At 43.5% G+C, this 72,089-nt stretch overlaps 1 protein-coding gene and 1 pseudogene across 5 annotated transcripts in view; both read right to left on the bottom strand.

Annotated features, from left to right (window-relative positions):
* LOC311237912 (alpha-amylase-like) overlaps nucleotides 1–24,872 on the bottom strand; it is a 30,953-nt pseudogene extending 6,081 nt beyond the window's left edge. The window contains exons 1-8 of the transcript in view: nucleotides 24,867–24,872; nucleotides 23,918–24,016; nucleotides 20,127–20,278; nucleotides 2,947–3,144; nucleotides 2,664–2,690; nucleotides 1,427–1,560; nucleotides 1,213–1,333; nucleotides 231–330 (exon numbers count right to left, since the gene is read on the bottom strand). The product of the transcript in view is annotated as an alpha-amylase-like (transcript). The remainder of the gene's footprint in view (nucleotides 1–230; nucleotides 331–1,212; nucleotides 1,334–1,426; nucleotides 1,561–2,663; nucleotides 2,691–2,946; nucleotides 3,145–20,126; nucleotides 20,279–23,917; nucleotides 24,017–24,866) is intronic.
* A 1,886-nt stretch (nucleotides 24,873–26,758) lies between these two features.
* Nucleotides 26,759–66,885, bottom strand: rnpc3 (RNA-binding region (RNP1, RRM) containing 3). 4 transcript variants are annotated; one of them, XM_084326746.1, is made up of 16 exons: nucleotides 66,845–66,885; nucleotides 65,908–66,078; nucleotides 63,871–63,918; nucleotides 63,644–63,753; nucleotides 59,978–60,067; nucleotides 57,292–57,403; nucleotides 55,721–55,789; nucleotides 49,627–49,766; nucleotides 42,525–42,647; nucleotides 42,019–42,176; nucleotides 35,251–35,439; nucleotides 34,028–34,122; nucleotides 31,107–31,165; nucleotides 30,448–30,580; nucleotides 28,744–28,821; nucleotides 26,759–26,839 (listed from the first exon to the last, which is right to left on the bottom strand). In XM_084326746.1, the coding sequence occupies exons 2-15, from the start codon at nucleotides 66,058–66,060 to the stop codon at nucleotides 28,753–28,755; spliced, it is 1,548 nt and encodes a 515-aa protein (XP_084182872.1). In that variant the 5' UTR covers nucleotides 66,061–66,078; nucleotides 66,845–66,885; the 3' UTR covers nucleotides 26,759–26,839; nucleotides 28,744–28,752. The 4 variants fall into 4 exon arrangements, with proteins under 4 accessions (XP_084182872.1, XP_084182875.1, XP_084182874.1 ...); XM_084326749.1 differs by having other exon boundaries at nucleotides 42,025–42,176; XM_084326748.1 differs by having other exon boundaries at nucleotides 26,760–26,839; nucleotides 28,726–28,821.
* Between the last annotated feature and the right edge of the window lie 5,204 nt (nucleotides 66,886–72,089).

Here is a 72,089-nt window from a genome sequence, read left to right as displayed (position 1 = left end):
GTAGTCTCCAGTTTCTAAAGCACACATTGATGTCACTACTGTACAGACTTTTCAATTGAACATAACTCACCCCAGTCCATAACCAGTTATACGTACAGTATGCTAATTATGAAGAGACAGCTGTTTCAATTGCAAATCACTGATGGCACCATTCATGTTTCTACACTAAAAGATGCATTAGGAATGGGAGACTCAGACTATTGTACATGATTCAAGAAATGATTACCAACCTTGCCTTTCACAGGACGTCAATCCCACCGGTAGCTGGACATGACTCTGATCAGTCCATACGGATGGGCTGGCATGAATGTCACAGCCATTTTGTACATCCTGGTTGAACAAAAAGTACAGTGAGGCAAGTTAAATAATATGTCAAAATAGACTCAAGCTTAAGCATCACCAACTAAATTACTGTAATAGCAGGTACCCAAAAAACTACACATATTAACAAGTGATAATCTTGTAATATTCTTGGACTTAATGCAAAATTGTATAAAGACATCTGACAATGGGGTGCGATTATGTTACTTTGTTAAATGTAATTGACCTATCTTAAACCCTGCCTTCTTTCCTTGATCCTCCAATCACAACTGTGATTGGAGGATCACAGTTGTGACAGTTGCAATTGGAGGATCAATTAAACAAAGTTTGTTTGTCCGAGGGAAGCAACAGTTGTGAATGGAGGATCAAGAAAAGAGGGCAGGTTTTGAGCTAGGTCAATTTTATTTGCCTCCATATGTGAAACAAGCGTTGACACAAGCCATATCAGTCCTTTATTTCAATGTCATTTATTTCAATAAATTAGTTGGAATAAGTTTAATTGTATTGAAAAAGATTAAATGATCTCATCCCATTACAGATTTTTTTCCCCACTTAAGAAAAATAAAATGTTAAGACTAGATTCAAGATGAACATGTTTAATATTTTAGTTGTTTAGTTGTTTTGTTGTAAATAGTTTGCTTAAATTGTTAAATTGTTATATACAGTCACAAATGAGCATAACACGTTACACTTACCTTTATAACAAGAAGGACAATACGACTTTAAAAAGATAAACATCACGTCACTATCATCAAACAATATCACTGTTCCAGAACTCAGTTCCTGTAACATCCATCAATTCCGAGTAATCTAGGCCTGTTATCGGGGTCAATACCTGACGTTGGTATTGCTGCACCTCTAATAAGGAGGACACTGATAATGATCGCTGACCTTGGGTCCAGAAAGTGAGTATAGAGTCTCCTCCTGCTCCATGGCCCCTCTGGTTGTTGTGATTATCCACAAAGACTGTGCTTTTTCAGCCGGCATCAGTCCACACTTCTCACCCCACGACCTGAAAACACAAGACACAAGCACGTGATTCCCTCACTCCTCAGCGCAAATAACACCAGCTAGAAATGAGTTGTAGCCTATATCTCTGCCTTACTTGAGGTCAGACAGCTTCTCCCCGTTCCGTTTGCGGATGACGGACCCCAGCTTGGCCCCATACTGGAACTCCGTGACGAGTCCGAGCCCAAAGTACTCTTTGGCTTTTATTGGCTCCCCGCCAAGGTCAATGACCTAGAAGAGAAACATTGTTGATTGGATACAGATGATCAAACAGGTGGTCAGGTCAGCTAGCTGTGTGTGAATGCAAGTAATGAAACGCATCTTCGCCGCTGGATGTGTAAATGTTTGCTTTTTGTTCCAGCAAGCGCATCGATATCTCACTTCAAACATGGGAGACAAACTATACCATGTTTGTCCTCTTGTACGTGTCTTACTTGGAAGCATGACCAAATCAAGACTAGTCCTGCTCCAGATCAAGACAAGACTTGTCCTCCTCCAGATCAAGACTAGACTTTGTCCTCCTCCAGATCAAGACTAGACTTGTCCTCCTCCAGATCAAGACTAGACTAGTCCTCCTCCAGATCAAGACTAGACTTGTCCTCCTCCAGATCAAGACTAGACTAGTCCTCCTCCAGATCAAGACTAGACTAGTCCTCCTCCAGATCAACACTAGACTTGTCCTCCTCCAGATCAAGACTAGACTTGTCCTCCTCCAGATCAAGATGAGACTAGACACTTCCTGCTCCAGATCAAGACTAGACTTGTCCTCCTCCAGATCAAGACTAGACTTGTCCTGCTCCAGATCAAGACTAGACTTGTCCTGCTCCAGATCAAGACTAGACTTGTCCTCCTCCAGATCAAGACTAGACTTGTCCTCCTCCAGATCAAGACTAGACTCTTTCTGCTCCAGATCAAAATAAATGCAGTCTAGGCAGAATCAAACCAAGAATGGAAAAATGTTACTCATTTTGGAGGCAGAAAATGTAATAGTGTGCAAATCATTTACACACGTTATATAATTACATAAGTGTAATTAAGAGTCAAATAAGGTCTGAGATGAAAAACCAAGACCATTGAGTTTTTTGGTCTTATACGTCCGGTCTCAAGAAGCACAACTCCAACCAGAGGAGCTATGGATCTCATGGGGTGAAGCGCTCACCTCTTGGTAAATGAGAGGATGGGAGCCCTCTGGGGGGGTGAAGCGCTCACCTCTTGGTAAATGAGAGGATGGGAGCCCTCTGAGGGGGTTAAGCGCTCACCTCTTGGTAAATGAGAGCGCTCACCTCTTGGTAAATGAGAGGATGGGAGCCCTCTGGGGGGGGTGAAGCGCTCACCTCTTGGTAAATGAGAGGATGGGAGCCCTCTGGGGGGGTGAAGCGCTCACCTCTTGGTAAATGAGAGGATGGGAGCCCTCTGAGGGGGGGGGGGAAGCGCTCACCAGATGGCAGTTGCGTACCTGCCCCCCCCCCCAAAGATAAACACTCATTATAATGTATCATTTCTGTGATATCATTTCTGTGGTATTGTTTCTGGCCAAGGAAAAGGGAGGGGGGGGGCATATATCTTTATCTGTGTCTACTTACAAAAGGTTATCTTTCATATTATTTCAAATGATACGTGATAAATGTCCTGGTAGCTCTCAATATTTCCACTGCCGGTGGCACATTTGTCATCGTTGAAGTGGCGAGCGGAGTAGGGCACAGATGGGAACTCCTCGGCACCGGCGTTGAAGCATGAGCCGCCGGTGGAGCGGCTGCCCTCCCCCGCGGCAGACGAGCATGTGTGATTGATGACCACGTCTGCGTATATCTTCACCTGCGCGAGAGGGTGAGGCTCATGAGCCGTATACACAGAACACTATACCCCCCCCCCCCTGCTGCGCCTTTACACTATTCAAACAAACCCGTGGAGAGACGGAACGATCGCTGCGTTGAATTTTTTTTTTTATCTTATTCAATCTCATTAAACTTGTTTTGAGATGCTACAAGTTAACCTTTCTTACAGCACTGGCAGATAATTTTGAAACAATAAAAGAAAATTCTAAATGATGCAGTAAATACATTTCAAACCTATTTAAACTCGAAAGGCACGGTAAGTCACGTCAAGTGCACATCCAGAAATAAGTTAAAAAAAAATATATAAAAAAAAGGAAAATCACATAATATATTATTCAAAGTGAGGACCATGTAGACTCCACACATATTCCGTTGAATAAGCACGTATAGTGGTGGAGTCTATGAGCAGCAAGGGGCCAAATATTCTGGAACCTGTGCATGTGACGCGTCTCTGGGCCTCATTATACAGACGCATCCACAGTGGAAATAAGGCAATTACTGTTATTATCACACCTTAAGAAATGTACATAATGTTTAAAATCTGTCATAAAAGGACGATACGCTTGATGAGTCTCAGTACACAATTATTTTGTGCAGTGATCTAAATGTTAAAAAGTATCTCTTTTGGTTCTTAATAAAAACATGAATAAACGTTGGCATGCAATATAAAGCTAGTGTTCAGCCGGAATTGAATTGACTGCCTGAACTAGCTTTGCAGACTTCACATCATGTATGGAATTCTGCATGGAATTAAACCCAATGACAAATGTCTTCTCAGAAGGGGGGTCCCTGGGATAGAATCTTAAGAAATGGGGGTGCTTGGCCTGTCGTCCATTCTATTCCCCCCGTGAGTTCAACTCTTACATCCTCGTCTGTGTTTACATTCCTCCTGACGCTGACGTCACCGCAGCGGTAGACACACTAGCCGAACAGCTGACGAATGTTGAACGTAACCACCCGGACAGTTTTGTTGTTGTATTGGGGGATTTTAACCAGGCTCATCTGAGCCGGTCTCTCCCCAAATACAGGCAGCAAGTCACTTGCCCAACTCGGGGAGTGAACACTCTGGATCACTGCTACTGTACTATTCGGCAGGCCTACCATTGTGTCCCCCGTGCTGCACTGGGCAACAGTGATCATCATCTTATCCACCTGATCCCTCGCTACAGGCAGAGATTAAAACAATCAAAACCTGTAGTGCGGAGCTTCAGAGTGTGGTCCAGTGAGGCATGCGAGTGTCTCCGTGCCTGGCTGAAGAGGGCAGGCTGTGACCAGGACTTTGAGTGGGCGGGGCCTGAGGCTGGAAACAACCTGGATGACTACACAGACACTGTGACATCATTCATCAGCCTCGGTGAGGAGGTGTGTGTCCCCCTCCGCACTAGGAAGATCTTCAACAACAACAAGCCCTGGTTTCCAGCCCAACTCAGGCGGATTACGGACTTCCTGTCCAACAGGTCTCAGCGGGTGAGGCTGGGGAAGTGCATTTCCAGCTCTAGGTCCACCAGCACCGGTTCCCCGCAGGGCTGCGTCCTGTCCCCACTACTGTTCTCCCTGTACACCAACAGCTGTGCCTCTCTCCACCCCTCGGTCAAACTCCTGAAATTCGCTGACGACACCACCCTGGTGGGTCTCATCTCCAGGGGGGACGAGTCGGCCTATAGGAGGGAGATCGAGAGGCTGCAGAGCTGGTGCAGCTGCAACAACCTGGAGCTCAATGCTCAAAAGACAGTGGAGATGGTAGTGGACTTCAGGAAGAAAGCAGCCCTGCCCCCTCCCATCATACTGGGAGGCACTCAGGTGGCCTCCGTAGAGTCATGCCGATTCCTCAGCATGACCATCTCCCGAGATTTGAAGTGGGAGCTCAACATCACGGGCCTGCTCAAGAAGGCCCAGGGGAGGATGTTCTTCCTCCGGCAGTTAAACAAATATAAACTGCCGAGGACCATGATGGCCCAATTCTACACGGCCATCATTGAGTCCATCCTCACCCACTCCATCATCTCCTGGTTCCCTGCTGCAGCGGCAAAAGATCTCGCCAAGCTGCAGCGGGTGATCGGCTGTCCCCTGCCCTCCCTCAGGTCCCTGCACGACTCCAGGGCGCTGAAGAGGGCGAGGAAGATCATGGCCGACCCATCCCACCCCGGTCACAGCCTCTTCACCCTGCTCCCCTCTGGGAGAAGGCTGAGGATCCCAAAGGCTGTGAAAGCTTGTCACAGACTGAGCTTCTTCCCCTCAGCCGCCAGGCTGATCAATGCCTCAGGTCCCCCCCCCCCCCTCTGCCCCCAAGTGACACTGGCACAATGACACTGACTGCACTGCACTAGTCCTTACTGGAACTCTGCACTCTTCACTTTATATATGTATTTTATTGATTAATCCTCCACTGCACTGTTTCTTGTCCTGTGTCTGTGTTGGTGTTGTCGTTTACTGTGAAAAAAGAAAAGAAAATGCATACACTGTATTGCTGCAACAATTACCAATGTGTTTTTACACAAATGGCTCAATAAAGGAATCTGAATCTGAATTACATATTCAACATGGGGTCCTTGACGTGAAAACCTCTGAGAACCACCGCTCTAGGTTATTCTTGTGCTCCAGGGGAATGATGGATTAGGCTATAACAGGATTTGATTACAAAATTATTACAAAGGTACCTATAATAAATTAACAAACACAATAATCACATTAGTTTACTTGTCCCAGTACAAAAGCACAAGTATTCTGTAGAGAGATTCATTATTCAGAAATAAACATGTGCATATATTGTGCACAGATAGGGTCCAAAGGGGCTCAAGCCCCCTGCCATACTACCCTCTTTATAGGTGTATTTCTGTATATACAGTACATTCTATTTTTGTTTTAACATCACCTCTATCTAAAATGGGGCAGGATAATAAAACAAATTATTTAAAAAGGGGAGTCCAGCCATTTTTTTTTTATAATTTTTTTAAACATACACATAAACATAACAACATAAAATTAGATATACAAGCATTAATTAACAGTACACCTCCAATTTAAATCACCATTTGAATAAATGTATTATACAAGAAATATACCTAATACTTGTTATCTAATACCCTACATGTGAGGTTTTGTTCCGTTGCTCACCTTCTCGCTCTGTTCCTTTAAGCCTACTCGCTCTGTTCCTTTAGTTTTCTGTTAATCAATTGCATTCTCCTCACCTCACTAGCCCCCACCCTCGCGTTCGTTTGCTCTTCAGCAGCCACACCCTTGGACTACCTGTCATTATGTGTTTGATTGGTCTGGTGCCGAACACACACTTCTAGTTCGATTATCAATTAACCTCCCGCACCTGATGTGTATTCTAATTAGCACCCCTGTGGGCTTTAAGTACCTCGCTCTTCCCCTCTAGCCTTGTCGGGTCGTCCCGTATCATTCCGTATCATATCTCTATCACCAAGACTCCTTCGGGAGGTTCTCTGTCTGTTATGCTGTTTTCATCTCCGGCGTGAGATGCGCTCTAGCCTTCGCCTCCTGTCGCCGTTTGCCTGGAAGGAGACACTGGACTGCGCTCTCTAAACTTCCACGGGAGGTATTCCAGTGTTCCACTTCAGACCTCCGCGCAGCAGACGTCCAGACGCGCATCCAGACCTCCGCGCAGCAGATGCGCTCTAGCCTTCGCCTCCTGTCGCCGTTTGCCTGGAAGGAGACACTGGACTGCGCTCTCTAAACTTCCACGGGAGGTATTCCAGTGTTCCACTTCAGACCTCCGCGCAGCAGACGTCCAGACGCGCATCCAGACCTCCGCGCAGCAGACGCCCAGACGCGCATCCAGACCTCCGCGCAGCAGACGCGCTCTTCACTTCAGACGCGCATCCAGACGCGCATTCAGACCTCCGCGCCAGATGCGCCCTCCGTACCGGCGCGTACTCAAAGCAGTCGCGCACCACTCAGACCTCCGCGCCAGATGCGCCCTCCGTACCGGCGCGTACTCCAAGCAGTCGTGCACCACTCAGACCTCCGTGCCAGATGCGCCCTCCGTACCGGCGCGCTCAAAGCAGTCGCGCACCACTCAGACCTCCGCGCCAGATGCGCCCTCCGTACCGGCGCGTACTCCAAGCAGTCGCGCACCACTCAGACCTCCGCTTGGACAACCCGTTCCCCGTGGCGACGCGCTCGCCCTGTTTGATCCTGCTCTCTTTACGCACAGCGCCTGGGTGAGTTTGGCAAGACTGTCTTTGACCCTATTCGTTTTTCGTGTGTTTTAGACACTGAAGATATCCTGCTTTTTGTCAGACTGTCACTCACCCAGTGTCAGCTTTTTGGATAGTTCATTTGGGATAATATTTGCTTGAACATCGCTCACTGTGTGTATTCACACGAAGATATTATCACCTTGGATTATTATTGGAACATCGCTCACTGTGTGTATTTGCACCGAAGATATTATCACCTTGGATTATTATTGGAACTTCGCTCACTGTGTCTATTTGCACCGAAGATTCTATCACGTGGATTGTTGTTGGACTTTACTCACAGTGTGTATTACACCGAAGATTCAGTCACTGGAGTATCTGTTTTGGGACAAGTCACTTCTCCTGTCACCTGCTCTGTTCCCAACTGTACTCTGAGCTAACCCGCTCTCTCTCTCCCTCTCTGTCCCGTTTACCACCTCGGAGAGCTGCCGAGAGGATTCTGCAGAGCGGCTCTGACGTCACTGTCTGATTCCTCAGACGAGCCTTCCCGGGAGAAGCTGCAGAGCAGCAACATTCTTCTAATGCTTTTATCCCAGGCCTTGTCTGTTTTCTCTGTCCCTGTAAGCAGCTCCAGCCTTCGCCCTGTTCCTAGTCCTCCCTGTCTGGTCCTTCCAGTCCTCCTAGTCATCCTAGTCCCCCTGTCTAGTCCTTCCAGTCCTCCCTCTCCCCAGCCCGCCTCCGCGAGCCTCTGTCCCTGTTTCCCCTCTCTAGTCCTCCTAGCCCTCCCTGTCCAGTCCCCCTAGTCCTCCTAGTCATTCCGTCCGGTCCTCCTAGTCCTCCCTGTTCCTGCCCTTTCCCCTTGCCCTGGTCCTGTCTCCCTTAGCCTTCCCCTTAGCCAGCTCGCCTCCTAAAGGCACTGTGCCCTTTTCCCATTTCTTGTTTTCCAGTCATTTGTGTTCTCCCTTAAAGGGACAGTGCCGTTTTCTGTGTGTTTCAATAAATGCCCAGTTCTTGGCTTACTCTCATACCTGTCTTGTGTTGTGCGATTGGGGTCGGTTACAAACCATAACAGTACGACCCGACCAATCGACGACCCCAGCCAGCACAGACGGTGTATGTTGAGTTTGCCTTTTTTTTTTTTTTTCTCTAGTGCCCCTGTTAGCTCCCCTGTTAGCCCTGTTAGCTTCCCTGTTAGCCCTGTTAGCTCCCCTGTTAGCCCTGTTAGCTCCCCTGTTAGCTTGTTAGTCTCCCCTGTTAGCTCCCCTGTTAGCCTGTTGACTCCCCTGTTTGCTTCCCTGTTTAGCCTCGTTAGCTCCCCTGCAGCTTGTTAGGCCTCTACTACCAGCATGGCCCCAGTCTGCTAGCCTTGCCCCGGCTGCTAGCACAGCCTCTATGTTAATGCAGCCCTTGCTGCTGGCATAGGCCCTGTAGCTAGCCATGCCCAGGCAGCTAACCCAGTCCCTCTGCATGGCCCCAGTCTGCTAGCTTAGCCCCGGCTGTTAGCACAGCCTCTATGTTAATGCAGCCCTTGCAGCTAGCATAGGCCCTGTAGCTAGCCATGCCCAGGCAGCTAACCCGGTCCCTCTGCATGGCCTCCACTTTTTGTGTAGCCTTCCCACTGCTAGGACTGCTCCTTCAGCTAGCAAGGTCAGTTTTCCCACTGCTAGGACTGCCCTTTCAGCTAGCAAGGTCAGTTTTTTCCCACTGCTAGGACTGCCCTTTCAGCTAGCAAGGTCAGTTTTCTCCCACTGCTAGGACTGCCCTTTCAGCTAGCAAGGTCAGTTTTCCCACTGCTAGGACTGCCCTTTCAGCTAGCAAGGTCAGTTTTCCCACTGCTAGGACTGCCCTTTCAGCTAGCAAGGCCAGTTTTTCCCACTGCTAGGACTGCCCTTTCAGCTAGCAAGGTCAGTTTTCTCCCACTGCTAGGACTGCCCTTTCAGCTAGCAAGGTCAGTTTTCCCACTGCTAGGACTGCCGTTTCAGCTAGCAAGGTCAGTTTGCCCCACTGCTAGGACTGCCCCTTCAGCTAGCAAGGTCAGTTTTCTCCCACTGCTAGGACTGCCCCTTCAGCTAGCAAGGTCAGTTTGCTCCCACTGCTAGGACTGCCCCTTCAGCTAGCAAGGTCAGTTTTCCCCACTGCTAGGACTGCCCCTTCAGCTGGCAAGGTCAGTTTTCCCCCACTGCTAGGACTGCCCCTTCAGCTAGCAAGGTCAGTTCCCCACAGCTAGGACTGTCCTTCCAGCTAGCTTGTTCTCTCATGCTGGTCCCGCCCTGTCTGCCAGCCTAGCTCCGGCAGCTAGCGCAGCCTCTATGTTAATGTTGCATTACAGCTAGCATAGGCCCTGTAGCTATCAGTGCCCTGGCAGTTACCCCTCAGCTCCTCTGGTTACCCCTCAGCTCCTCTGGTTACCCCTCTGCTCCTCTGGTTACCCCTCAGCTACCCTACTTACCCCTCAGCTACCCTGGTTACCCCTCGGCTACCTTGTTCCTTGCTAGCCCCACTTTTGTTGTAGCTTCCCCTGCTGGCATGGCCCGGTACTTTTTGTTTGTTGCCTTGTTTTGTCCCCTGCCGCTCTGTCTGTATTTTTGGGTCGCCGGGTGGCTCCCGTGGAGGGGGGGGTACTGTGAGGTTTTGTTCCGTTGCTCACCTTCTCGCTCTGTTCCTTTAAGCCTACTCGCTCTGTTCCTTTAGTTTTCTGTTAATCAATTGCATTCTCCTCACCTCACTAGCCCCCACCCTCGTGTTCGTTTGCTCTTCAGCAGCCACACCCTTGGACTACCTGTCATTATGTGTTTGATTGGTCTGGTGCCGAACACACACTTCTAGTTCGATTATCAATTAACCTCCCGCACCTGATGTGTATTCTAATTAGCACCCCTGTGGGCTTTAAGTACCTCGCTCTTCCCCTCTAGCCTTGTCGGGTCGTCCCGTATCATTCCGTATCATATCTCTATCACCAAGACTCCTTCGGGAGGTTCTCTGTCTGTTATGCTGTTTTCATCTCCGGCGTGAGATGCGCTCTAGCCTTCGCCTCCTGTCGCCGTTTGCCTGGAAGGAGACACTGGACTGCGCTCTCTAAACTTCCACGGGAGGTATTCCAGTGTTCCACTTCAGACCTCCGCGCAGCAGACGTCCAGACGCGCATCCAGACCTCCGCGCAGCAGATGCGCTCTAGCCTTCGCCTCCTGTCGCCGTTTGCCTGGAAGGAGACACTGGACTGCGCTCTCTAAACTTCCACGGGAGGTATTCCAGTGTTCCACTTCAGACCTCCGCGCAGCAGACGTCCAGACGCGCATCCAGACCTCCGCGCAGCAGACGCCCAGACGCGCATCCAGACCTCCGCGCAGCAGACGCGCTCTTCACTTCAGACGCGCATCCAGACGCGCATTCAGACCTCCGCGCCAGATGCGCCCTCCGCGCCAGATGCGCCCTCCGTACCGGCGCGTACTCAAAGCAGTCGCGCACCACTCAGACCTCCGCGCCAGATGCGCCCTCCGTACCGGCGCGTACTCCAAGCAGTCGCGCACCACTCAGACCTCCGCGCCAGATGCGCCCTCCGTACCGGCGCGTACTCCAAGCAGTCGCGCGCCACTCAGACCTCCGCTTGGACAACCCGTTCCCTGTGGCGACGCGCTCGCCCTGTTTGATCCTGCTCTCTTTACGCACAGCGCCTGGGTGAGTTTGGCAAGACTGTCTTTGACCCTATTCGTTTTTCGTGTGTTTTAGACACTGAAGATATCCTGCTTTTTGTCAGACTGTCACTCACCCAGTGTCAGCTTTTTGGATAGTTCATTTGGGATAATATTTGCTTGAACATCGCTCACTGTGTGTATTCACACGAAGATATTATCACCTTGGATTATTATTGGAACATCGCTCACTGTGTGTATTTGCACCGAAGATATTATCACCTTGGATTATTATTGGAACTTCGCTCACTGTGTCTATTTGCACCGAAGATTCTATCACGTGGATTGTTGTTGGACTTTACTCACAGTGTGTATTACACCGAAGATTCAGTCACTGGAGTATCTGTTTTGGGACAAGTCACTTCTCCTGTCACCTGCTCTGTTCCCAACTGTACTCTGAGCTAACCCGCTCTCTCTCTCCCTCTCTGTCCCGTTTACCACCTCGGAGAGCTGCCGAGAGGATTCTGCAGAGCGGCTCTGACGTCACTGTCTGATTCCTCAGACGAGCCTTCCCGGGAGAAGCTGCAGAGCAGCAACATTCTTCTAATGCTTTTATCCCAGGCCTTGTCTGTTTTCTCTGTCCCTGTAAGCAGCTCCAGCCTTCGCCCTGTTCCTAGTCCTCCCTGTCTGGTCCTTCCAGTCCTCCTAGTCATCCTAGTCCCCCTGTCTAGTCCTTCCAGTCCTCCCTCTCCCCAGCCCGCCTCCGCGAGCCTCTGTCCCTGTTTCCCCTCTCTAGTCCTCCTAGCCCTCCCTGTCCAGTCCCCCTAGTCCTCCTAGTCATTCCGTCCGGTCCTCCTAGTCCTCCCTGTTCCTGCCCTTTCCCCTTGCCCTGGTCCTGTCTCCCTTAGCCTTCCCCTTAGCCAGCTCGCCTCCTAAAGGCACTGTGCCCTTTTCCCATTTCTTGTTTTCCAGTCATTTGTGTTCTCCCTTAAAGGGACAGTGCCGTTTTCTGTGTGTTTCAATAAATGCCCAGTTCTTGGCTTACTCTCATACCTGTCTTGTGTTGTGCGATTGGGGTCGGTTACAAACCATAACACTACATACATATGCTCTCGCTCGCTCCCCCCGCCCAGACCCCCACTTGGATAATCCATCCATTATCATTCGCTCCTTTCCAGGCACTACAATTCATATGCTAGCTTTTATTCTCTCCACCACTTCTAACCACATTGCAATTTTGGATTCACTGACACCTAGAATCCTTGCTGTAGAATGATATTTCTAGATAAATCACATTGAGATATGTAAGAATCCAAACCTTCCTACACATTTTTTCCGGTTGAAACCATCGTGATGCTATCAGCTTTTTAGCCGCTGTGATACCTGATAAAACTAATCTCTTTAGCTGTATTGATTGATTGATTGATTGAAAACTTTATTAACAGATTGCAGAATGGGTACAATACAGTACAGCTCAATACACACAATTGTTAAGGGGATGCAGACCAGAGAAAGACTTTCGTCTTGTTTACATCAGGGTCCCCCATTTTCAATTCATCAGGACATACATGACATACATGACATACAGATAGTCAGTACTGCTACATCTATACATTTATGACATACCAGATTTGCAAATACAGTACTGTTTGTGATACAGTAGGAGTCAGGAAAAGGGAGTATATACATTTGACGTAGAAACTGTACATTGGAGGAGGTTGGGTGGGGGGGGTTGGGTACACTGGGATATTGACAGCCATACTGGGTAATCTACATTGGAGGTGGTTGGGGGGGGGGGGGGCACACTGTATAAACAAGCAAAACTGTACATTGAGGGGGGGGGGGGGGGGGAGACACTGTACAAACAAACAAAATTGTACATTGGACTATTGACAAAACCATACTAGGTAAATGACTGTACATTGGAGGGGGTTGGGTTAGGATATTTACAGGGGCCAGTGTTGAATTGCAGTCTCCCGTAGGTGTCCCTTGAGAGAGGTTTTGAAAGTGGGTAGTGATCCACATTCCTTTACAGCTTTGTATAGGGACTGCAAACTCAAAGACATCATTCAACAGCAATACAGAGGGGTGTACAGGTATATCCAGAATTAAAGATTTTGATAATTGCTGGGACACTTCTTTCCAGAATATCTTAACTGGTGGGCAGTCCCAGTACATGTGCATAAATGTACCCTCATCCCCATTTGTACACAAGGTGCATCTGGAGTCTTGTTTAAGTCCCATTCTGTTCAATCTTATAGGCGTCAGGTATGTCCTATGAATAAAGTTAAGATTTATTTGTTGATGGTCCGGGTTACGTGACACAAGTCGAACGTTTGCCCAGGCATCTTGCCAATCAAAATTTATTTCCAGGTCTGGTATATCCCTCCTCCAGACTGAGTCTAGGGGGAGGGTTTCATACGAGGACGTTAGTAATTGATGATAAAAATCTGATACAAAACCTCTCGATGTCTCTCTTTCATAGAAGAATTTGTGGTATCTGTGGTGTTCAATTGGTATCCTTAATGGGACTCCATGAGCCTTCAAACATACCAATAACAATAAAACGTAAAAATAATATGTGGATCTGGTGAGATTACATTTTTTATGTATTTCTTCATATCTACAGAAACCCCATTTGTTGAAAACATCTCCTAATGTGTGTATGCCCTGCTTTTCCCATTTAGGGTATCTTATAGGTCGTTTTCCAATCAGAAGTGCATTGTTATTGAATATGGGAGTACTATGCCATTTATGTGGGTTAGAATATTTTTTTTGTGTTTCACGCCATATCCGGATCGCATGAGTAATAATGGGGCCAAATTTCAATTCGCATTGCTTAGTTGATAATTTGGTGTATACTATGTCCTGCAGTCTATGTGGAGCTACTATATTTACTTCTAAATTTCTCCAGGATACTGATGCTTGGGAATCAAACCAGGTTGTCAGTGGTCTTAAAGTGTACGCCTTAAAATAGTGGTAAAAATCTGGAAATGCCATACCTCCATCGGCTTTGTTTCTCTGTGCGGTGGATCTTTTTATACGTGGTGGTTTGTTATTCCAAATAAATTTGTATGCGGTAGAGTGTAGTTTTTCCAGTAACCATCTGGAGGGGGTAACGGTAGCATTGAGCTAATGAAGTTGATTCTAGGTAGGACATCCATCTTAACTATTGATACCCGTGCCTGAACTGAGTTTTTAAGTTTTGACCACCTTTCAAAGTCGTATTTGATCTTATTTTGGATTTTTATGTAATTGTACTTCACCGTTTGGCTTATAGTAGGGAATACTTCAACTCCCCAACATCTAAAGTGTTTAACCATTGGTATTTCTTCTGGAAGGAGTATATTTTTTGCAGGTGCATTAAGTGGAAGGAAAGCCGACTTTGGCCAATTTATCCTAAATCCCGATAGACTGCCAAATTCATCAATCAACTTGAGAAGATGAGGCATTGCGGTGTTAGGGTTTTGCATGAACAGTATTACGTCGTCCGCATATAAACACATTTTATGTTGTGTGCCCATTGATTGCGATTGGTTCTATGAATTTTTTAGAGTCTTTTTAGAGTCAGTCTTTTAGAGATGGCGCCGCAACGACCGGCTGCCTGTCTGTACGCTCCGTCGAGACTGTGCCTACTTTTGTTAATATTTATAGTTTTTAGAGTTTTGTTTGTACCAACTGTTGGTGCATCTAACGTGTATGACCGTCAGTCACTCATAGACATTGGATTACGGGAAACTTACCAACTGGATTACTCACTGGACCAGCTTTCCGAACCGCAACAATGGCCTGAAGAAATTCTCCGGAGAGTAGGACCAGATCCTTTGTTCCTTGATCCCAGGAACAGGGGAACCAGACGGCGTGGGAAGAGGGCTGGGATCCGTAACAGGCTGAGATCCAGACGCCACCGTACACCACTGCCCAGTATATTGCTAGCCAATGTACAATCAATTGACAATAAACTGGATGACATCCGAGCAAGGATTCAATATCAAAGAGACGTTAGGGACTGCAACGTCCTCTGCTTCACCGAAACATGGCTCACACCGGAGGTTCCAGACCACGCAATTCAACCGGCAGATCACTTCTTTATCCATCGCAAGGATCGGACATCAGCAGAGTCCGGTAAACAACGTGGAGGAGGTATTGCCTTCATGTTTAACAAAAATTGGAGCGATCCAACTAACGTGAAGGAATTATCCAACCACTGCTCCCCAGAACTGGAATATATAACCATCAAGTGTCGTCCTTTCTTCCTCCCGAGGGAGTTAACGGCGATCGTCCTGATCGGAGTGTATATTCCACCGCAAGCCAGCAACAAGGTTGCGCTCTCCAGACTCCACGACGAGGTAAATAGAATACAAGTGGCGAATGTCAACGCCGCCATTTTAGTGCTGGGAGATTTCAATAGCGCCAATCTGAGAAAGGTATTGCCTGACTTCTATCAGCATGTGACTTGCAACACCAGAGGCGGTAACATCCTAGATCACTGTTACACGCAATTTAAAGGTGGCTACAAGGCTCATTCTGATAGTGGCTTTGGTAAATCAGATCACGCGTCCATCTTTCTTTCACCAAAGTACAAACAGAGAATTAAAAGTACTCCTGTAGTCTCGCGAGAGGTGCAGAAATGGGATTTGACGTCAGAGGAGACGCTCCGGTCCGTGTTTCACTACACAGACTGGAATGTGTTCCGCGACACAGATAACATTAATGTCTACACGGAAACAGTGCTGGACTATGTTTGTACTAGGGTGGAAGAAACAATCCCCACTACCAAAATGAAAGTTTACCCAAATCAAAAACCCTGGGTAGACAAATCCGTCCGTGAAGCTCTGAGAGAGCGCACCAAAGCATACAACGACGGCCTAGTGGCAGGCAACATGAATGACCACAAGGTGGCGCGATACAACGTAAGGAGGACAGTGTCAGAGGCCAAACGGCGCTACAGGGATAAAATTGAACTCCAGTTTGAACAAGCTGACTCTAGAGCTATGTGGCAGGGGCTCAAAACGATGACAGACTACAAAGGCGCCTCCCTCAAACTGAACAGTGACATCTCCTTAGCAAATGACCTCAATACCTTCTATGCGAGGTTTGATGCTGGTAATAACAACACCAGCTCACAAGCCACGGCAATGGGGGGGGGGGGGTCGGCTGCTGATGGAGGCGCAGTGTTCAGGGTAACAGAGCATGAGGTGAGGCGGACCTTTAAAAAAGTGAATATCAGGAAGGCAGCAGGTCCGGACGGCATCCCCGGCCGCGTCCTAAAAGTCTGTGCCGACCAACTGGCCCCAGTATTCACTGACATATTTAACCTGTCCTTAGAACAGGCTGTCATCCCCACCTGCCTGAAGAAGTCCACTATTATCCCTGTACCCAAAAAATCCAAGCCTGCTTGCCTCAACGACTACCGCCCTGTAGCTCTCACCTCCATAGCCATGAAGTGCTTTGAGAAGCTAGTAAAGGGCTACATCTGCTCCTCCCTCCCCATCAACATGGACCCCCTGCAATTTGCATACCGCCCCAACAGGTCCACGGAGGACGCCATAGCCCATGTGCTGCACACAGCAGCATCACACCTGGACAAGAGGCAGGGGAACTATGTGAGAATGCTATTCATCGACTACAGCTCGGCATTCAATACCATAGTCCCCTCCATACTCATAGCCAAGCTCAGGGACCTGGGCTTGGGCTATGACCTCTGCCAGTGGGTCTTGGACTTCCTGACTGGCAGACCCCAGGTGGTGAGAGCAGGCAACTGCACCTCCTCATCCATCACCCTCAACATAGGGGCCCCCCAGGGCTGTGTTCTGAGTCCCCTCCTCTACTCCCTGTACACACACGACTGTGTGGCTCAGCGGAGTAGCAATACAATCATCAAATTTGCTGACGACACAGTGGTGGTGGGCCTGATCTCTGCCAACGACGAGAGGGCCTACCTGGAAGAGGTCAAGGTCCTGGCGGGATGGTGCCAGGAAAACAGCCTCTCCCTGAACGTCAGCAAAACAAAGGAGATGATTGTGGACTTCAGGAGGTCGGGGGTCAAGGACTACAGCCCCCTCAGCATCGACGGGGCACCGGTTGAGAGAGTCAACAGCTTTAAGTACCTCGGAGCCTACATATCCGAGGACTTGACATGGACCACACACATTGAGAGTGTTGTGAAGAAGGCACGACAACGCCTCTACTTCCTCAGGCGCCTAAGGAAGTTCCAAGTCAGCCAGAAGATCCTTAAGAACTTCTACTCATGTACAATAGAGAGCATCTTGACCGGCAACATCACCTCCTGGTTTGGGAATAGCACTGCACAAGACCGAAGCAGACTACAAAGAGTGACACGTTCAGCCGAACGCACAATTGGAGGGGGGCTCCCCACCCTCCAGAACATTTACAACAAGCGTTGCAAGGGCAAGGCTAAGAGAATCATTAAAGACTCCAGTCACCCGAACAACTGCCTCTTTGAACTGCTGCGGTCAGGCAAGCGATACCGGAGTCTCAAGGCGAGCACAGAAAGACTCAGGAGAAGCTTCTATCCCCAGGCCATCAGGCTGCTAAACGAACAATGAATGAACACTACACAACAACAACCACCAAACGCACATAGCACACACATCCACACGCACACACTCACTTTAAACAAACACACTGTAGCACCCACTCCACACACTTTATAGCACACACCCACTTTAAACAAACACACTGTAGCACCCACTCCCCACACTTTATATTTATGGATGAAGGATTGCACTACAACTCGTACACCTTACTGTAAATTGTACCTAAAATTGTACCTCATCCCATTTCTGCTTTGCACTAGATAGTACTGTACATTAGTACACTGCATAGTATTGTGTATTGTATATTATTATATGGTAACTCAGAACATTGTACATATGTCTATACCGAACACTGTGACCTCATTTTTCTTCTTCTAAATTCATGCTATATTATGTTATTATGTTATTTGATACTATCTTGTCTAGCACAGTCTCTGGAGCGTAACAGTAAGAAGCATTTTGTATGAAAGTATTCTGTACTTCTGTATGACAACTATTAAAGAACTTGAACTTGAATTGGGATTGTCTTATGTATTGTGCTAAAGGCTCTAATGATAAATCGAATAGTCCGGGACTAAGAGGGCAACCCTGTCTAGAAGAGCGTGATACCGGAAAGATTCCGGAGGTGATTATACCTGTTGTAATCATGGCCGATGGGTCTTTGTATAATACTTTAATCATATCAATGAATCCTTTTCCTAACCCCATCCTTTGTAATACTGCCCATAGATAAGACCATTCCAACCTATCAAAAGCTTTCATCGCATCCAGGGACAGCATCGCCTTAGGTTTGGTGTCATCCTTGCTGGCATCTAGTACGTGTAGTAATCGTCTTATATTATCCGTGATCAAGCGGCCTCTTATGAAGCCAGTCTGGTCCGGATGAACTAAAGACGTCATATGCTTTTGGAGTCTGATGGCTAATACCTTAGAATACAGCTTGATATCGGTTCCGAGGTGGCTTAAGGGTCTGTAACTACCGCAATCGGTGGGGTCCTTGTCTTTTTTAAGGAGGACCGTTATGAGTGCAATATTGTCGTTCTTATGGAAGTTCCCCTCCTTGATTGAGTATAAAATCATATTAAGTAATAGGGGTCCAATTATGTCCCAACATGAGAGGTACATTTCTGGTGGGATACCTACCACTTTGCATTTCAGATATGGCTTCCCTAAGTTCATCTAGTGTGATGGGTGTCTAGCGTCATCCTCTGATAGTTTGGGGAGGTTAATTTAATTAAGATATGTGTCCATTTTGTTTTGATCGAAGGTCGTTTCTGATTTATACAAGTTGGAATAGAACTCTTTGAATGTCTTGTTGATTTTTTTAGGGTCTGTAACAAGTCCTTGTTGTGCTTTAATGGAATTTATATCTGCAAATTTTGCGTTGACTCTTAATCGCATAGCTAGTAGGTGACTTGGTTTAGAACCCTGAGAGTAGTGCTGTTGTCTTGTGCTACGTATTTGTACTTCAGATTGTTGTTTATAAATGGCGTTAATCTCTTTTTTTAGCACATTAATTTGAATTTCCAGTCGATCCGAGTAGTTGTATTGTAAGGAGGAAAATAACGTAGAGTAAAGCGTTTACAGATCTGCCAGTTTTGAGCAACGATTCTTGCGTATTTTGGAGGAAAAGCACCCGGTAAACTCCTTGATCAATCCCTTTACCGACATCCATAATATTCTGGGGTCCTGCACTAATTCCGCATTCTCCAGTAGGAATACAGAAAGAGCTTCTTTGAGTTGTGTAATGAATTCCTTGTTATTCAGCAGTCTCGAGTTAAATCGCCACCTTGGGGCTCGGGATGACAGTATACCAAATTATCCTTTTAGGATCTGATAGTGCATTGGGTACCATTTCCACGTCATAGTTATCAAATAGTCTCGGGGATGCAAAAACATAATCTATTCTGGAAAGTGTGTTATGTCTTGCAGATCGACAGGAGTACTTCCGAGTCGTGGGGTTGAGTGATCGCCATAGATCATTTACACCTGTATTCTTCGACCAATCCTTTAGCGCGTTAGATGAATTTTTCTGTTCGTTGGAAAAGGTGGGATAAGATTTATCCATCCCAGGATCCCAAATGGCATTAAAATCTGCACCAATTATAAATGAGTATTCAGGTTAGGTCTAACATTGTTCTGGTAAGTGTAGTGTAGAAAATTTGAGCAAAATTTGAACAAAAGAAAGAGCAAAAAAAAAATAAAAATAAAAAATTATATAGCTTGAGCCCCTGTCACACCTGAGCACGGCCCTGTTCAGAAACACGTCTTTGAAGAGAAGGGCATTTAGACTGTAAAGTCATCGACAGAAACAACTTCACAGCTCTCGAAACACAGTAACGGTTATATAACTGTTGTAGATGATGATGATGATGATGACGACGTCACTATTCAAATGACGCTCTGTACATTGGAACAAACAATTTGGTTACCTGCACATACAGTATATATATATATTCTACGGAATCTACAAGCCCAAGTATCCCAGCATCGGTAGAAATACCATCTCAATCAATTGATGCGGCCAGGCAGGCTTCGGTTAATTGTTCCAATTATGCAGAATGTTCCCCCGTGGTGGAGGTGATCTGAGATGGATCATGGAGCCGTTATCTCGACCCGGCTGCACCTGCAGATCATGTCCCCGAGCTCCTGTTCCGCTCCGGAGCGGGAACACGGGTCGTAGCTGACCGGCTGGTACCTCTCCCACCACGGCCTCCGCGGCTCCGTCACCTCACCACCACGTTCTCGGTCGGACGAGAAATCTGGAGGGAATTTGTATTGTTCAATTTGTTTTTGTATCTGTAATGTCATTAAAAAACGGCAACCTCTAGACCAGCGGTTCTCAAAACTCAAATTGGTTATAACTCATTATGTATTGTTTTTACTTATGTTTAACTGTGTTAATAAATAAATACAGTGGGGTCACGCATTGAGTATAAAATATGTATATATATATATATATATATATATATATTAGGGATGTCCGATATTATCGGCCGACCGATATTATCGGCCGATATTGGCAGTAAAATGTGATATCGGAAAATATCGGTATCGGTAAAAAAAAAAAAAAAAACAATAACAATTTTTTTTTTTTTTTTTAACATTTATTTTACCTTTATTTACCCAGGCAAGCAAGTAAGAACCAATTCTTATTTTATTTATTGTCAAAAGTATGCATGTTGGTTTAAAATGTTCATTTTTACTTTTTTAATGATCATATTTTGCACAGATAATGCTTACATTTAGAAAGCCTTTTGAATGCATCCAGTGAAATTATTAGTTACCTGAAATTATTCCGTTTTTTGGCGGGGAAACCCTGCATATATCGGTATCGGTTGATATCGGTATCGGTATCGGTATCGGAAATTGGAGTTGGACAATATCGGAATATCGGTATCGGTAAAAAAGCCAATATCGAGCATCCCTAATATATATATATATATATTGTTTTGTTTGGCAAGATATTTTGGCTAAATATGCCTTGTTTTATAAATCGTGTATTGATAACATAGTGCTGTAATAAAATGTTCTAATAAATATGCATGATCAAGTTGAACAACGTGTGCTTTTATTTTGATATTCCTTAATTCCATGTTGAAATTACATGATACATTAACACATTGGGTGCCACGCACCCTTCCGGGAAGCATGTAGTATTTTACCAACAGAGTTTCAGTTCCGCGTTCGGGTTCCGCGATCTGATTGGCCACTGACGTTTCTCTCTGCGCCAATCACGTTACGCCTATTTCTGCCTCTAACAGCCTGCTAGCTAGCTAACGCCTAGTTCTATCACTGGTTAAGCTTGGCGACTCTTTCGAAGTTGGTTAAGGTTAGAGTTTGGAATCAGGGCTGGTGGTCTATCGCCCTGCTCTAAGACAAACTCTAACCTTAACCAACATCGAAAGAGTCGCCAAGCTTAACCAGTGATAGAACTAGGCGGCACGCGATTGGCGCTGAGAGAAACGTCAGTGGCCAATCAGATCGCGGAAAACTGCAACTCCGTTGGTAAAAGACTACACGCTTCTGGGAAGTGCATAGGCCTTGCCGCCCATTAACCCCATGTAAGCGCTCACCTTGTTTGTAGAGCTAAACCTATATTTTATATTATGGATCTAATAACGCCGTCGATTGTCAGTGGGTTTCTTCCGGTCAACGTGCAAAAAACAGATATACATCTATACATTTCTGTTTTATACCGTGGTGAATATGAGTATAGTTTGAGTGATTCTGAGTAATCCCAGAAAAAGACACGAAAACAGCGTTTTTGTGTACCGGTAATTCAATAAACACGTTGCCATTCCTCGCTTGGATCAACAATCTGAAATCAACGCTAGATTATCGGTATTATCTTTCATCATGTACACATGAAAGGGGGGTTGGAGTGGGACGCACCTCCGTGCCATGATGTGACCAACGGGACACAGCACACACACAGACACAGAGCGATCGCGGGGGGGAAATATCAGATCAACGCAAGATTGGTAATATAGAGTCCTTACCTGGTCTCTGGTGTACTGCAAAAAGAATAATCCAATTCTCTGATCGCCATTCCAGATATCCACAGCGATCCTGGCTGTCTCCGACGTTATCCGGCATTGCACATGAACGGGCTGGCGGGGTCAGTTGTCCAAGCCATCCCTACAAGCCCTTGTTTTGCCGGTTTAGAACCCGCCCCCACGCCACAGCTCGGTAGAGAAAAGAAACCACATCGTTTCAAATGGAGTGCAATAGCGGCCACAAGGCGTTAGGCGGCGGTATTGACCGTCTGCGATCTCAGACACATTCAGTACAGCATGCACAAAGTGCCTCGATGGATTATGAATGGCAATAGCGAATAAAAGGAAACCCGAGACAAAAAACGTAGATCTACGTTTCCGGCACTCAACCGCTGGGCCACAGAAACGTAAATCTACGTGAACGGCAACCAATGTGTTAAGTGTGGGGTCACCAAAAAAATATCCTAAATAAAATGGGGTCATGGTATAAAAGAGTTTGAGAACCCATGCTCCTGACAAAAGAGCCCCTCTATGGCCTGTAGCCTAATTTAAGTACAAAAGTACCATGGCGATACATTCAACATAAACATAATTTTTGGTATATATATTTATTTGGGTATATCAAGATAAATATTACATGTCAGCAAAAGGTCCCAATGTTCCATCTTTTATATTTCAGATGAAGCACAAAAAATTTATATATCAGCGACCACAACGGCGGCTGATGTTACTGATCAGAATCAACAATACAAATACATTTTAACATGGTACTAGCATTGTATAAATAATTAATCATGGTAAATTATGCTGATATATTAAAGGTAGAATCTGTAATGTCGTCAAACAGAAACCTCTAACTTTGATATTGTGCATTGCTTACATTTTTTGTTTTGGTCTGATGTGTGGGTTGGAGCAGGGATAGGGGCAGTGGTGCGTTGGTCATGGGACGGGGTTGCACGCCGTTCAACCAGGTCTGTGACTGTGAGCAGGAGCATGCACGGATGTGCACGTGCGTGCACACAAGAATGCGCTGCACTCGACTGATGCGCCAACCCACCTGGCTACTTTGCATAACAATAGCTCAGGTCGTCAGGTGTGTTCAAATACGTCCTCAGATACATTCACACAACACTTGTGAATGAAATGTGTTACATTCCATTCCTAGAGGCAATTAGGCATCGTCTTTATTCTGTGCGCACGCGAGGGAACATTTATGTGCATGCGCGGGAGTAAAACACAGTGCAACCAGGTATGAAATCACCAACGCACGACTGGATGGGGGGGGGGGGGGGGAGTGGTTGCTACTGCTGAACACATCTCAGGCTCTGCCAAGAGAGGTCTGGGAGATATTCACAGTATAATAAGTTAACTAGAACCCAGGTGTAGGACAAACAAGTAAACAAAGCGCAATACCAAGTGGGGCTCTTTTGTCTAGAGGTCACCGTTTGGCAGTATTACAGATTCTACCTTTAATATATCATTATAGGGGTGTGGAAAACGGATTGCGTCTTTACCTGAATTGTGAATTCATGGTCATAAAGTAGCAAACTAATACCTTAGTGTAAGGTGTTAACTAATGACTGCTGACTGGATAAGTCCCGTCACATACTGTACTCGTAACACATTTAAATAGTATAAAGGCATCTAATCTAATAAAGATTTATAGAATCTAACCATGTTTCAAAATGTAAAGATATTGTAATGTATTCACTTAAATCAATTAAATCAAATTGAATAAATGATTTGAATTAAGTTGGCACCCCTACTGTGTACTATTTAATGCCTTTATATAGTCACACATCACGGTTAGAAAGGAGCACACATCATTGTTTATACTTGTAAAGAAAGCGTTTGTAGAAATGTTATGTGCACTCCGCTGAAAGGCATTCCATCCCACAGTACCTGCACTCCGTCGAATCCATTAGGTGCCAAGTATCGTTCACATTCTTCTGCAATGTCATTCCAGCGCCACTCAAACAGATGGACTATGGTTGACCTGGCCTGTGCTGTTTGGGAGTGGAACTGGGAGATACTGAGTCAAACCCAGACCGAAAGCCAGCAGACAAATCTTTATTTTCACCTGATGGCACAAGCATACAATGTAGAGGTTTCTGCATTTATGATGAGTTTCTAGACGCAACTGGGCCATTTAAATAGCACAAAGCCTATGGAACTCATTATGTTTGATATGATACACTTTGCAACCATTTCCTCAGTATAACATATGATAAGATTGTGAGCTTCCTGATTTGGAGAATGTATCATGATGTTTGAAGGCTAAAACACTTGCTCCATTAGATTGGATTGCAGTCTGGTGAGTGAATGCAGCACAGTTTCTCAATAATAAAGTGATCAGTGGAATTATGGCCTGTAGCCTAATTTAAGTACAAAGGCTATACATACCAATATGTGTGCACCCCTCATCAATCAAATGTTCAATGAAAGTAAAGTGATTGTAATTTAGTATCCAACCAGGAACAGGCTAGCACAGCAACCTATTGCTCCCAGGGCTACACATATGAATAGCTTTACATGAATGAATGAATGAAAACTTTATTTAACAGATTGCAGAATGGGTACAATACAGTACGGCTCAATACATACAATTGTTAAGGGGATGCAGACCTGAGAAAGACGTTTGTCTTGTTTCCATCAGGGTCCCCCATTTTCAATTCATATAGACATTTATGACATACACAACATACATGACATTTATGGCATAGGGACATATAGGTATTTAGTACTGATACATTTGTGACATAGGCGGTATTCAACATTATGGCCTATATTGTATCTGAATATGTTTCTGATTCTAAAAGTAAAATGTGTAAATCAAGGCTATTTGACTCACCTTCATGTTTGCATTTCAGTTTGACTGCAATTGAGCTGCCAGCTCTCTTGAAAAACCAAAGCAGCTTTGCAAGCTGTGACTATTATCACTCACACTTTCTCTTCTTTGAGGACAGGCCCCAAAGCAGGGGAGTGCTCGTCACCTGAAGCCTGCCACTTCAGTCTCCCTCAGTGGGCAGAGTAGTAACAAAGAGGCCCAGGATCCCAGCTGCAAGTGTAGCCGGTTCAACGCTGAACCTGCCACTACTTCGACCATGCCTTGAGTGGGAGTCGAACCCCGGGCGTTCGCACCGGGGCCAGCATCGCAAACCGCTGCGCCAAGAAAGGAATTCCCTTCTAAGCGCTCAGTTTGGATGCCTATGGGGAGTGAGTTTTACTTCTATGTGCCGTAGTCACACTATCGCTGCACATATACGTTACATTCACCCCCCCTAAACTCACACCACCCAAGGCATCCGGGTCTACGGCACCACTGTAGCCGGTTCAACGCTGAACCTGCCACTACTTCGACCGTGCCTTGAGTGGGAGTCGAACCCTGGGCGTCCGCACCGGGGCCAGCATCGCCAAGAAAGGAATTCTCTCCTAAGCGCTCAGTTCGGATGCCTCTTTTACATTTAGGGTGACAATGGGGCAGTCCACTTCCAATGGGCTGCCTAACAACCTCCACTGGTACGTCAAATAAATAGGCTCGTCAATGAATGGATAGAACATTTCTGGAAGGTATTAGAATCTGCCAGAAAGAGACTCGAGTGCATGCCCAAAGCGTCATAGCAACAGCCTGACAACGACAGTGATTGACACATAGACAAATCAGCATCGACTTCAGAAGCGTGGTGCATTAATGTTTTACTATTGGTTAAAAGAGCAACAGCCTGACAATGACATTGATTGACACATAGACAAATCAGTGTCGACTTCATACGCGTGGTTCATTGTTGATGTTTTTCTACTAGTTAAAACTGGGACAATTTGGTAGTGAATGTTGAAAACCAGGATACCGTAATTCCTCTAATAGTAGCCGGGTCTCAAATACAAGCCGGGTCTCTATTAATGGCCGGGTGCGCTCTTGAGCTAAGCAATTATAAGCCGGCCTCCTAATACAAGCCGGGTTACTAATATACTGAGCTGCATACTGAGCTAGTTACTTGATTTCACTTTGAAAACGTTGAAATGACCAGTGACCACCTGTAATTGCACTGTTTACTATTTCATACAGTACTTGGTTTCAATAAATGAACCCAGTACATTTTACTGGGTTCAAACTGACACGAAATGTTGATTTATTCATTATGATCCGTTTGAAAATTTGAAATATAGGCCTCCCTCTTATACAGGCCTCCTCCTAATACAAGCCTGGTACCCGCTACAGTTGAAACAAATACAAGCCGGGGTTACTATTAGAGGAATTACGGTATATTAAGAGTTTTACATAATGTGTCAGGACACAAAGCTTGAAACCATTATATTGTCAGTCCAAAACTTCAGATATGGGGGGAAGCAGTTTGCCCTCCCAAGTTTGCTTTCCTAATCTCCAATAATAGTACAAATGCAGGGTCCCAGACTGTGTGGAGTACAGCTAAGCTAATGCAGCACAGCAATTTCCCAGGCTGTGGTTTTGACTGGTTTTGTTTGCTCGCTCCTGTGTGTCGATGCTGCACCATCTACCGCTGAGCCACAGGAAAGACAATCTAGACCTCATGGAACCCTTTTCTCTCCCCAGTGTTTACTCCGCTGGCTGTACTTCCTCAAAGTTGGAAACTCTGCTGATCAGTCACAATGCCCGTTTGACTGGGAGACTCTGTTAAAATCAGGAGGTGAAGCTGAAATGTTCCCAACAAGGCATTGACAAAGTACATTTGAGGTTGGGATAGCTCAGAGAAACATGCTTGACAATTTTGTTTTGGATAAAAGACTTTTATTAGAAAAAATTAAATGAAATAATTTGATGGTCTTCACCTTTGCCAGTTTAATCACCTGTAATTCAGAGTCAGATATGGTGGAACACATTAAGCGAGCTTCACAGATTCCAAAATATCTCTCATGCAACACAGGTTACAAATATCTCTAGTTAAGGTAGTCTGTTCTTGTCAAACGGCGACCTATAGGCAAAAGATGACAACATGGTACTGCAATTTGTTTAGTTTCTGTCTGATGGGTGGGTTGGATTTCAGCGGGTATAGGGAAGGGGTTATTACTGCTGGCCATACCTCAGGCTCTACCGAGAGAGATCTGGAGAAATTCACAGTATAATAAATTACTTAACTCCAACCCAGACGTCAGACCAAAACAAAAAAAAGTAAACAAAGCACAATACCAATTGGGGCTCTTTTGAGGTCGCCGTTGGATGGCATTAAAGATAATACCTTTAAGAATTGTAAGGCTACACAATTCACTCACACCCACAACCAAAAATAAAACACCAAGGTAAATGAAATCAATATGATTTCAGTGGTTTAAGGTTAAAGGAACACACCAACTTTTTGGGAAATTAGCTTATTTGCCATCTACCCTGGAGTTAGACAATCAGATACGGGCCGGTACATACCCTTTTCTTCTCTGTGCATGCATTAGGCTTAGGGAACAGCCGCACAATAGCCTAGCTTAGCGTCATTCACTGGAAGTAGTGATTTCATCACCTCAAAAGCCCTGTTGTTTTTTTGAAAAACTGGGCGTTTGAGGTGATTAAATCACTGCGCCCAGGCAGCAGTGGTTCGGGGAAAAATAGTTCAGAGTATATATCTGCTTAGAAAACTAAAATGTCTAATTATTATTATAGTTTGTTTTGTATTTATCCATGTGGTAAATACACAGGTCACAACATGTTTTACAGGAACGTTTTGGCGTTGTATTTGGAGTGTATTTCATGACTGTTGGGAACTAGGCTACACTGGCAAACCTGCTTCCAGTGAATGACGCTAAGCTAGGCTAACGGCGCGACTGTTCCCTAAGCCTAATCCATGCACAGAGAAGAAAAGGGTATGTATCTGCTTGTATAACTCCAAGGTAGATGACAAATAAGCTAATTTCCCAAAAAGTTGGCGTGTTCCTTTAAGGTTAAGAATGAGGTAAGGCAATTACAAATAATATAATGTTTTTCAAAAGGATATGCTGCCACTGTAAGGATACAAAATGGTTCAGCTGGCCCACAATATCAAGGCTTGACATCTTGAATGAATAAAGTGTAAAACAATTCCATTACAATAAAGAAGATAGAGTTTGTTTCACATGATGTAGCTACAGTAAAATGTAGTTTAAAGGTCCCATATTGTAGTCCTTTTCAACAAGTTAAATACATCGCTGAGGTCCCCATAACACGTCTTAGCTGGGGGAAAAACACTCAGATTATGCATTCTTGCAGGTCTCTATAACCCTCTCGGTTCAGTCCTGTTCTCAATAGCGAGCCGCCTTGATAAATACCATAATTATCGTACATCTAGCAATGCTGCACAAGCCTGTACTGTCGAATGAAATCAAACTTTCAAACTAGGCGTAAGACGTTGCAGATCCAATAAAATTCAAGATCCAGCAATATCATATTTAAATGTACAACTAAAAATGTTGTCAGAAACATATGGCGAGCCGCCATTTTGTACAGCCGCATTTTTCACAAGGACACACATGAGTCAAGGTGTAACAGTAAAAACTTGTAGGCTTTTTTACTGGGTGTAAAAATCGTATTGTGTCGAGTTGTTTTATTTCAGTTCGAGTGTTAGTAGGCCCATCAGACCCAAATATATGTGCACAAGCACTGAAAAAGTTATATATTTTTTAAATATTTTTTTCACAATATGAGACCTTTAAAAAAAAAAACTATATTCTGTTATATTTTCCAACAGGAAACACAATTGTTTAGAAAATACCATGGAATTCTCTCACACCTGTTGATCTCACCGTCGTCGGGGGGGTTTCTTGGGGTCCACGGCATCCGGTTTGGGTCTGGCTGACCGTGCAAATTGCTATGGACTCAGAGTTAAGGAGCAGTTCAAACTCACAAATGCCTGACGAAACCTCTTCCTGAGGCTGGTAAATCATTCATATAATCATCTCCTCTTCAGGCTGAAAAGTGTCAGTTTTTTTTTTTGCACTTTGTGATCTTGCCTACAATCTAACCTGCACTACCAATCTCTCTACATGAAGATGCAGAGTCAGAAAATATAGCCAGAGAGAACAGTTTCACTCAAATACTACAATGGGCACATGCCACCGCCACGAGATATAAAGTTTTAAAAAAAGATTCACGGCGTGAGCTGGTTAGTGTAGTTTTATGACATTCCGATGTCCATCGAAAGCCCTGAGTCTCCACTCTCTTAGGACTACAAACATGAATGACAGCGTAATTTCCTCATGTCTAATTCAGCAGGTTTCTGCCGGGATGCGCAGAGATATTTATACACTCATGATTTGCTAATAACACTTAAAATCATTGGTAAACAAACGTAGTGCTGAAAATATACACTTTGACTGCCGTTTTGATAGGGTTATAGGGGTGTAAAGGTACACGTATCCGTACCGAACCGTTTCAGTGTGCGCCGTACCGAACGGCTGTGTAGTGTACCGAACTACCGTAATTCCTCTAATAGTAACCCCGGCTTGTATTTGTTTCAACTGTAGCGGGTACCAGGCTTGTATTAGGAGGAGGCCTGTATAAGAGGGAGGCCTATATTTCAAATTTTCAAACTGATCATAATGAATAAATCAACATTTTGTGTCAGTTTGAACCCAGTAAAATGTACTGGGTTCATTTATTGAAACCAAGTACTGTATGAAATAGTAAACAGTGCAATTACAGGTGGTCACTGGTCATTTCAACGTTTTCAAAGTGAAATCAAGTAACTAGCTCAGTATGCAGCTCAGTATATTAGTAACCCGGCTTGTATTAGGAGGCCGGCTTATAATTGCTTAGCTCAAGAGCGCACCCGGCCATTAATAGAGACCCGGCTTGTATTTGAGACCCGGTTACTATTAGAGGAATTACGGTAATACAACGGTATGTTAACCACTAACGACCGCCCACCGGGGGCTGTTTTTTTCACAATCTAATATAATAATTATTATTATTTTAATTTTTTAAGTCTATTATTAATTTCAATATAGAATATTCGTTGACAGCCCTACAAGTACAATTAGTTACTGCACACTACATCACCCCTGAGTGGAACATGGAAAGCCAAACTTTCCCCCACTGTACCGAAAACCCGTACCGAACCATGACTTCAAAACCGAGGTACATACCGTACCGTGGTTTTTGTGTACCGTTACACCCCTATAGGGTTAGCGTCTTTACTCTTGGCTACATTTGAAAAAGAAATGCAACTTTAATTAATACGACTGTGTATAGGCCAATCATCCTACAACAGTAATAATATGTAGCACACATGAAAATCTCCAAATAGATAATAGATCAATTATTCCCCCAAAGTCTTTGAATAGATTTTGTAGGCAATGGCATCGTTACTGAATTCTCTTCAAAAGTTACATCTGCATCAGTGCATTTCTCCATACATTCCTAATGATATTTTACCATCACAACAATCCTCATCCTTGTTGTTTCCATTTGGTGGAGAGGGAGGTAAAAAGGATACCACGACGAGGGGCTTATCGTAGAGAACATAGCCATTGGTGTCCTCCAGGGCTTTAACCGCGACGTGCTCACTGGGAAGCCCCACGAACGCTTGTCCTTTCATTCGTCCATCCTTCATTAACATAATGTCAAACCTGAAGGGGGGGGGGGGGGGGGGGGGTAGAAGGTAGACCACACATTATCACCAGCTGCTCTGGGCTCGGCTGAGTCAACATTAGGATGGACTCGTGCAATGCAAACAGAAGGAACACGTCCTCGACACAACTTGAAATATTATAACAATTCGCCGGCAGAAGTATAAAATATCTGATAAGGGGCGCCCAAGTGGCGAACCAGAGTCGCGGCACGGCCGACCCGGGTTCGATTCCCGAACCCGTCGTTATTTGTCAAATGTCTTCCCTCCACTCTGTCTCCCGTTTCACCTCTCTCTCTCTCTCTCTCTCTCTACTGGACTGCCCAGTAGAATAAAGCGATAAATGCAAAAAAAATTCTGATCAGACAATGTTTCATGGCACATCGCTTGTGGAAAAAATAAAAAAAAATCTTCAGCACTAAAAATTATAAAATAGCATTAGCTAGATAAAATAACATTAGATTAAATATCATTAGCTAGATAACATTAGCTAAATAAGATAACATTAGTTTAGATAAGAAACCTACATATTTTTCTCAGCTTCAGACGTGGGGTCGATGTATCTTCCATAGATGTATTTCAGGTCCTAAGAAAATGAATTAATCAATAACTGAGAAAGTCAACAGATCAATAATAAATCAGAAAATAAACCTGTTACTTATTTCTGTAATTAGTCAGGAACAAAATACTACATTATTAGTTGCTGTATAAGAAATAATACAGGAAAACTGGGGGAGAAAGTAGTCACTGTTGTTTTCCCTCTCAGTGATCGTTTACTGGCGTAGACCAATCCAACGCTCACTTTCTTTTGTTACCGTTTTGTTACTGTCTGATTACAACAAACAGAGCTTTACATGTGCACCATGTAGTTTGGGAAGAGAAATGTGAAATCTAAAGAAAGTGTATTCTATGATGTATTTCCATAACTGAATAACCAGGCCAGAAGTGGGTCCTTGGAACACTTGCTGTTTTTGCCGTTATTGTGTACGATGGCAGGACCCAAGGTTTTACGGAACGTCTAGGCCAGGGAGGGGCAACTGGCGGCCCGCGGGCCGCATGCGGCCCTCACCGACGTTCCATGCGGCCCCAGGCCAATATTAAAAAAAAAAAAATTATAATATTTTTTTATTTTTTTATTTTTTTATTTTTTTATTTTTTTATTTTTTTATTTTTGTATTTTTTTTTATTGTATTCGACTAAGAAGAGTTGGCAGTCAACTATGACTCCTTTCGATCGATTAGTCGACTATTTGACTAATAGGGGTCAGCCTATAGTGTGCACATATTCAACGCTGTTGAAAGTGCCGTGCAGCAATATGGGGGTTTTGATAAACTGTCGGCTGTTGTTACCGATGGATTCGCAGGGCTTCTAAGGCAGAGTGGCGTTGAGTGTCCAATGCTGCACTGCATTATACATCAGGTAAGTTCGCTAACATAATTTCCATCTATTGTGCGTCACTATAATGACCAATGCGAGTCGAGTGTAGTCAAATTATATGCGAGAGTCGTTAAATCGTTTTTATTTTTTTTTATCTGATATAGGAGGCTCTCTGTGCCAAGAAGCTTGAATACAGCCATGTTATGGATTTGGTTACCAAGGTTACCAATCTAATTCGTGGAGGCAACAGGTCACTAAACCATAGAAAGTTTGTCTCCTTTTTGGAAGAGATGGACACTGATTATGGCGACTTGCAGCTACACACAGAAATCCGATGGCTGAGCCGTCGGAAAGTACAGGAGCGACATTGAAACACTGCAAATGCAATTCAATGATCGGTTTGAAGATTTCAACGGCATGCAGTCACGGATAGCGCTGTTTGCCGGCCCCCTCACCGCTACGGTGTCAGAGCAGCCCCCACCGTTGCAACTTGAACTGTGCGAGCTACAGTCAGATCCTTTTTTTCAAGCAAAGAGAAATGAGAGGGGAATTTCGTTTTGGAAACTGCTACCTGAGCCCCGCTTCCCACTCCTCAGGGACTTTGCCCTCTCTATGGCCAGTATGTTTGGGAGCACATACATACGTGAGAGCAATTTCTCAAACATGAAGCACATCAAGTCAAAGGAGAGAAACAGGCTGTCGGATGAAACATTATTTCATCTGATACAGATTGCATGCACAAACATTGAAGTTGACATTCCTGCTATTGTGCGCCAAATGGAGAGACCACAAGTGTCTCATTAAAGACAGGGGGGGGAGGAGATGATGAAGAGGTGTAGAGGGGGGAAGGAGATGATGAAGAGGTGTAGAGAGGGGGGGGAGAGATGATGAAGAGGTGTAGAGAGGGGGGGGGATGATGGAGAGGTGTAGAGAGGGGACCATTATTATTATTATTATTATTATTATTATTATAACCATTATTGACCCACTGTGGGGCGAGGGTGAATGTCATGCCAGTTTGATTAAGGGTCAATGGGAGGCATGTAGTATTGCACTTTACTTTACTTGCACTTTACTTGTTTACTTTTGTAGTGTTCAGATAACACTAATAACACAAACACAAAGCAGCATTCCTGCTGCATTTCACTACAACAGTAAATCAAAAGTGCAATAATAAATGATTTTGTTAAATGTATAAACTTGTATCCTGCTACTAAACAAAACATTCCTGAGTGCTTCATATCCATAACATGCATTTCAGTGTTATAATGTTTTGTTTAGTAGCAGGATAAAAGTTTATACATTTAACAAAATCATTTATTATTGCACTTTTGATTTACTGTTGTAGTGAAATGCAGCAGGAATGCTGCTTTGTGTTTGTTGAGCAGTGGGCTTTAAGTTCATACATTTATTTTATTAGAAGATATACAAAGATAATTGATCATTTTTGTATATATTTGGGGTTACAGCAATACTTTTAAATTCAGCTGTTTATAAATTCATAAAGTTGAAATTGCATTACTAAATGCATTTGAAATGGAATAAAAACAAAGTTACAACAAATTATAATTGTTTATATACCTTATTTATCACATCTGTGACTATTATGGGCTATTTGAGTGATGGGGTACTACTGGCGGGACTGCCGATAAACAATGCGGCCCCCCAGATTGATTGTGGACATTTTGTGGCCCTCACCATATACAAAGTTGCCCACCCCTGGTCTAGGCTTACATTTAGTTCATAGTGCCTAAAAAAAAATGTATTTGATTTATGATGACATAGGATAGATTCATTGTAAGAATTACATGTATAATAAACTAATTAGAGGCCCTGCAATGTAACGAAATCTCTCTCCCCAAAATGCATAGAGAACCTTTAAGTCTTACTGAATAGTACAATATTAATGCATTTTTTAAGATACATTTATTTTCACAAATGATTCATGTAGAATCCATGTAGAATGACGTATAGAAATATAAAACGAGTGCCCCGAACAAACTGTGCCAGTGTTGTTAACTACATGCAAAAGTGAGATTTCAAGTGTGTAAAATGCTGTGTGAATACATACTTTTTCCTCCACTTGCTTTGCAATATTTTTCACATACAGTCTGCAGGTTGGCTCTCCAGGTTCATATTTTTTAAACACAGACATCCTTTTTATCTCTGTTTAAAGAAAGAGAGAAGAAAAGCACTGGCTAGACCCAACATGCACTTCAAAGAAACATGAAGAAACACCAAACATCATTTCAACTCAACCATTGAATATGTATTTCAGACATCATTCAAAAACTAAGGGATGTACCAATATTCATTTTTGCATTTAGCATTTTGTCTTTGCATTTTGTACATTTTAGTTTTGTATATTTTGTATAGTGTTTGGTCTTTATTCTTTTACTGTATGAAGCACAATTTCAGGAGGGTCATACAGAACCAAGCATTTCACTATAATGTACATGTACCTTATATGTGACAAATAAAACAAAACTTGAATACATGAATGCCATGTTTTAAATGTGTGCTCTCAAAAACGTACTGAATAGTACCATTTTGACTGTGAATTCATCATACAACCTGTAACTGTGTGGAAACCTTGCAATGCATATTTTACTTAAATTTCACATGTATATGCCCGGTTGTTGACTAATGATTTTTACGACAATTACCATTGAAGATGAGCACTTTTTAAGTGGAAGACTGGGATTCATATATGATACGTGGTGATATATTATGATACATGGTCATAGCTGCACCACAGACAAACACCAGTGTTAAAGTTCAATAAACACATTTGATGTTCTCAAATCAATGAGTAATCGTGTTTAATAATCGTGAGTTCAATATAAAATCTAAATAATCGTAATTATTTTCCATAATAGAGTAGCCCTATAAAAAGGAAAATACTTTATAAAATAATTTTGTATAACAAATATTTTGATGCTGTTACTTAACTTAAATTATAAATTATAAAATGATTGTTACAGCTGCTGAGCTATATAGCTAATCTACGGTATGTTAGTGCTTGTGCCAGCACAGAATATTATATATTAAAAAAATCAAAAGTAAATAAGAAAAGGTTATATATATACATATGTAAATCAATATCTTCAGTTTGAATAAAATACGCTCAGGGATCAGGATTGTTAAAGCTAACGAATTATCCTAATTGGACAGAGTATTGGACCGCTTTTAACGGCTGGGTATCACAATACGTTTATAGTGTCGGTCTAGTGCACTGCAGGAAGTGACAATGATTTGGTTCGTCTTCCTTTTAAAAAAGGTCTCTGGATGTACCGTCTCTCGACAGCCGTCCTCTGTCCAACTCCTTCCGGGAGATGACGTCGGAGGGTAGGTGGTGCTCCTCCTCGCTGTCCTCCTCCTGCTCCTGCTGGGAGGCCTGGGTGCTGCTGGGGTAGAGCCTCCCGAAGCCCTCTCCTCCGGGCTGCGCCTGGGTGCCGCTGGCAGAGGGCTCCCTCTCGTCTTCTGAATGGACGACACAGGACGTTAACACTTTGAATGCCCATCACGAGATATCTCGGGTTATCAGCCAGCGGTTGAATGCCCATCACGAGAATTCTTGTTTTATTTGTTTTATTAGCTATCTGAATTCATATTTCATCAACCGAGTCTACCGTTGGTAACCCTGCCCCGCCAGGCGCTCAGATGTGAAAAAAGCGCCCCCTATCGTCTCCCAGATGGTAATGCACCATTTTGGATTGGACTCAATGAAAATGGATGAGAAAAAAAAAAATCGGAATCCACATTTTACATCTCACGCATGTAACCGGAGCCGATCAGATTCATTCTGGACCCTCAGCACAGCGTGTAATATGTGTTTTACAGTATACGCATGGGATCAATAAAAGGATAGATTTTTGGAATGGCGATCAGGAATTGGAATAATCCATTTGGATACCATCTGATCTCAGGTAGGAATCTATTTTACCAGTCTTAGGATAATCAGACCCGTTTTCACGGAGATATAAGCTTTTCCCCTATAATGTGATATGGCTGTTTGACTGTAAGAGCGATCTGGAACTGAGAGAATCGATTTTCAGCTCGCGGCACCAGCGCGCACACGTACACATATACTATCGATAATCTAGCGTTTATTTGAAAACGATTCATAAATAGGCTGAAAAATGACAACGTTCTAGAATATTACAGTACAGGGCGATTATCATGGAATCCTTTTTTTTCTCTTGAAAACGAGGGCTTTTCAAAATGCTATAAAACGGAAATGAACCGATAAAAAAAACAATCTGCTTCGACAATGTTGACTGGAAATGAGTCATTGATAAGCGACGGGCAGATTAGACACATAGCCATAATTTAAAACATAGATTAGGCGATATTAATGCTAACATTGAAGTGGATGGTGGGCATTCAAGCACTAAATGTGCGCCCCCTTCTGGGCACTGAAAGTGTTAATGACGACCAGGGTTGTTACAGTTACCTCCTCACACTTGCCATGTTGACACATTTGACAAAGACTAAAACTAAAGACATTTCCTGTATATTTTAATTTAGTTTGTTTTAGTTAACTATAACAACCTTGGTCAAAATGTATACTGGGACCCATTGACTGTAGAATTTCGTTATGTTGATGCTGGTGTGTGTGTGTGTATCCGTGCTATTATACTCATAGTAGTATGTTAATATTTCATAGTACTGTATGTATGGGTGACATATGACCTTTAGAGGAACATAAGGAACATTTGAATGATTTGTTCATTTATGTGTAGATCGATAAATTAAAATATTTCTTGAGTGGAGTGACTGTTTTTTTGTCTTTCCTTCCATATCTCTATTTGTGTGTGTGTGTGGATCAGTGTTTCAGTTACGGTAGCCGTTTCATTGGCAGAGTAGTTTTTTTTATTAGATTGAATTTAATTTGAATAGTAAGTGAATGGCAGACATGGCTTACTGAACACAGAATACTACTGCAAGACACACTTACAATAATCATACAAAGCCACAGTAGGTTACAGTAATGGCCAAAACAGATGCCACTTGTGAAAATCATAAATAAAATTAAAAGTTAAACACTACCAACATTAACAATGAAGAGGAGACCCGTGAAGAGGAACATGTGGAAAACGGTGAGGCAGTACCAGCGAGAAAAAACAGAAAAGAAACCAATCTTTCAGGCCCTAGTGGCTGGAAACGTACACATGACCGAGACCCGACACCGCCTTGAAGAACATTACGGTGACATGGACAGATGAGAAGTTCCTTCACGCACTCAAAGCTGTCGGAAAACAGTACATTCAGCATCTAATTCCACTGCAGATAGTACCCCCGTCAATGGGGCAGGGTTGGTAGGGATGATCAATTGCTGATTGACAGTGTAGCTGCTTGTGGTGTCTGTGTACCGCTTAATTCAGGAAACAAGGAGGTACGCTAGTATCGTTTTAGGAGCAGTTTAGGACGAGGGGAGGACATTTCTCTTTGTTTGATAACGTTAAAAGTAAAGTTGGGCTTTATTGTCGGATTCCCAGCTCATTTAAAAAGAGACGAGAGAAAAAGAGAGAGCGCGACCGAGCTGAGAGAGCAGCGAGGAGAGAGCAGCAAGTAGAAAGAACAAAGCAGGAATGAGAGAAATTAAATGTTATTTTCTGATTGTTTCATGGTGGTTATGTTCTAAAGCATAAATAACCATCAAACACTCAACAGATGATTTACCGTGGAAACAGATGCTCTTATAGTCAAATGTTTCAACAATTTTTTTTGTCCTTTTCATTCATTCATTTTACACTGCAGGGAGCTATTGTAGTGAACCGCATATTGTGTTTGATATAACATTACATCATTGAAAATAGGCCATGTGCACAACTTCACTTTTCCATGGAATAGCCGAATAGTCAGTATGTGTGTACTGTCCACATTCACAAAGGCTAAATCAAATAAAAAATAAACTTTCGTACTGTCTTTTACCATTTTACACTGCCTGCTACTAAGGAATCTACCTTGCTTATACTACAACCTAACCTACTATGCTAATTATGTCTATACTACTATGCACTCAAGACTGTAGCACTCGACACAATCTTACTTACCGGTACCCTTCCTGCTGACTTGTTACTTGACAGAACTTGTAAGTCGCTTTGTATAAAAGTGTCAGCTAAATGACTAAATGTAAATGTAGCTACGTCTGTCATCCTCCCTTGTTGCAGAGTCAGCCTTGTGAACATGGTGCCACGGTAGATCAACTCTGGTCAATATATATCACACTAGGCGGCACGGTGGTGTAGTTGTTAAAACTGTCGCCTCACAGCTAGAAGGTCCTGGGTTCGATCCCCACCTGGGGACCAGATTGCCGCTTTGCCAGGTACTCAGGCGGTGTATCTCTCTGGTATTTTTTGCATGTTGCATGAAGTTTGCATGTTCTGCCCGTGCTCGCAAGGGTTTCCCCTCCCGATAGGATAAACCCAATGGAAAAACATGCAGAAAAGATCGCTAACCCTGACAAAGACGGACAGGAGCACTTGAGGTCCCCCTGCTCCCGGCTGCACTTGGGGGGGGGGGGGGGGGGGGGGGACGACGGCATGGAAAAAGCACAGAGAGACATTTCATTGGCGACTCAGTGCATGCGTGTGTTCCTGTGGGTCGCCCATCTTGCATGCGTGTGTGTTAATCTGCATGACAATTAAAGACTTCTACTACTAGATGTGAGTTTCAGGGGTTTGCTGGCCAGAGGCCAGACAAGAAGTTGGAGCAGTGCCCCAAGCTCAAGTGGAGGTGTTGTTTAACACAACAATCCCTCCTAGTGGCTGAAATTGAATAATGGCTTTTCAATCAACACGGTTCAGAACTTTAGTGGAGGCAATAAAATGCATATAAAAATTATTAACAACCGCATTACAAAAGTAGACTTTGACCTACACAAATGATTATCCGTTTTTTATTTTATGACCCATCCCTAATGGTCCCCAGTGAATCTGTTAGTTAGATCAATATTGTGTTGTCAGAACAGTCTTATATAGGTTGAATATTTAATTATTATACCCATTAGGCCACCATTGTGTAGAATAGTGTAGTGAGTCTGACCACTTCTTGTTTCACTAAATAGCAAACGTTGGAAATACTATAAGTACAACCCTGCTTAGCAACACAATGTCATTGTGACCAAGAGACTGAATAATCGTGTTTGTGCATAGATCATTTGATTTATCAACTTCTTGTATGATTTCCATGTGCGAAGATGATGGTGCCGTCCTTGGTGCTGTTGTGTTACAAGAGATGATTCTCTCGGATCAATCAGTGGTCTGCAAGTGTTTTCACATCACCTTTTCGCTTAGAACCACAACGGAGGTGATAACAAAAGACGTACCAGGTACTATCCAAAACTTTTTCCCAATGGAAAGAACTGAAAAGGCGAGTAGAGTCAAGTCGAGTTGAGCCTCGGTACCATGTAATGGAAAAGGGCCATAAATGGTAGACTCTGGAGGAGCAAACACACACATCCACACACCTGTAGATGGAATTACTGGGAGCAGCCAGCCTGTCCAAATCCCGGGGATAAAAACTTGTCACACACACGTGTGCACTGGAGCAGGGATCGCTGGGCCCGATATGCCCTCAGCAGAGAACTACATCAAATTATCCTCCTCCTTATCGCACCTCGTCATCCCTCCCTCGCCTCAGCCCCACAACCTCCCCTTTTCATTTAAATAGCTTGTTTATCAGACCACCCGTACAACCTCCCCAGCCCCACCCTGCATACGCACTCCCTGAAAAAACAAGACTAATCCAAAAAGGCCACCGTCACCGTTTATCTTCCCCGTGCCTTCAGGAAAAAATCTTTTGTGTTTGACTTTGAGATCTATTTTACTTCTCTGGAGCGAGGGTGGTGGTGGTGCTGGCGGTTTGCATAGGGGAGTGAAGTTGTACAGAGCAGAGAGAGAGAGAGAGAGAGAGAGAGAGAGAGAGAGAGAGAGAGAGAGAGAGAGAGAGAGCAGGAAGATAAGCGAGCGGGGGAACTGCATGCTTGACAGGCGACGTGTGTGTGTGTGTGTGTGTGTGTGCGTGCGTGCGCCCCCCCCCCCGGACAGATAATAACAGAGCGTTTTACGATGTGTATGCTTCTTCTTTGACGTCGGAGGTGTGATACGCTACAGGAGAGAAACAGCAGTGGCTTCACCCGTAGTAAAGGCTCGACCTAATGTTAAACAAGAGTGTTAAATGTCGGTAATAACCTGTGTTGCTATCGCCACGTGTTTTATCGCGGTAATTAGCGTGATGTACCACACCTCCTATTTGACAAATAAAATAAGCCAGCAGCAACAATGTATCCGTTCCATTTTAAAAGGGTGCTACACACTGGATTCCCAATAGTCCCATATGAGCTACCTTCCATCAATAATGGAGTATTTCTCCTTTCTGCTAGTCAGGTGTATTTTCAACGCCCACTTTCACAATACACGTGTCAAAGGGCTTCTCAAGCCCACATCACGATGGAACAACACCCTTAACCCTCCAGAACTCCCACAAAACCTTGATAGGAAAGGTTTGATTAGAAACTTCATCTAATGAGACCCCCCCCCCTTGAGTTTCAAGATCTAGCAGAAAAGGAGAACCCCATATCTTAATATAATATGGTTAGAATGATAAAATAATGCAATCAGCTTGTGTCGGTTTTGAAAAGGTTTAGTCTGTGTCTAAGATAATGGACCCTTTTCAAGAGCGTTACATAGCGGGTCAAAACACAGCTACAATAACAATGGGTCCACTTGATTTACCGTAATTCCTCTAATAGTAGCCGGGTCTCAAATACAAGCCGGGTCTCTATTAATGGCCGGGTGCGCTCTTGAGCTAAGCAATTATAAGCCGGCCTCCTAATACAAGCCGGGTTACTAATATACTGAGCTGCATACTGAGCTAGTTACTTGATTTCACTTTGAAAACGTTGAAATGACCAGTGACCACCTGTAATTGCACTGTTTACTATTTCATACAGTACTTGGTTTCAATAAATGAACCCAGTACATTTTACTGGGTTCAAACTGACAAAAAATGTTGATTTATTCATTATGATCCGTTTGAAAATTTGAAATATAGGCCTCCCTCTTATACAGGCCTCCTCCTAATACAAGCCTGGTACCCGCTACAGTTGAAACAAATACAAGCCGGGGTTACTATTAGAGGAATTACGGTAGGTGTGCCAGGGTGCCAGCATTAACAATAGTTCATATTATTATTAGTGCCGTCAATCGATTAAAATATTTAACTCGATTAATCGCATGATTGTCCATAGTTAATTGCAAATTAATCGCATTTTTATTAAAAATAATTCTACCTTAAACGGATATTTTTCAAGTTCCAAGTTTTAATACTCTTATCAACATGCGAGTCAACAAATGCTTGCTTTATGCAGCCATTTAACACAAAAGGATGACCCTCATGCATTGCAAATTAGCATCAAATTCAAAACAGAGTGATGCACAAAATAACTTAAAAGAAAATAATAATTTAAAACAATGAATAAAGTGTGCATGAAATAATAGGGGAAAGAAAACATTAGGAACTTGTTACATTCACCCACACAAGGGCTGAGTAATCACACACCCCCCCTCTCTCTCTCTCACACACACTCTCCCAGCTCTCTTTCTCTCTTGCCCCTTCCTCGTCTCACACACACACTTCAGAAACAAACATAGTATCAATGAGAGCATCAACAATACACCTGAGTGACGTCTAGTTAAAAAAATATATATATATATTCTTAAGTTAATCGTGAGTTCAAAAAAATTGTGGCGTTAATAGAATCGGGCGATAACGTGTTAATACCGCGGTAACTTTGACAGCCTTAATTATTATCAGTGCCGACATACCTAAATCAAGCGGACCCATTGTTTTGCTTTTTTGCTGTAACCGTGCTGTCTGTGAAAAGGATCCATGGAACCCAGTGAGTTAGTCTTAAAAAGGGACAGAGCAACATTTTGAGCTCAGTGAACTCATGGACCTTTTGGCCATGGTTGCACATCTCGAGTCCCATTGAAAACCTATTAGTGCTCCGAGCGTAATCCTCCTACGGGTGAAATGAAGGTCAGGGGGTCTTACCTTCACCTTCATCTGCAGACTCCGCCCGTCGACTCTGACTGCCTCCCTCCAATATGGCAGCCACATCTGGAACCGAAATGTGGAATTCAATTTTCTTCGGTCCGCTGGGCTGGGGCTGCTCAAAGACATCGGCGGGCTGCCACGCCGGCCCTGGAGTGCTGCAGAAAAAATAAAAGACAAAACCACCTCCCTTACCGTCCACCTCTAAAACCACACACAATAAAAAAAAAAAACTATCTCCTGAATGGGTTAAGGGACAGAATATTTTGTTTTCTGGTCAGCTGGAGATATTTCCCAAACTACAGTAGACAGCCACAAAACACTGGGGTGTGTGGGTATTTATACATGTGGAAAGAGAGCCTGTGGCCTTTTAGCATTATGGGAAGGAGGCTGTGTGGTGCAGAGACAATAGTCTCCAGGACACACAGGATTCAGTCTATGAATATACTCCATATTGGGTGAGTTTTTTTCCCTTCTTTTCTTTAAAAACAGGGAGTGGTGTTTACCTCAGGGGGTCTGGTTTGGGGACATAGAGTAAGTCCTTGATCCTGGGCTTCTTCCTCTTGGACACCTTGGTTCTCAGGGGTCTCTTGCACGGCTGGTTGACCAGGCCCATCAGACGAACGATCCTGGAGAGAAGAGGGACAAAGGAAACAAGGGGCAGAAATGATTTCCTCCGATATGCTCACGGAACGAACTCCAACGGTGCTCAAAGCTCAAGATTGTCCCCTCTGTACGGTCCCCTCTGTACTGGCAGAGTTTAAGACCTTGATCTCCAACCTCTGTTGTACTGATTTTAATTGATTTGTTATGCTTGCTTTTGTCTACCCTTGTCTTGTTGTCTTATGATTTTATATGCTGTGTGATGTTATATGCTTTATTTATGCTTATTTCTGTATGAAGGTTTGAAATTAAATTAAATATTCCAGCTTGGGCATTAATACTGAACATACTGTACAGGGTTCCTGCTGCACATTTTAAATCTTGCTTTCTCAAGACCTTAAAAAGGACCACTTCAGGGCGAGTGCTTAGAGTACCACCGCAGAGACCCGGGGTTCAAGTTACCCCCCTCCCCCCAGTGAAACTCCTAGCTGTCGGGTGAAAAGAAGCTGCCGACAACCCGACATGTATCAGAGGAGGCATGTGGTCGTCTACACACCCTCCCCAGACGGACAGTAGGGCAGCATGTGGTCGTCTACACCCTCCCCAGACCGACAGTAGGGCAGCATGTGGTCGTCTACACCCTCCCCAGTCCGACAGTAGGGCAGCATGTTGTCGTCTACACACCCTCCCCAGACCGACAGTAGGGCAGCATGTGGTAGTCTACACCCTCCCCAGACAGACAGTAGGGCAGCATGTGGTAATCTACACCCTCCCCAGACCGACAGTAAGGCAGCATGTGGTAGTCAACATCCTCCCCAGACAGACAGTAAGGCAGCATGTGGTCGTCTACACCCTCCCCAGACCGACAGTAGGGCAGCATGTGGTAGTCTACACCCTCCCCAGACCGACAGTAGGGCAGCATGTGGTCGTCTACACACCCTCCCCAGACAGACAGTAAGGCAGCATGTGGTCGTCTACACACCCTCCCCAGACAGACAGTAAGGCAGCATGTGGTCGTCTACACCCTCCCCAGACGGACAGTAAGGCAGCATGTGGTCGTCTACACACCCTCCCCAGACAGACAATAAGGCAGCCTGTGGTCATCTACACACCCTCCCCAGATGGACAGTAAGGCAGCATGTGGTCGTCTACACACCCTCCTCAGACGGACAGTAAGGCAGCATGTGGTCGTCTACACACCCTCCCCAGACCGACAGTAGGGCAGCATGTGGTCGTCTACACCCTCCCCAGACCGACAGTAGGGCAGCATGTGGTAGTCTACACCCTCCCCAGACAGACAGTAGGGCAGCATGTGGTAATCTACACCCTCCCCAGACCGACAGTAGGGCAGCATGTGGTCGTCTACACACCCTCCCCAGACAGACAGTAGGGCAGCATATGGTAGTCTACACCCTCCCCAGACCGACAGTAAGGCAGCATGTGGTCGTCTACACCCTCCCCAGACAGACAGTAGGGCAGCATGTGGTAGTCTACACCCTCCCCAGACCGACAGTAAGGCAGCATGTGGTCGTCTACACACCCTCCCCAGACAGACAGTAGGGCAGCATGTGGTCGTCTACACCCTCCCCAGACAGACAGTAGGGCAGCATGTGGTCGTCTACCACACCCTCCCCAGACAGACAGTAGGGCAGCATGTGGTCGTCTACACCCTCCCCAGACAGACAGTAGGGCAGCATGTGGTCGTCTACACCATCCCCAGACAGAGGGCGCAGGGGGTCCGCCAGACCACAGGGGGCGCAGGGGGTCCGCCAGACCACAGATGATTTGAGGTCATTTTTTTTTTTTTTCTTTCAGAGAAATATTTTATTAGCATATTTTTATCATTCAGAAGCATGAATAGTCTCTCCACTACAATAAAAAATAAAGATAAATAAATAAACATCTAGACATGATTTTTGAACGTTAACAGTAGGCTACCGGGTAGCCGCTAAAAAGGGAATCAGTTGACTGTATCACTTTCCGTAGCTAGCCTAGCACGCTAGTTAACTTTCTCGGCTCGTCTGCAGTCAGCCGCCAGAGGCGAAAATGTGTGACAAACGAAAAGGAGATGACGGCAGCTCATCTGCAAAAAGAGTTAGGACCTACAGCAATCGCGAAAATTACATCACCATGGGCTTCACTGAGGGACCAGACAAACGACCTGAGTGTGTGATTTGTGGAGAAAAGTTGGCAAACTCGAGCCTGAAGCCCAGCAAGCTGAAGAGACATCAGGCGTCTAAGCACCCAGAAACCTTTGGGAAGGATCCGGACTTTTTTCGGAGGAAAGAACAGTCTCTCAAGGCGAACAAGCCCGTTGATGTTAGAGTAGCGTGGAGCAGGGGTGGCAGTGATTTACAGAAGGCTACCGAAGCCTCCTTTGAGTGTTCGCTTTTAATTGCAAAAGCAAAGAAACCGCACAATATTGGCAAGCAGCTCATCAAACCAGCCTGCATCAAAATGGTTTAGAAACTGTGCGGCCCACAGGTGGCGGATAAACTAAAATCAGTACCACTCTCAAACAATGTAGTGAAAGACCGAATTGATAAGATGTCAAGTGATTGCGAGCAGCAGCTGTCAGAAAAGCTTAGAAAGGGTCCATTTGCCATACAACTTGATGAAACTACAACTGTCGCAGACGAGGCTGTGCTCATCGTTTATGTGCAGTATATCGAAAATGAGGATCTGAAGCAGGACATTCTCATGTCAGTCAACCTTACTACCACCACTCGAGGTGAGGATATTTTTACTGCAGTGGATTCTTACTTCATTCAACATAAATGCAAACCGTTCACCATTAGGGCCTGATTTGAGAGGATGAATACAGGATTTGAATATTGGCCAACATTTTGAAATACATATGGTGCAAGATGAGATTTGTTGATTGAAGGCACAAGTCAAAGAAGCATAGTGAGTCTAATTATGATGCATATGCCTGTGTATAAGCAGTTTGTTATTAAAATGACAAAAAGAAGTATTAAAATGACAAAAAAAAAGTATTTTATGGTATTTTATTAGGAGGGGGGTCCAGGAATTTCATCAGAGATGTTTGGGGGTCCCTGGGGGAAAAAAGGTTGGGAACCCCTGGTCTACACCCTCCCCAGACGGACAGTAGGGCAGCATGTGGTCGTCTACACCCTCCCCAGACCGACAGTAGGGCAGCATGTAGTCGTCTACACCCTCCCCCAGACCGACAGTAGGTCTCAGGTTGTCTTTGTCTAGTGTGCAGCATTGAATAAAGCACTATAATGCATCCTGTGTCGGGAAGAGAAACACCAGGATTACTCATCGTAACATGTTCCCTTTTCCTAGGAGAAATACTTGCAGGAAACCGTTTTATGAACAGCTCAGTGTGAAATGATTTACAATATCTCTAGCTGAATCTGTCCTCTCTACTCCGACTTCTCTGCTCAGATCTCTCCAAACTCACAACTGTGTGTGTGCGTGCGTGCGGCATTTCCCATACATAGGATTGCTTGTGGGGATCACCACAATATCAAACAGGCCCACCACAAAGAGATTTCCCAAACTGATACAATACGACACGAGTTAATAACGTCTTATCTTGCATGTCTGCAGTCCTTTCCACTGCTCGACTGTGTATACTGCCTGTTCCTGTAGGAAACACTGCCGTGTGTGTATGTGTGTGTGTGTGTGTGTGTGTGTGTGTGTGTGTGTGTCCAACGATAAAGGAAGGAATATATGTGTGTGTGTGTGTGAGCATGTGTGTCTGCCTGTCTGTTCTCCGCATATCTTGAGAACCATTCATCCGATCAGCGGGTGTATTGCGGAGAACCCAGGAGAGGGGGGTGCGGTGTCGAATTTGGTGTCATTTGGCTAGATGGTGGCACTATAGTGCGCGTCTCTCCTTTGCATATCCTGAGAACCACTCATCCGATCAACTTCGCGCTCGGTGGGTGTACCGCCGAGGACCCAGGGGAGTGCAGCATCAGATTTGGTGCAGTTTAGCCAGATGGTGGCGCTATAACAGCGTTTACGTTTGTCGGGTGTATTGCTGAGGACCCAGTGTCATGTGTGTGAAGTCAATCAGATAAGCGGTTCTTGAGAACACTGCAAGCAGCCATACCACGGGTCTCCACAACGCTGCAAGCTGTCATACCACAGGTCTCCACAACGCTGCAAGCAGCCATACCACGGGTCTCCACAACGCTGCAAGCTGTCATAACACAGGTCTCCACAACGCTGCAAGCTGCCATACCACAGGTCTCCACAACGCTGCAAGCTGTCATACCACGTGTCTCCACAACGCTGCAAGCTGTCATACCACAGGTCTCCACAACGCTGCAAGCCGCCATACCACGGGTCTCCACAGCGCTGCAAGCTGCCATACCACGGGTCTCCACAACGCTGCAAGCTGCCATACCACGGGTCTCCACAGCGCTGCAAGCTGCCATACCACGGGTCTCCACAACGCTGCAAGCAGCACTTCCGGCGGCCAAGTAATGAACAGGCGCGTGTTTGATAAAAAAAATCTGAGTGCTAAAATTCAGCTAAAGCTGCTCCATACTGTGACAGATGGCACCCGGGGGAATGTTCTGAGTATACAGGTCCATTTTCTGTTTCAGAATCGAGAACTGCTATTGGAAGTGGGTCCACCAAACCAGTCTCCAATGACATCACAGGTTCGAGTCTCACTTGAACTTCTAGCTTTGAAGAGTAGCTGATGTTTGTAATGTTAATTGTACAGTCCTAGGCCATAGTAATACCATATACCATATATGATTTCCTAAACTGAGTAGTCATTTTGTTTAACTGTATTTTCCCCCACGAAATTGTTCAATAAACAGACTAGTATAAAACGTGTCTAAAATCTCTAAAAACAACCAAGTAGTGCAGTCAGTTCATCGCTTAAACAGGTATGTGACTGGCAAAGGACATGTATGTTCCATTCAGGGCACACACAATCCAAACCTTAACAAGAAACATGTTTTATTTATTTGCCCATAATGTAAATTGCAGGGACATAACAACTGTATACAAGACATCAATATGTTACGCGTCGTTTGGCTAATTTCTTTACTTTGATTTAAGACTTGAAAATAGGCATACATTTTCAAATAGGTATTAAATTATAAAAGATTTAATAGTGTATGCGAAACATATAGTTTTGTCTTAAAAAAAAAGGTTCCCCTTGTTTTTACCAGCACCTACACTGTATGTATGCATGTATTGAGAGGGGACGCATATTAACTGTTACACCGCTGAACTGCATACTGGGTACAGCTCGCTAGCCTGCCAGGTAGCATAACAACTGGGAGAGTCTCCGTCTCTACAGTACATTCAAGAACAGAAAAGAAAGATAAAGAAAGAGAGACCAGAGATGTTACACTTTGTTTCACTAAGCTCACACATTTCAAGCATCAGTGACGTAACTTTCTGAATGAATGCTTTTGTTCCTGGAATTAACGCCTGGTCTGGCTGCCAAATATCTAAAGCTAGCTGTTAGCAGCAAGCTCAAATGTTCGAATGTTAACGTGGGGGGGGGCGTCTCTACATTTCGTAGCTCCATTTCTGCAGACCCCTCTCTGATTGGTTGAACTCCATTTCTGCAGACCCCTCTCTGATTGGTTGAGCGAAGCCCCTCTCTGATTGGTTGAGCGAAGCCCCTCTCTAAGGTACGCGAGGGAGGTGCGCGTAAGGTTATCGAGGTCGACGACTAGCTCAACTGGTTCGCCGCCTTTTTGTGGATCCTGCCGTGCGTTGGTGACAAGTTCGATTCCCTTCAATTTAATTTTTTTTTTTTTTCTTTTTTAACATGCATTCTTTCGCCGGTTAAGTTTAGGCATGTTAAGTTTAGGCATTGTTTCGGAGTTGGTTAAGGTTAGGGTTAAGGTTAGGCATTGTTTCGGAGTTGGTTAAGGTTAGAAGGGTTAAGTTTAGGCGCTGTTTCGGAGTTGGTTATGGTTAGAGTTTGTCTTAGAGCATGGCTATATTCTTTCGGAGTTGGTTAAGGTTATGGTTAAGTTTAGGCATTGTTTCGGAGTTGGTTAAGGTTAGGGTTAAGGTTAGGCATTGTTTCGGAGTTGGTTAAGGTTAGAAGGGTTAAGTTTAGGCGCTGTTTCGGAGTTGGGAGAGAATGGCAATAGAATGCAGCCTATTTCCGCACTGCAGCTCTCTCACGCTGCCGCGGTCACATGGGCGTAGTGGCCAATCAGAGAGGGGTCTGCAGAGTTCAACCAATCAGAGAGGGGTCTGCAGAAATGGAGCTACGAAATGTAGAGACACGGGGGGGGGGGGGGGGTCATCGAATAGTTGCCAGTGACTATTGAACAGCAATGTTGTGAGTTTTGCCCATCCCTACATCAAAGTGTCCCAGATAGATAGCTAGCTCGCCCACTAAGGAATTGTGGGATTTGGTTTTGGATGTATGCACTCTATGCAGAGGGGGACATGGTTTTAAATCGCACAATAGTCTACAAGACTAGAATAGCGAGGCGCATTGATTCACTTCAAACAAACTAAGTTCATTCATTCATCGCACAGACCGATTATTTTATTTATGTCATCCTGTACAGCCCTGCCCTCACTGAAAATGAAAGGATCTATGCATATACAAACTGGCAACAAGCACCCATTGATATTTGCCAGGAATTCCAAGTCAGCAGCTTATATTATTCTTTCAAGACATGTAAACACCTACTCAGCGTTCTGTGTTTGCCGACGCTAAAGGTGTCAGATTACCACATATGAGCCCATGAATGGTTCGACCTATTAGTGACATCACATATGTGACTCAGATTCCAGGGAAGTACAGAGAAGCTCTCCCTCTCCAGGGGAAGAAAGTTCTGCACAAATAACAATCTGTATAGTCAAGAGTCACGCCTCCAAGAGGAGTTAAGTTTTTGAGTGAAGAGGATATTTAATTACTATTAATATTATTATTACAATGACGATTATTATTATTACCACCAAGAATATGAATGTCAAGTGTGGGAGAGAAAATGGTGGTGGCTGGTGGTCTAATGCCAGGGGTTATCCGTTCCTCACCTCTCCTTGTCCTCGTCGTCTCCACTCTCGTACTCCGACTCCTCCTCGCTGGACAGCTCCATATCCTCCGCCGGTAAGGGCGGGTAGTTGGGGGGTAGAGGAGGTGGCATGGGGATGGGAGGCGCAGGAGGCAGCTCAAACTGAAAAGGAAACACGGAGACGTGGCAAGGCCTGAGAGAGGGTTTTGGGGGTTTCTTTATTTTGTCATCAAAAGCTTATTGGATCGTTGAGACTGAGAGTACAGTGTCGTTAAATGACACAGCATCAAACCTTCTTTATGGATATGCAGGCATTATCAAAAACATTACTAAAAAGGTACAGGTGGTGCAATTGTAACCTATAGGTTAGAGAGGAATGACTGATTAAGTACTGTATATATATATAAGTATATTTTCTGAAAGCAGCCATTTATGTATCCAGAAAGTACTACAGTTGTGTTAAATTGAAGTTTTGCTTTTAATAAGTTTACTAAAGTACGACTTACATTTCGTAAACATCTCAGTTTTGAGATGCACAAGTGAGTGTACACAAGCATATTAACACTTTGAATGCCCATCACGCGATAACTCGGGTTATCAGCCCGCCCCCTGAATGCCCATCACGAGAATTCTCGTTTTATTTTTTTTATTAGCGATCTGAATTCATATTTCATCAACCGAGTCTACCGTTGGTAAACCTGCCCCTCCAGGCACTCAGATGTGAAAAAAGCGCCCCCTATCGTCTCCCAGATGGTAATGCACCCTTTTCCATTGGAAAATGGATGAGAAAAAAAAACTCCAGAATCCACATTTTACTTCTCACGCATGTAACCGGAGCCGATCAGATTAATTCTGGACCCTCAGCACAGCGTGTAATATGTGTTTTACAGTATACGCGTTGGATCAATAAAAGGATAGATTTTTGGAATGGCGACAGGAATTGGAATAATCCATTTGGATACCATCTGATCTCAAGTTTCAAGTTTCTCAAGTTTCTTTAACACTATGATCGCCGGGAACGAGTTTTCACGTCATTCCGAGCCATGCTCATTCTGCCGAAGACGCCGTAACTCGTCTTTGATGTCAATATTTCAAAAATCTGTCATCGAAATCATATTTCCTTTCCGGAGCCCTGAGACACAGTGCAAAGCTCCACTCAACTCTCTAGCGGTTCAAGAGCGCCATCTGGTGGCCGATCGGCAGATCGCCAACCGGATATTAACCTTTGAACCGGTAGTGCTCATCCATATGTGGTCCGGCCACTCGCTATCGTTAGAGAGACTCCGTCTTGATACAGTGAACATCGATCGGTGCAAATAACTCGAAAAAACAACATGATTTGGACGTATATACTATTATACAACCTGGAAATGGATCGGGCATTTCTACATCGCATAATAGAAAAAATTCTGTTCCACGCTCATCTGCCAGCGGCGCGAATTTAGCCACGGTAAGATTCAGCGTTATATTCTAACGTGTTCTTTACTAACTGCTCTGATGAACATATGACCCACTCTGGAGGAATCATCTAACGCTGCCCACGGAATTATAAACGATCCCCCGCCCATCCGGTCATCATCAGATGATACGTAGAAACTTCTAGAAGTACCTCCAGTTGAAATTTATTATCTGGCACAGATCGCTATCAAACTGTATTTCATCATGCATATAATGCATTTGGAGCTATAAATCAAGTTCTGGAGAAAGCTGCAGAAAACGATAAAAACATACTTATACTTTAGACCATATTTTAGTATGAATATGTGAATGAAAAAGTTTAACGTTGCTACACCCTGAACAATACATATAGGACATTGAATGGGCCATAATAATGGCAATTTAGCAATAGAATTTAAAAAGTTATAGCCCTGCAAAGAAGGGGAACTTCTCCATAGACAAATAGAGCTGGCGAGGGATGGTAAATTATGAATTTAACCCATGGCGATTAAAGTGTTAATAGTTGTCATACAGAAGTACAGAATACTTTTATACAAAATGCTTCTTACTGTTATGCTCCAGAGACTGTGCTAGACAAGATAAGTATGAAATAAATAGGGCTGTCAGTTTATCGCGTTAATTAGATTAATTAATTACACAGCAAATAATCGCGTTATGAAAATTAACTCAAAATTAATTACAATTTTTTTTTTTTTTTTTTTTTTTAATAATAATATTTTTTTTGTATCATTCATTCCATAAGCATGTAGAATACACATTTACAGATTTTTTTTTAATATGGTTCCATTTGCATGTTCTTGGTATCTGATTCTAGGGACATCTATGAATCTCAGGGAATGTATTCCCAGTGTCAGAAATACTGTGGGCTAGATCCACAAAGAATGGATTGCACGGTGCAAGTTGCACCCTTACTTACAATTCATGAATTGAAAATGGGGGACCCTGATGTAAACAAGACGAAAGTCTTTCTCTGGTCTGCATTCCCTTAACAATTGTGTGTATTGAGCCGTACTGTATTGTACCCATTCTGCAATCTGTTAATAACATTTTCATTCAATCAATCAATCTGCACGGTGATTGATTGAATGAACATTTTATTTTGAGTAAATTGTAATGAACCAAATGAGAATATCAATAATTTTTTTTTTTATCTTTGACTGTGAATAACACCATGCTCAAATTAACCAGACCTGAAAAATCTAAGCAAATTAATAGATGGAAGATGATTAAACAGAAGGTTTTGTAGATACAGTACTGAATTCTGCCATCCGGACACATGCAATTTGAAATATGATTATAGAATATAGAATATAAGGCATAAAATGGTAATGCGATTAAAATGCGATTAATTAGATTAATTAATTACAAATCCTGTAATTAATTAGATTAATTTTTTTAATCGCCTGACAGCACTAGAAATAAAATAGTATAGCATGTAAAATAGAAGTAAAAATAGAGGTCACAGTTTTCAGTATAGACATATGTACAATGTTCGATGCAGAATAGAAGGAACTGAGTTACCACACAATATACTATGCAATGTACTAATATACAATACTATATAGTGCAAAGCAGAAATGGGATGAGGTACAATTTAGGTACAATTTACAGTAAGGTGTACGAGTTGTAGTGCAAATCCTTTACCAATAAATATAAAGTGTGTTTAGGTGATCTAAAGTGTGGAGAGTGGGTGCTGCAGTGTGTTGTTTGTTTAAAGTGAGTGTATGCGTGTGGATGTGTGTGCTGTGTGCTTTTGATGGTTGTTGCAGTTGAGCAGCCTGATGGCCTGGGGATAGAAGCTTCTTCTGAGTCTTTCTGTGCTCGCCTTGAGACTCCGGTATCGCTTGCCTGACCGCAGCAGTTCAAAGAGGCAGTTGTTCGGGTGGCTGGAGTCCTTGATGATTCTCTTAGCCTTACCCCTGCACCGCTTGTTGTAAATGTTCTGGAGGGTGGGAAGCCCCCCTCCAATTGTGCGTTCGGCTGAACGTGTCACTCTTTGTAGTCTGCTTCGGTCTTGTGCAGTGCTATTCCCAAATCAGGATGCTCTCTATTGTACATGAGTAGAAGTTCTTAAGGATCTTCTGACTGACTTGGAACTTCCTTAGGCGCCTGAGGAAGTAGAGGCGTTGTCGTGCCTTCTTCACAACACTGTCAATGTGTGTGGTGGTCCATGTCAAGTCCTCGGATATGTGGGCTCCGAGGTACTTAAAACTGTTCACTGTCTCAACCGGTGCCCCGTCGATGCTGAGGGGGCTGTAGTCCTTGACCCCCGACCTCCTAAAGTCCACAATCATCTCCTTTGTTTTGCTGACGTTCAGGAAGAGGCTGTTCTCCTGGCACCATCCCGCCAGGACCTTGACCTCATCCAGGTAGGCCCTCTCGTCGTTTGCAGAGATCAGGCCCACCACTACTGTGTCGTCAGCAAATTTGATGATTGTGTTGTTACTCCGCTGAGCCACACAGTCGTGTGTGTACAGGGAGTAGAGGAGGGGACTCAGAACACAGCCCTGGGGGGCCCCTATGTTGAGGGTGATGGATGAGGAGGTGCAGTTGCCTGCTCTCACCACCTGGGGTCTGCCCGTCAGGTAAGGAATCTATTTTACCAGTCTTAGGATAATCAGACCTGTTTTCACGGAGATATAAGCTTTTCCCCTATATGTGATATTTTGTGCTGTTTTGACTGTGCGCGTGATCAGGAACTAAGATAATCGATTTACAGCTTGCGGGGCACCAGCATGCATATGTACACATATACTATCGATAATCTAGCGTTTATTTGAAAACGATTCATAAATAGGCCGAAAGATTATAACGTTCTAGAATATTACAGTACATGGCGTTTATCAGGGATTATTTTTTTCCCCCTTGAAAACGAGGGCTTTTCAAAATGTTATAAAACGGAAATGAACCGATAAAAAAACAATCCGCTTCAACAATGTTGACTGAAAATGAGTCATTGATAAGCGACGGGCAGATTAGACACATAATTTAAATTAATCTATTTAAAACATAGATTAGGCGATATTAACGTTAACATTGAAGTGGATGGTGGGCATTCAAGCACTAAATGTGCGCCCCCTGCTGGGCACTGAAAGTGTTAATGACTATCATACTAAACCTGTCCTTTGAATTAGTATATGAAAGCATATAAAAAATATGCAGCAGCTGTGAAATAGAATTTCGAACACAATTAATATACTAAAATGTATAAACATTTAATTTAAGGACATAGCATACACTAAACTACCAATCAAGCACTGTGAACGAAAATTTGGCCCCATAATTACTCATGCGATCCGGATATGGCGTGAATCACAAAAAAAAAATCCTAACCCACAAAAATGGCACAATCATACTCCCTTATTCAATAACAATGCACTGTTAATTGGAAAACGACCTATAAGATTCCCTATATGGGAAGAGCAAGGCATACACTCATTAGGGGATGTTTTTAACAAACAGGGTTTTTGTAGTGATAAAGAAATACGCAAAAAAATTTAGCTCACCAAGTCCACATGGCTTTTTCACAAACAGTTAGAGCTTTGTTTGAAGTCTCACGGTGTTCCATTAGACAGACCAATTGAACACCACAGATACCACAAATTCTTCTACGCAAGAGAGACATCGAGAGGTTTTGTTTCAGAATTTTATCATCAATTACTAACGTCCTCGTATGAAACCCTCCAACTAGACTCTGTCTGGAGGAGGGATATACCAGACCTGGAAAATGACTTTGATTGGCAAGGAGCCTGGGCAAATGTCCGACTTACATCAAGGAACCCGGATCATCAACAAATCAATCTTAACTATATTCACAGGACATACTTGACTCCTATAAGACTGTGCCGAATGGGGCTTAAACAAGATTCCAAATGCACCCAATGTACAAATGGGGACGAAGGGACATGTATGCACATGTATTGGGACTGCTCACCAGTTAAGGCATTCTGGAAAGATGTGACCCAACAAATATCAAAACTCGTATCTTGGAATATACCTGTACACCCCTCGGTATTACTATTGAATGATGTTTTTGAGTTTGCAGTGAATCCACAGCTAAAGAGATTGGTGTGCCGTAAAGTTTGGTTTCTTACATATCTCGATGTAATTTACCATGAAATATCTACAGCAAGAATTCTGGGTCTCAATGAATCCAAAATGTCAATGTGGTTAGAAGTGGTGGAGAGAATAAAAGCTAGCTTATAATGGTAGTGTCTGGTTAGGTGCGAGGGATAGTGGAGGTACTTCTCAAGGTGGGGTCCGGGAGGGGGGGTTCGAGCTGGAGCATATGTGTGTAGGTTTTTTAGATAACAGGTATTAGGGGTATATCTTATATAAGACAACTAACTAAAATGTGATCTCATTGGATGTGCCCTGACAATTAATGCTTGTATATCTTATCGTGTGTTGTCATGTTTGTTTATATGTTTGTTTTAAAAAATAATAAAAAAAATAAAATGCAAACATTTACTTTCAGTATGGAAAGATATAAAAAAAAATGACTTGGGACTCCAACGTATACTGCTCCAGGGAAGCTCTGGGCAGCTCCCCTTTTAGCTCCGGGTAAAAGGCTCATGGTTTTCACATAATGTGATGAAATAATAAGTAGCTAGCAGCTCGAGCAGTGACCACATACCAGTACATGTGCATGGGCTTACCATAGGAGGCCTGGCGGTGATGGGGCCAAAGGGAGAAGGTAGATTCATCTTGTTCATCAGGTGTAAAACCTGTGTGATACAAGATACAAGTCTCAGCACAGAGATAAAGACAGACAGAGCAACACCTTCAAGCTCATCGCTGCCAAGAACAGTGCCAGTGTTGACGACGTTAACAGACTGCTGCTCAAGACAAACACGCAGTGATAATTACAACCCGAGGCCTCATGTAGAAAGGGTTCTTACACACAGATTGTGCTCACAAAAGTGATTAATAAAAAAGCTCTCTTGATGCTTGATCAAAAACGATGTTTCTTTCTTTTCAAAAAGGCTAAACCAATTCCTATTATTACTTTTAGTTTGAATGCTATAGATAGCATTTTCATTTCATTTTTTGTATTTAGTATTTTCTATTTCAATTGATATGAATATATGAATATGATATAATATTCTAGAAAAATAAGTCTTCCTTATAGAAAGGAATAATTTATATAATATTGTATATGTTCCTTCCTTATAGAAAGGGTTGATGCAAGAGCCAGTGACCGTGAGCCTGACCATGCAGCCGACTCCTCTAGCAACACACTAGTGCCATCAAGGCTCCAAGGCTGGTAGCAGCAACACACTAGTGCCACCAAGGCGTTCAGGCTGGCAGCAGCAACACACTAGTGCCACCAAGGCGTTCAGGCTGGTAGCAGCAACACACTTAGTGCCACCAAGTTGCCCAGGCTGGTAGCAGCAGCACACTAGTGCCACCAAGTTGCCCAGGCTGGTAGCAGCAGCACACTAGTGCCACCAAGTATCAGGCTGGTAGCAGCAGCACACTAGTGCCACCAAGTTGCCCAGGCTGGTAGCAGCAGCACACTAGTGCCACCAAGTTGCCCAGGCTGGTAGCAGCAGCACACTAGTGCCACCAAGTATCAGGCTGGTAGCAGCAGCACACTAGTGCCACCAAGTTACCCAGGCTGGTAGCAGCAGCACACTAGTGCCAGCAAGTTTCCCAGGCTGGTAGCAGCAACACACTAGTGCCACCAAGTATCAGGCTGGTAGCAGCAGCACACTAGTGCCACCAAGTATCAGGCTGGTAGCAGCAGCACACTAGTGCCGTAAAGGCATTATTCAGGCTGGTAGCAGCAGCAGCAGCAGCTGTGGAATACAGGCAGGTGGCCAGGCTGCTCCAAAGGGAAATGTTAAACCCATAATGCACGCCTCCCACTTACACTTTATTATTAAATCCTTGCTCCCTCAAATTGAAATTTACAAGGCAAATGTTTGCTGTTTGATCTCTGAAGAGGTTGGATGCAGTTTAAGAACCACTGGGAGACGTATTCGGAATCGGATTTCTATTTTTACAATTGGAATCTGAGACTGCCCTATTTTGTGTCAAGTCACCCCATTTTTCCTCCGCAGGTTCGCAGGTTAAAAACAGCACAGCATTAATAAGTCGCAGGGGTACGGCCTGTGAATGTATAAAGATGACTAACATGTATACAATATATAAGGCTGAATAAATTCCAGACATTAGCAATAAAATAATGCAGGGTGAGACGTATCACTTTGCAGAGGGTACGTACTTGAACATAAAATTTTGGTACACCCAGGAGGGCATGTGTGATGTTTGCCAGAATTCCATTTGACAGCGGCGGATAGAAATATTTCAGGGTGGGATTTGTTTGAAATTTCAACCTGGAAATAGAGATAGGGAGAAAGAGAGGGAGAAAGAGAGATAGAGAGAGAGAGTTTGTATTAGGTGTATAAAAAACAATAACCACCTAAAATGAAATATATATAATAATATATAAGCGTGTATAATAAAAAAGCACACGACTCACAAAAATATGTCACAATAATGGGGACAATATGTAAGCAGGCTGGTAGGAGGTTTTCATTATGGGCGCCTTACATTTCATACAAATGATAAGCAGGTCTACAACTGGAAATGAGCTCACAACATCACACCGACCGACCGGGCCATTAAGGGCCATTATGGGCTGGGGCGCGCCGTGTCAGCAGCACCTACGACAGGCCTTGGCTATCCCCATGTAATCATGCCCCTGTGAGCCCAGGCGAGGCAGGGGAGGCCACGTCTAATAAAACACTCAAGTCTATGAAGAAAAGGGGAACACTACCTACACCAGGACTGTCCAGTCAATATGTGTTAACCTGAATAAATTATCTCCCAAAAAGCAGAGCAGAGAGAACTAGAACTCTCGTCTTTGCATCATCCAGTTGTAAAGTCTGGAGCTAACTCTGTAGATAATGTACCTGGGATAAGATCGTTAACGGTGACTTAAAGGGGAACTATTTTACTATTTCTTTCACTATTTGGGCACTTTTACACAATTCCTGTGAGTCTATGGAACACCTCTGTAAGTTTTTTTTTTTAATTTTTTAATGCATTGTTTTGTATTTCTAATCAAGTACTCAAAAACAGCATTTTTCTACCTCAAGATCTTAAGCCGTTTTGAGGCTGGGCTACAACCACTGTGTGGCCTGGTGAAAACTGCCACATCAACTGCCACATTATTATGCAGCTGAGAAACCATATCTGTGATGTCAGATGACTCAGTTCAGTGAGGGTGAATATTGTGAGAGGAGAATTGGAAGAATGCGCCAATATGAGAATTAGAGACATAGATCCTATTAATATAAGTCCACATAGCTAGGAAACAATGCTAAACACTGAAAAAGGCCATTTATAAGATAGTTCCCCTTTAAGATAATACACCAGGGGAATTTTAGGGGATAAAAGCCTACTTTTCCGCTTCAGAACTGATGGGACTACAATAGAATCAATTAAGCACACTTGAGCACTAAGAATAACTCAAATATTCTGTGGCTCCACAAAGTCACAGTCATCCGCTCATTATCTAATATGTTCTTTCTGTGCCCCGGGAAGGTTCAGTCAGTATTTGTGAACGCACTCCACTCTCTCCTACGGCTAGGAATTGTAATTAGATCATTTTCCTAATGGTTCAGCCCTAACCGCAAATAATCACAGAGTTTGCCAAATATCATAAGGTGGCGTTACCCAAGGCATTGCTCCATTGCTCCGGAGTGGAAGATGTGTGAACATCTCTAACGATATATACACAAAGAAGAAAGGTGATTACGCCGACGAGCCTACATTAACACATTTTAAATGGACGAGGCGAACGCCAAGCAGACTCCGTTAAAGGTCCCCTCCACTCAAACATATTTTTTCTACAGTTAACTCCTCTTGGAGGCATGACTTTGACTATACAGGTTGTTATTTGTGCAGAACTCGTTATCAGAGGGCCCTTTTCACATTCTTCCACTGGGGGCGAGGGGGGGGGGGCTTGTACTTCCTCAAAATCTGTGTGATGCGACTAATCCGGTGAACCTATTACAGCGACAGTGGCTCAGGAGGTAGAGTTGTCTGGTAATCGGAAGGTTCCCGGTTCGATTCCCACGGGCAGTGTGTCGAAGTGTCCTTGAGCAAGACACTTTTTTTTATGTTATGGACCATCTCACAGAGGTCAATTTTGTTTTGAATATATGGTACATATATATAGACAATCTTTTCTCAACCCCCAAAAGGTGTGTCAGAAGGAAGCAGCAGTTGTGATTGGAGGATCAAGAAAAGAGGGTGGGGTTTGAGATAGGTAAATTCCATACTATATAATCCCCATGGGCTGTAGGAAGAGTTATGGATGGTGAGTTATGGATAGGGCATTACCAATAATATTGCAATTAAATGTACTACAGTTATTACGCTAACATTTTGGGCTTATATTTTTATATATAAATAAATAAGCTGTGTCCCTTCTTCCTCTGCCTGATCCCAGAGACGAGGAAGCAACTTTGTTGTGTTGGAGATATTCAACAATCAATACACTATTATGTTATTTTTAAATTTTTCAGGGACAGTGCACATTAATCAACATATTCAGTTTCCACATCAATGTAAATGTGCCAGAATTAGCTAATGAGCTAGTTTTCATCCGTAGTCCCTGCCTACCATGCGTGTCTTTATGGTGTGGGAGGAAACCAGGACCTTCTTGCTGTGAGGCAGCAGTGCTAACCACTGTGCCACCGTGCCGCAGATAATTATCATTATCAACCCATGTTGTTTAGCGGCTTTTGTCAGTACCGGCTAGCCCTAGTTACGGCCTACCGTGCGCAGCATGAGGCAGCGGTGATGGGTTCAAGACAGATTACACACACAGGGGTGCTTAGAAGACTCCCTCCCACCCACGCTACACAGACAACCATCCGTACAGCTGCCTACACACTCACCCCAGGCTAGGTGCAACGCCCGTCTCTATGAGAGGTATGACAGGCTGCTTCCTCTCCTGCTTCTTCTGTCCTGCTTTAGCATCTCTAGCACTAGAGAGAGGGGGAGAGACAGAGACGGCGAGAAAGATTATTTTACAACGCTAAAATAGTAATAATAATATATATTATATATATATATAAAATAAGATAAGATATTCCTTTATTGATCCCCTTGGGGAAATTCAGACATCATAGCAGCATGGGGGAGGGGGAGGTACAGGTAGTAAAAACAAGTAGTGTAAACAATATAACAAGTCAATATAATTAACTGTCTAACTAACTGAAATATACAGTATTCACAGTATCACATAAGGTGCAGTATGCATAAGCCATAAGGTAGTGTATATATATACATCATTTATATATAGTGAGTGACATGGTATTTTGGTCATATCACCCAGCCCTACATGACAGGGTGATGAGGACCTTGCTGCAGTGTTTGTGGTATAAACCTTTTCAAACTCGACAACAGTACTATAGCTAAAGCTATCAGTGCAATTATGGCCTGTATATCATGCCAGACAATGTTTAAACAGAGTCTCGAAAAATATGGGTACATCTATCTTTCATATGTAAATATGAACATATGGATATACATAACCGAGCTATAATGTATGCCAGGGATACTCGATTTAGCAAGTAGGCCACTTTGAAAAATCAACTGTATGTCGGGGGCCAGAAAAGCATATGAGCAGACAGTATCCAGATTCCAGATGAAACATTTTGTTTTGTTTTATGAGGGTTAAATATATATGCTAGAGGCATCCCCCATTCAACCCAACGTCATCTTTGGCATTTAAAATCAGCTGTAGCGTTGCTACGGTCGGACAACATCGTTTGTAGGTAGGGATGTCCGATATTATCGGCCAATATTGGCATTAAAATGTGATATCGGAAAATATCGGTATCGGTTTTTGTACATGTCGGTACATGTCTATAACCTTTATTTACCCAGGCAAGCAAGTAAGAACAAATTCAGATTTTATTTATTGTCAAAAGTATGCATAATGTTGTGTTAATTCCACAACAAGAGATATGTAATGTTAATTACCTGAAATTATTCCGTTTTTTTGGGGGGGGGGGGGGGGGGGGGGGAACCCTGCATATATCGGTATCGGGAATTAAGAGTTGGACAATATCGGTATAGGTAAAAAAGCCAATATCGAGCATCCCTATTTGTAGATAATGTTTTTCTGTTCAATATCTGACTTTTTAAAGGGGAGATGAAGCAGTGAACAATGTGATCCTAGTTTGTTTGTTGTGTACCTTGTGTAAGACAGGGTCCTATAATAAAATGTGAAATCCTGCTTATTTGTCTGAAAAATCAAATATAATTTCCCTGTTTTCGCCATGGGCGCGGCCATTTTGTTGCTGACGTCATGGGGCTGGTTTGGTGTATACACTGCTGGTTAGCTGCCTATAGTGAATGGGTCAGTCAGTAAATAAAATGTTGCCTACAAAACAACGGGACCGCGGTGGTTCTGTTTGTATTGCTCCTGGCTGTTCAAACTAATTTTACCGTGTGAAAGAGAGGAAAGTTGGTTAATTTCCACAAACTACCAGTGAAAAAAACAGTGTTGTTGGCACGTTGGCTCAGGCTGGCTGCACTCAGGCGGCGCGACCAGCCTGTTGGACAGGGAAGGAGGATCTGCAGCGAACACTTCATTGCCTCGGATTATGTTGTTGGGGTGGGATGTTTGTCCAGAAGACCACTAATCAGCTGAAGCCGGACGCGGTTCCCTCAGTCTTCGACAGACAGACCGGCCCAGGCAGTTCAGCGTCGCGGAGCATTCAGCCTGCTGGCTACCTAGATCCACTTCAACCAGCGTCGCGGAGCATTCAGCCTGCTGGCTACCTAGATCCACTTCAACCAGCGTCGCGGAGCATTCAGCCTAGGGATGGGTACCTTTCACATTTGAACCGATACCGGTACCGGTACCTGTGAATCGATACCGGTACCCAACGGTACCTTTTTTCGGTACTTTAGTCTCAAGAAATTTAATTAATTTAATTTAATTTAAATTTAATTAATAAAATTAATTTAAAAAAAATCCAAACTTCAAATAACTACAATTTCGACAGTTTTTGGCTTGTCATTGCTCCGACTGCTTTGTTGTTGAATCAAGTCAAATCCTAGGTAAGCATAATATTGTGCGTGTGAACGTTGACATGAAAAGAAAAAAGTCAAAAAAAAAGTCAAAAAAAGTTAAAAAAAAGAATGCATTTTTTTTTTTTTTTTTTTTTTCTCACTTGATTCGATACTCGGTAGTACCGACGTGTTTCGGTTCGGTACCTCAAAAGTACCGAATTCGGTACCCATCCCTAATTCAGCCTGCTGGCTACCTAGCTCCACTTCAACCAGCCGAGCGTCGGGAGCTCCAGCAGCTTGTCGATGTGCTAATAGCCTGGAGCCAGCTACCGTTAGCTTGCCGAGGCTCCAGCACACCGACAAGCTGCTGGAGCCAGCTACCGTTAGCTTGCAGAGGCTATTAGCACACCGACAAGCTGCTGGAGCTAGCTACCGTTAGCTTGCCGAGGCTATTAGCACACGACAAGCTGCTGGAGCCAGCTACCGTTAGCTTGCCGAGGCTATTAGCACACCGACAAGCTGTGTAGCCAGCTACCGTTAGCTTGCCGAGGCTATTAGCACACCGACAAGCTGTGTAGCCAGCTACCGTTAGCTTGCCGAGGCTATTAGCACACCGACAAGCTGTGTAGCCAGCTACCGTTAGCTTGCCGAGGCTATTAGCACACCGACAAGCTGTGTAGCCAGCTACCGTTAGCTTGCCGAGGCTATTAGCACACCGACAAGCTGTGTAGCCAGCTACCTTTAGCTTGCCGAGGCTATTAGCACACCGACAAGCTGTGTAGCCAGCAGGCTGAATGCTCCGCGACGCTGGTTGAACTGGAGCTAGGTAGCCAGCAGGCTGAATGCTCCGCGACGCTGGTTGAAGTGGATCTAGGTAGCCAGCAGGCTGAATGCTCCGCGACGCTGAACTGCCTGGGCCGGTCTGTCTGTCGAAGACCGAGGGAACCGCGTCCAGCTTCAGCTGATTAGTGGTCTTCTGGACAAACATCCCACCCCAACAACATAATCCGAGGCAATGAAGTGTTCGCTGCAGATCCTCCTTCCCTGTCCAACAGGCTGGTCGCGCCGCCTGAGTGCAGCCAGCCTGAGCCAACAACACTGTTTTTTTCACTGGTAGTTTGTGGAAATTAACCAACTTTCCTCTCTTTCACACGGTAAAATTAGTTTGAACAGCCAGGAGCAATACAAACAGAACCACCGCGGTCCCGTTGTTTTGTAGGCAACATTTTATTTACTGACTGACCCATTCACTATAGGCAGCTAACCAGCAGTGTATACACCAAACCAGCCCCATGACGTCAGCAACAAAATGGCCGCGCCCATAATGATAAATGCTTCAAAAATGCACATAACAAATCGTTTTTTCTTAGAAACTGCTTATTTTTATAACGTGATTTTTTTCTGTGGCTTATCTAAATACTAATGTGATGCTATGAATATGTATTTATCGCTATGCTTCATCTCCACTTTAAAGCCAAACCACAACTCGTTCATCTTCCCTGCAATGACCGGTCTGTTATGAGGCTCAGGTGATTTACCTGTCTGGTAGCGGCGGGTCCTTCAGACGGGCGACAAGGTCCTGGCCTTTTGCAAACTCCACTACAAGTGTGTGGTTGAGGATCTGTAACTGATGGAGTCTGCTGAGGGCCTAAAAGAGACCAATTAAGACCATATTACTGCACACAGCCCATCGTTTTATGTAAGAACAGCCTGTTCTTGATACTTCATATAAACAGTTTCAATCACTATAAAATATAAAGGTTACCTTCGCTGCAGACGTCTCGCTGGAGAATGCTGCGTATGCTGCATGTTTCTGCACAAATAGAAAAATGTCATCATATTAAGTGATAAGGTGCACACATGTAGTCAGTAGGGCTGTTAAATAGGACAAGATATGTTGTGGGATGAGAGTTTTTTTTTTTTTTTTAAATCCGTTCCCTATTCCTGACACATATGCTGGATTGGAATAACAAACAAACATGGAGGAGCGTGACACCGAACGAAATTCCCTGCAACCACTATTATCTTCTGTGCTTTTATTCTACATGCAGTCACACAAAGTCAGACTTCAAGTTTAGCGAGTACATTAGCTTCAACTGAAGGTTTATAAAAAATAAAATCTAAATAAAATTAAAAAAAGGGAAATCCAATCCATCACTATGTTGGTGATTGATCATTGTCACAGACACATACTACCTTTAGCAAATCATAATCTTCCCTTAAGCTAGTTCGTTTTCACTGATGAAAAGTCCCGTTCTAACAGACGAGATGGATGAGCTTCCCCAGGCTTTCAAAACAGAGATAAAGACTCTAAAATGGACTGCATTTATCCAAAGCGCTTTACATCTTATGTGTCACAGTCATTCACCCATTCACTCACATACCGATGGCGGAGGCAAACATGCAAGGTGCCGACATGCTCATCGGGAGCAGTTAGGGAGTTAAGTGTCTTGCTCAAGGACACTTCAACATGCTGCCGAGGAGCCGGACTCGAGCCCGGAACCTTCCAAGACGAACGCTCTAATAAATACTCTTTTATTTGGGTCCTCTATGGCTTATGACAACTACAAAATGAATGACAACAAGGACATATTGACTACAATTTCTCACAGAATGAGATCAGAAATATATGGGGATAAGAGCATTTGAAAATGACAGATGGAGTTTCAGATTGATACCACACTTTAACATGCAGTTCACTGTGGATCATCAGGGAAGATACTCCAGTCCTTCTAATCTGGGGCTGTGGAGAGCACCCTGACTGGAAATATCACTGCCTGGTTTGGCAACTGCACTGCCCAGGACAGGAAGGCTCTGCAGAGAGTAGTTGACTCAGCAGAGCATACTACAGGTATTGCACTACCACCCCTACAGGACTTATATACCAGATCCAGAGCCTGTAGGATAATGCAGGTCTCTCATCACCCCAACAACAGTCTGTTAAAACTGACTGCAAGTGCCTCTGCATTCATGCAGCCAAAACAGAGAGATTTAGACTTAGCTTATTCTTCCAGCCATCAAAACACTCAACACTGATCTCTCCACACACAAGCACACACACTTACACTCTCTCACACACCATACATACATAATAGACTACAAAATGGTAACTTTAAAAAACGACTATATATTTTTGCAATATTCTGAATCCACTGTATTATTACTTCATACGTTTAGTACTGTATCTTATGACTTTTTTTTCCATTATGTCACATTTTTATTTTTGCACAATCTAGGCGGGCATGGCCACCTACATTTCACTCTCTTGTGTGTATATGTATGTATGTATGTATGTATGTATGTATGTATGTATGTATGTATGTATGTATGTATGTATGTATGTGTGTAGCCTATATATATGTATGTATGTGACAAATAAAACTCTTGAATCTTGACTATACATGTGAGTTTGAGCCGATATTGTGATACATCAATAATAAAAGGAAAGAATCTTTGTGATTATTGTGATATCAACTTCTGCCATGATATCGCCCAACTCAACCCAACTGGGATTTTTAGTTTACTCAGGATGGTGAAACAACCAGACAGTGTGAAGGTCATTACAGAAGCAGTCCTGTGGACGGAAACTGCTTGTTGGTGAGAAAGGTTAAAAGGTAAGAATTGTGCAAGGTGATGGACATGCCAAAAAAACAGCCAAGAACAGTGGTGTCCGAATGCCGGGATATGACGACAGACAGACGGCAGTTCCACTGCTCTACAAGGGCTAGTCTAGCAGTGAAACAGGCTCAAAATGTGTCAGCCAGGCAACGCTACTACCATACTGCATGCTAGTGGGACCTACCAGAGCACCTTTGCCTGGGAAGAGCCGGACCGACACAGCACCAAAGTACTTCAACAGGTCCTCCCTTTCCTCCTGGCTCAGCTCTGCTGGTAAATGACGGACAAGCAGTGTCTTGGTCTTCTGCGACTGGACCAACACCTCGTCCATGTCCATCTCACTGTGCAGGGGCTGCTAAGGAATAATAAGAGACATCACACAGCATGAGTACAGTAGACGACATCTGATCGCCCCGCTCGAGTCACCCCCCTCACCCACCAATTATGATGCTGAAGACTTATTTTTGCCTAATGTTACCTACAATTCAATACAGGCTCATGGTTTGAAATCACTCTGTGCCATAAATGTCATGATGTCATGTATGTTGATGTCACTATGAATTGAAAATGGGGGACCCTGATGTAAACAAGACAAACGTCTTTCTCTGGTCTGCATCCCCTTAACAATTGTATGTATTGAGCTGTACTGTATTGTACCCATTCTGCAATCTGTTAAATAAAGTTTTCATTCATTCATTCTTGTTGTTTATGTAACGTTATATTCCACTGCTAAGGAGTTATTAGACGGTTAGACAACAGCTAAGTTAGCTATTGCTGCTGTTCAGCGTTAGTAAGCTAACGGGGCCAATGACATACAGCTTAATGTTACCAAACCTCTTTCGATAAACGTATCTAACTTTAATTCTCCAACTCAATTAACACTAACTTTAATGTGGCGTTAGGTAAGTTAGGTCTGAATGAAAGGGCTAACGTTTAGCTAACTGTCGGTGAGCTAACCGCTAGCTAACAACTTACTAAGCAGGTTGGCATGCTGCTGCTAACGTTACTTTTTCAATGTATGTTGGTACGTTTGTCGTTACAGACAGACAATAGCTGTCATCATTACACAACAGATTGAAATTCAGCAAGATTATTTAGGTTAGATTACAAAATAACGTTACCTGTTAAGAAGCAAAGCACACAAGTGTACCTAACATAATCACATGGACGCTACTTCCGCCCAAAACAATCGATGATTGGTTAATCAAATATCCCCGCCTACAAGGAACACGTCCATTGGTTGGAATAAAAAGAAAAGTTGTATTACCAGTATTTACCACCAGATGTCACCCTAAGAACGAAAATAATATCTGGTGTCAGAGCTGTGAAGAGGGAGTCAGGGAGACATACTGTTCAGCATCACTTGGCTTTGTTTGTTGGAAACTTCCAATGGTAAATGGCTGCTTTTTTATATAGCACTTTTATCCAAAGCGCTTTACAATTTGTTACTCACATTTTACCCATTCACTCACACATTCACACAACCATGCAAGGTGCCAACCTGTTCATTGGGAGCAATTAGGGGTTAAGTGTCTTGCTCAAGGACACATCGACATGCTGCCCGGGAGGAGCGGGAATCGAACCGGGAACCTCCGGATTGCCAGACGACTGCTCTACCTTCTGAGCCACTGTCGCCCCTAGACTTTACACGCACGTTTTGAGTAGAAATCCCTTTCTACAAATGTTTCTTCTGTTGGACTGTTTTTATCATTTTCAGAGTTGTTGAAATGTGTAGACTGTAACTCACAAATAGCTAGATCCTCAATTATTATTTAGCCATGTCCAACCTGTGTTACTTTCCTTTAATGTTTGAAGTTATTTTAGTAATGGTCTCATTATCTCCTCTTTACAGAACACACCAATGTTAGAAATGCCACCCCATTGTCCTGTCACCATGTGTGCTGAAGCAAGCCAGCTGGTTCATGAGACTACTTCTAAGCCCTAAGGGCTACTTCTAATGCGACACAATGTATCACGTTTGGACCTATGTCCAAATCTTAGGCCAGTCGTAGGTCTCTTCACAAATGATCTGCTGGATGTTTGTATCTTCCAAAATGGCCATTTGATTGATTGATTAATTGAAACCTTTATTCTCAAAATGGACAGTGAGGTTATACCCTTGTTTGCAATGCCGTCAAGATTACAAGTTCCAACCATTCAGAATATACACACAAAAATGAATTTGCATAAATAGGACAAAAACACAGGTGAAAAGAGAAGAAAATGTAAAACAGTTACACGCTGAGGTCGGGAGGTTAATAGGTCGCCAGTCAATAGGTCATTGTGATAGATATTGAGAATGCCTGGGCGTATAGGAACATTGCAGACCTCCATACACTCCTTGTCTTTCAGAAAGACAAAACATGTCTCCACTGCAGTATCATGCCTTTTTCCCCCGCAAGAGTTTGATAGGCTATCGTTTTGTTGTTCTTTCAAAATATTTGTATCTGGCGGTGGAAATGGGATATTGAATTCTCATCTTGTGTCTGGGTTTGTATATATATATATATATATATATATATATATATATATATATATATATATATATATATATATATATATATATATATACATACACACACAGTGCCACAGACAGTGTCTGTCTGATGTTGCCAGAGACGAAGTACTGGGAGCACTGTTCAGTTTGCCTTTCAGTAAACGTTACTCAATACAGCTTGAAACATTTAAATTTACATTTTGTAACCGCTTGAATCAACATTTTCACAACAGATGAAGGCCTGTTTGTAGAGCTATATTATATGAATAATGTTTACCAAATTAGATAGAACTCTATATTTCCAGGGTCACAAATATTAAAAGTTCCTCTGAATGCAAAGTCCACCGAATGAGCCTGGAGCTATTTGTCACAGTATTGAAGACCCAGAGCCTGGAGTGGCCAGTAACCACCACCAGGACAGTAACAGTGCAAATACAACTAAAAGCCTTCCCTCCCAGTAGGGGCTGTGACTGTCCTCAACTAAAGACATTCTTAGTCCATTAACACATTGGCTGCCAGACCCCAGATTTTTCGGGTTTTGGTAGTTTCTTCTTGTATTCGATTTTCTTTAATTCATTACAGGTCCACGGACCTCGGTGATACCATAGGAAATCATTCTGAAATCCCAAAAGTGCAATACTGGCCGCATCCTGCTAGGTGGCAGTATCGCCCACCCTTTGAAACCTTATTTCACACTCTGTGTTACATCGTATATGGTCCGGGTGCAGCCAAGTGAATCGCTTCATCTGACCACTTCGAAACGCGTTCAGCACACTTGAGGCATATCCTGTGCCACTTCGTGTCAGGGACCCGATCGACATCAATACTGGAAATCGTGATCAGACAATTGGAATATTCTTTTTGGGATACCTCCTAGTAAAGGTAAGGACTATATGACATTAATTCCACCTTGATCCTACAATGTTTTCATATCGATCCGGCCGATCAAAGTATGTAGTATTCAAAACGAATGCCGTTACTGGAGATCAAAGCATCAAAAAACGACCCCCCCCCCCCCCCCCCTTTCATGTATTCATGATGAAACATAATATCTATGATATACCTTTGAATTGGAAATAGTAGCGTGTATGTTGAACGATGGATAGTTGATGTCAAATGAGCCATAGTATTGTCTCCATAGCTATAATATAGAATATAGATATAGCCCTGCAAACACAGCAACGCACAGTGAAAATCCCTATACTTTACAGCGCTGGCCAACTAAGTACAAAGATGGGAAAACAGCATGGCAGTCAATGTGTTATAGCCGTATGATTTTTTTCCATAATTTTTTTTCATTTTATACACAAAACAAGACAAACACAATACAGTAATAATAATAATAATAATAATAATAATAATAATAATAATAATAATAATAATAATAATAATAATAATAATAATAATAATAATAATAATAATAATAATAATAATAATAATAATAATAATAATAATAATAATAATAATAATAACAATAATAATAATAATAATAATAATAATAATAATAATAATAATAATAATAATAATAATAATAATAATAATAATAATAATAATAATAATAATAATAATAATAATAATAATAATAATAATAATAATAATAATAATAATAATAATAACAAGACCTCACAATACCACAATAATAATAACAATAACAATAATGACATTAGCAATAATACAAATAATAAATACAGAACATAAAAAATCAACGTATACTATTACAGACACCACAAAATACATTTCCTCCCACACTCCCCCCCCCCCCCCCCCCCAGTACCCCGGGACCCCCCAGGACCAACACCCCGACCCTGCTCCGCCACTAGATTGTGGCTAACTTTCTCAGCCGCTGAGACCCAAAGTTCAATGCTGGCCTGTCCAACCCCAATCACACGTACAGTAGAGATTTCCATTATATCCTGTATGACTTTCTATAAGAATTGATTGGTTGATTTAATCGACAAATCTGCACATTATTGTGTTTCCACACACGCAATCATGCAGAGAGGGACCTCTTTAAATGTAGTGCCTAACTGAGATGTGCTTATATAATTTTCAGGAAATAACTCTTTCAGCATGGGGGGAAAAAACATGAAGAACCACTAATCGACTCTCAAAGCCTATAGGTTGACCGAGACCAAACCGATTGATTAATCGACTAAGAGGGGGAATGCCTTATCTCCAAGATAGAGCCACTATCTTTCAAGACTACCCTCTACTCGCATTCTGAGGCTCAGCCGTCATTAGAAGCCACCATGTAGGCAAGAGCCTCTTCGCCAGACATGCTATCTGCCCTTTGAGTCAGGCTGACTCCAGATATTAGGGATGTGTCCTCGCGGTCCAGATGACACGGAACAAAACTAGTCAAGTGGTCTTTGAGAGTTTAGAATGACATTCATTCATCCGTCCTTTGGAACTTTGCTGTGATATACAGTGTACTGACATGCATGCATTGACGTGCCTCGAGGCAGTTCAGTATAGGATAGTTTTGAACTGCCTCTGTCTCACCAGGATCTATCCTGACTCCATCTATGCTCACCAAACACCCCAAGAAGTTTGAGCTTCAGGAACACAGAAGTGATAGGCCACCGTTCTTTTTTTTTTACTTTATAGTCAAGCCAGCCCAGTGGAAACTGTCAAACGTTTCAAAAAGTGTAATACAATGTTAGAGGACTTGGATAATAAGTATCTGAAATTAAGCAGGTTGCAATGTTCAAACTCACCTGTCACTCATCTGTCACACAACATGCAATATTAGATTGCCTTTGTGGTTCCATCTCCGACTGTCAGTGTGGTGAGAACTGTTGTACCAGTGAGTGACTCCAGCATCTCAACGGTCAACAGGATAAAATGACTCCAGCGTCTCAACGGTTAGCAGGCTAAAATTACTCCAGTGTCTCAACGGTTAAAAGGGTAAAATGGACCACATTTGTTGCGTGCACTGACTGGGCAAATATCCACAGAGAAGTGTCAGTCACTCATAGTTCTTAAAGGAACACATCAACATTGTGGGAAATGAGTTTATGGTCTTCTCCAGAGTCAGACGATAAGATAGATACCAATTTCCTTAGCATAAATTAATGGAAGCAGATATGGACTAGTAGCTTAGCTTAAAACTCCAGGAGAAGTGTCTTTGACCAACAGCTAGGTTAGCTGGTCCGTATCTGTTTTCATTCATTTGTGCTAAGCTAGGCCAGCTTGCAGTTCAGCTTTCTACTGAACGCACAGAGAGGTATCTATCTTCTTGTCTGACTCTGGAGAAGACAGTATGCGCATTTCCCATAATATTGGTGTGTTCCTTTAATGCACTAAGAACTACGAGTGGGTCAAACCGCTGATCCCAGCGGAGATTGAAAGGAGAAAATGAGCATCGGCCATGATGAAGACTTGATCTTAGATATTGATCTGGAGCTCAGAAAGATCCATGAAAGTCAGACCCAATACCAGAGGTTACATCAACCCTTACTTGCCCATTCGTCACGTTACGTAGGTTCACAGGAATAGACCAGTATTTTCCATCTGATGAGGTTTGAAGGCTGCCTTTATAGTGGCCCTTCTTGCCATGTCACAAGTCCTGAGGTCATTCCTATCTTGTTCCTCAGACATGTCTACCTGAGCCTCTGTGGAGCACTGAAGCACAGTGAGGGGAAGATAAGCCTATAGTCAACTAGGACTGGTGCAGCACGTGAGCTGTAGTTTCCTGTTTCTGTTGTTGTTGTCTGTCTGTTGTCTGTCTGTCTGTCTGTCTGTCTGTCTGTCTGTCTGTCTGTCTGTCTGTCTGTCTGTCTGTCTGTCTGTCTGTCTGTCTGTCTGTCTGTCTGTCTGTCTGTCTGTCTGTCTGTCTGTCTGTCTGTTCTGTCTGTTCTGTCTGTCTG

The sequence above is a fragment of the Notolepis coatsorum genome, assembly GCF_963971535.1.
Source record: "Notolepis coatsorum genome assembly, chromosome: 12".
NCBI classification, from domain to species: Eukaryota; Metazoa; Chordata; class Actinopteri; order Aulopiformes; family Paralepididae; genus Notolepis; species Notolepis coatsorum.
The sequence above is the reverse complement of the archived record's forward strand: the minus strand, read 5'-3'. Positions and strand labels throughout refer to the sequence as shown.

What these genes read in the sequence shown, in the direction of transcription:
- rnpc3 (XM_084326746.1), bottom strand. Translation starts at nt 66,060, where the DNA reads ATGGACATGGACGAGGTGTTGGTCCAGTCGCAGAAGACCAAGACACTG. An exon ending in CCCAAACCAGACCCCCTGAG is followed by an intron (nt 42,177 to 42,524) that starts GTAAACACCACT and finishes TTTTTTCTGCAG; the next exon opens with CACTCCAGGGCCGGCGTGGC. An exon ending in AGGACGGCTGTCGAGAGACG is followed by an intron (nt 34,123 to 35,250) that starts GTACATCCAGAG and finishes TTCTTTAAACAG; the next exon opens with AGATAAAAAGGATGTCTGTG.